The following is a 67,395-nucleotide window of genomic DNA, read 5'->3' as shown; positions in this document are numbered from 1 at the left end:
TCACGTTCTTCTTCTCCTCCCACGATCTTTCTTTCTCATAGTTTGCTTTCTCTCTTCTTCATCCACAAAATCATCTCTTCTCTCCATCAATACATCATACATCATGGTTCTAATCTATGTTAAATCCGGGGAATGGGTGTCTGATTTCAGTGAAGAGTGGAGTTTCGTGGTAGAGAAGAGATTTCTTTATCCTCGAAGGATTTCAGATGAAGAGAGCGGCGGAGACGACAAGGGTGGTGAAGAACCCTAAATCACCATGGGAGGAAGCTCGGCGGAGAAGAAGAAGTAAAAAAAAAAATTAGGGTCGCGATCCCTCTTTTTTACCCGATCCCCTCTTTTGTTTATTCTTTTTTTAATTCCTTTTTTTACTTTTTAATTGTTTTAAATAATTAATCTATTACGAAAATTATTATTTATAATTAAAATTCAATTAGCAAAATGAGATTTTAAGGGTATTATAGTATTTACAAGAATTAAAATCCTAATTTAACAAAACATCTTGCAAAAATCCTAGTGTGACAAATCCTAGTTCAAAGTGTCCTAAAAATCTATTTTTCCCTTTTAAAAAAGTGTTTCCAGTGTATTTCCACAAGTTTCTAAAAGATTCTGATTCCGAAAAATTTCCGAAACAGGAAACGAACTAAACGGTTTCCATGCAATCTAGCTAATAACTCAAACTAAATATTTTTGTAGCTAGAATTTCACCGCAATGTTTGTTTACAATAATAAATTTTAGTTTATGGTTTATTGTACGCCTAATGTTTTATATACATAGTCTTATATATTTATAATTAGAATAAATTTTGGAATGAAAAAACTGTACTTTTCACAAAATATCATAAACGTTGAAATAACTAAAAACAATGGTATTGTTCGTTTGCTCATCCAGGTGATCCATCTGATTGAAAATGCAAATTGATATTTGTCTTGTGCATTAAAATGCTATATCCAAATGAATCATCCAACTACATTTGTGAAAACTCACTTCAAATTTTCATTTAAATGAGGGTAAAAAACTTTACGGAGCATCTGAGTGAGAGTGAATCTTAGTTAAAGAAAAAAGAGACAATTTTCCGTCAAACCCACAAAAAAACATTTTTCTACTAAAACTGGAAAAACACATTTTCTATAAAAACTGAAAAACACACTTTTCCGCCAAATTCGGAAAGACACAATTTCCTGTCAAAACCAAAAAACGCAATTTCTCGCCAAAACCGGAAAAATACAATTTTCCGCCAAAACCGAAAAACGCAATATCCCTCCAAAATCAGAAAAACATAATTTTCCACCAAAACGGAAAAACGTAATTTCCTGCGAAAACCAAAAAACACTATTTTCCACCAAAACCAGAAAACACACTTTCCCGTCAAAACTAAAAATATCAATATCCCGCTAAAACCGGAAAAACAAAATTTCCCGTCAAAACCGGAAAAACGCAATTGACTGCCAAAATGGAAAAACGCAATTTCCCACAAAAACCTGAAAACCCCAATATAACTAAACATAATATTGTACTAGTTAAATCAAACTAAAGGTATATAAACCATTTGTTTATTAAATTCATCCAAATACAAATAGAGATGCGTAAACGAACATAAGTTCACCTAGATGGTCCATTTAGATGGTCCATCTAGGTGTTCCATCTGGTTAGAAAAACAAAAATAGTCTAACTACATCCAGATGGATCATTTGGATGGATCATTTGGATGGAGTTAGACAGGTGTACAAACTAACATGCCCAATATTTGATGATTCAAATACTTTTAAATTTTTGTAAGAATATATTTGTAAAGGGAGATGGCTCCATCTCTCTCTCACCTAGAGAAGATCATCATGAACCCTACTTTATTTCTTACTATATTTTGACCCGCATGTCCGTGTGGATGTATTTTTTATAAAATATGTAGTTTTTCATTTTAATAGTAGAGTCTGACAAAAATCCAAATCCAAAAAACCGAATCGATCCTGATCCAAAAGAAGTACCAAACCCGAAACGAAATTAATTAAATATCAAAATTTTGGTATTTAGAGAACTGAAACCGAATCTGATTCGAACCGAAGTATTTTGGATACCTGAATGTATTCCAAATAGATTTATATACTTATATATATATATATATATATATATATGTTTATATTATTTTTTAGATTTAATGTACATAAAAACATCTAGAATATATATGATACTTTTAAGTTGGCTTAAATAGTTGAAAACATATATAAATAATCAAATGTAAATATCTAAAATAGTTAAAATATACTCAAACACCAAAATACTTAAAATAATTATTGATTCTCTATCCAAATATTTAAATCAAACAAATTTATATGTTAAGCTCAGGTATTCTGACATATGTTATTCAAATTTATATGTAATATATTATTATTTTTATATATTTGGGAAATTAATGTATAAATAAAATTTAAAAATAATTTAAATGGGTAATCTGAATCCGAATAAACCCGCAAAGATCTGAATCATATACAAACCAAAAGTTTAAAATATTCGAGTGGGACTGAAATCTTTGACCCAGAAATCCGAAACCCAAACATATCCAAATTGAACCCGAATGGGTATCCGAACGTCCACCCCTAATTCACAATCTATTTTTTTCTTTTAAAAACACAATAAACATATAATTAATAGTATTTTATATGTACTATCATATAAATAATCACATATATATAGTTTAAAAATTTAATGTGAAATATAAAAATTATAATTTAAGTTGGTATATGAAATTTGACTTTATATTGTATTTTTATATATATTGAAAACATTTTTTAATAATGGTTATTGGAAAATATTTTAGTAAAAATAAAATTTTGAATATATGTATATTTTAAATCATTTTTATCAATTTTAAATTATTATTTTGATTTGAAATATATATATGTAAAGTTTAAATTTTGTTTTATGACTATTTTAAACAAATGATATTTTTAGATAATTAGATTAGCTCATTTTGTATATTTTAAAATTGATCCAAATAGATTGTTTTTATGATATAATAATAGATTTCCAATTTTTTAATAACATAATTCATTCTTTTATTAATATAATAATATATATGTTTCCAAATAACATTATATCATTTCTTATACTGCTATTTATGTTTCCAAACAAAACTCTCTTTTAAAAGTGTTATTCATGTTTCAAAATAAACATTTTTTTAAACTGCTATCTAAGTTTCCAAACAAACATCTTTTAAAATTGTTATCCATGTTTCCAAATAAACCTAATTTGTATTTCAGTTTTAATAATATAGATTTAAATTGCTATCTAAGTTTCCAAACAAACATCTTTTAAAATTGTTATCCATGTTTCCAAATAAACCTAATTTGTACTTTTGTTTTAATAATATAGATGAGACAAATCTGGATATCTAGAAAATTTAAGGTATAGGAATTCGCCGGATCCATAGATTTAGTTCTGTATCCAGATTTGTGGTTTCCGAATATAAAGAATCCGGAAATTCGTTTAGATATCATACTATCCACGGGTATCCAGATCCATATTCATAAAAGTAATTATTTTTTTTGTAAAATACTAATTTTTAAAAAATAATACATAAATTAAATATTTATATAAAATTTATAAAATATTTACATATATATATGTATATAATTTTAAAAATTAAAATACAATATTATAAACTAACATTATGTATAAATATAAATATATCAAATATAGTTATTAATAAAAATAATATATTTTAAAAATATGAATTTTAGGACATAAAAATCAAAATATTCGGATATGCTTCAGTTTTGGCGAATCTAAGATTTTACTATTCTCATTCGGATGTTCTGAATATCCTATTTTTAGAACGGATCTTGGATCAAATCCAGATCATGGATAATAAGTCTCACACCTAATTTAAAACATTTTACAATGACCCTATTTTTATGTTTTTAACTTTTTAGAGCGATTTCAATTTGTTCGTTCATGTTTAGCTGCCGAATTTATTTTTTAATTCGGACCCTCCAAACATTTTATTTTAAAAGTAGATTTCAAATAAATCCGGGTTTTGGATAATAAATCATATATTTTGTTTTAAAAAGTTTAGAATAACCCTATTGTATGTTTGTTAACATTTTAGAACGATCTAAACTTATTTGTTTATGTTTAGCCACAAAATTTTTTTTTTATGAGATTTTTTTTCCTACAAAGTGTTAAGTAATTATTTTATTTTTATTATATTCAAAAATTATATTGTTTAAACAATTTATATATGATTGAAAAAAATATTATTTGTTGATAGATATTTTGATAGATTGAATTATATATAAATTATTTTAACAAATTTTGGTAGTTTATATATGTTTAAATATGAATAAATTATTATAATACATAAATAAAATTAGGAATTACTTTGTTAATTGGTCGTCCCAACAAAAAAAAAGAGAAGTTGTATTTAGTTATGATAATAATACATATGATCTGTCGGTTTTGGGCCATCATTAAAGCCCACCAAAATAATGGCAGTTGTCGTATCATACAAATTTTATTACTTTCGCCGGTTTAGTCTTTCATTAGCTGGTTTTGTTAAGTTTTAAAACGACTGTCCATAACCCCAGTGGCAGTCTGTCGTAAATAATAAGAAAAAATCAGGGCAAAATCTTTTTTGTACTTCAATTTTAAATTTTTAATAGATTAGATTTATTGCATGATGTATTATTCAGAATTGATTTCTGTGTTTTCTCGTGTTATGACGGAGTAATCGATCTTGTTGGCGTAAGGTGTTAGGGTGTTAAATCGTGAGCTAAAAATAGATAAGTATCTATCGACTATCTTCATTCATAACTGCTCTTATTGCTTGCATTAAACTGATCACTAGATATATGAACTTAGGTTTAATCTATTCATTAACCGTGTAATAGGTTGCTAGACATGTTATGAATGAGCATTGCATCCCTAATCAGCGAAAGTATATATTAGGGTGTTTTGTGAACTGATCGGATCTACTCTTAATGTTCATCATCAGCTCTCAGACCAAGCGATAGCTTATGATTTGAGACTGATCGATGAAAGGTGAAACACCATGTTGGTGGGTTGATCTAGCATTCTGTTCCGAGTTCTAGACTAGTTTTTTAATCAAACTTGAATAATTGTTTGGCTCACACATGTTTAGCATATGATTAGATCACCCTAGGTTAGTTTCTCATCAATATGAAACATAAACCAATTGTTACTTGCTTGTTATGATTCTCTGATTTTAAAATATCCATAAAACTAATATTGATCCCATAGAAATAAAACGTAAACTGGTCCTCTGGATTTAAATTTAAAGTATTACACGGTTCATTTTTAGTGTATTATATGGCAAAGCCGGGCTACGAAGCAGAGTACCTGTACCCAGATAAAATGAGACAGCCACCAGTATCTGGCCCTGTACTACGTTTATACGGCCACACTCATGGAAAATAAAATATCCACCAAAGTTAAAACATTTTCTCTAGCAGATTATGTCAGAATGCTTATGTGTAAGAGCATCTCCATTAGCAAACCTCTCCCATATTGATTTCCAATGTGATTTTATATTTTTTTAATTTTTTTTCGTTTGACTTTTCCTAAGAAAAAAAATATTAATATCCTAACCTATCGCGGGCCGCCACGTGTCGTGGGGCCCACGGAACAGTTAAGATACAAGTCCACTCCACTGATCTCCAACGATACAGGTTCACAGACAAAAGAATATTATATTGTTTTTCTTTTTTGGTTTGCGTGTGAACCTCTTTTAATATTTTCCAATGGAGATGCTCTAAAAGTGAATTTAAGGAGTCGGAGGATAAAATGTGATATACAGTGTGAAAGGTTTTGTGTAGCGGAGGAGTCGATTAATCATTACTATTTGAATGTCCTCCGGCTATTCAAATTGAGCTCTATTAAAAATTTCCACACACCCATGTAGCTTCCTTATGTAATCATTTTTTTTCTGGGAACATGGGTTATTAGTATTGGAGGATTTCACCGTATATATAACATGCTCAATTTGCATAGATCATATGGTATATTGGAAAGAACGTATTGATAAAAATTGTAATAAATCAATATAAATCCTCAGTATTCTCTAAATTTGGCGGAGACAAAAAAATTTGTATGGCAATAAGCTCAAATAAGCATAGGGGAACACAGACAAAATCAATTCAGAATATAGGGAAAGAAATCCAAAATATGCCTCAAAGAATATGAAGGCCGTGTCTTACCGATAGATCTGAGAAGGGTAAGGAGTTTTTCTTTTGTAATGGGTGGCATAATACATAAAACAGCTTTGATGGTTTAACGACAGCAAGGAAAACAAGAAGCAGCATTTCAAATTTTTTTTGGACGATGAAATGTTTGAAGAATTTCCGATAATTTCCTTTAACATTTGCGACATATTATTTTTAATTGGTGAAGATGATTTTAGAACTAAAAGAATAACATTCTGTTGCAACAATCATTGAATGTAATACAATGGATCAAGGAAAGCTTTTCGCATTTTGGGACTATGCACATACGCTAGACTCAAAAAACAAGGGCAGACAACCTTTCACACGGTGTTCGAAGTCAACTGTTTCATTTTCTCTTAATAGATAGAGTTCTTTATAATTAACAGAATCTTAATTATTTAGGCTGATGACAAAAAAAATGTATATCATTGTATTTTCACCAAATTTAAGATTTATTAGTGTCACCGAAATAGGTTTGATTGAAACTGAACCATAGCTAGGGAGGGACATCATAAATACTTTCGTCAATCCTCACCAATTATCACCCTATACACTCAATTAATTGCTTACTAGATTAGGACCCGCCCTAAAGGGCGGAAATTGATTTGTCAAATTTCAATTAATAATATATGGTATATATAATATGTGTATATAATATTATATATATTTTGTGTAATATTTATATATATATACATATTAGACATATATATAATATTTTATTAAATATATATAGAATTTAATAGTGTTATAATTTGTGTTGTACTTGTTATTAGTTTGTATTTAATCTTCTTTTATTTTTAGTATAATAATTTGCCTTGTCACACCTTTTACCTTTTAACTTATACACATAGTTATGCATTTTTTCAAAAAAAAAACTTATACACATAGTCTCGTAAAATGTAATATATAAAAAATATATTTAAAAAATCTACTGACCATATGCCACTATTATTTGGTTGTTTGAACAAAAAAAAATCATGTTCTTGTATAACTGTGTATGTTGTGATATGATGTAGGTGAAAAGTAAATATATGGAAGTAAAGTTAGTGATACGAACATGAGCCTATGTTGGTCTATGCCACAATTATTTGGTTTTTGGAAGATCAATGAGCATAAGCATACACGGTCTTTGTATGCTTACGTTGTAAATGAGTCGGATATTTTTTCTCTTATGTCTGGAATGATATAGAACTCGTTGATTTAAGAGTGGTTCAGTTTTATATGATCTAATTAGGGCTGGGCAAAAAATCCGAACCCGAAAAACCGAACCGAACCCGATCCAAAAAAGTAGCACCGAACCCGAACAAAAATTGATTAAATATCCGAACGGATTCAAAATTTTGGTATTTAAAGAACCGAAACCGAACCCGATCCGAACCGAAATATTTTGGGTACCCGAATGTATCTGAAATAAATTTATATATTTGAATATATACATTATTTTTATATATAATGTATATTAAAAATATTAAAATATATAAGATACCTTTTAATTTTCCAAAATACTCGGAAAATATATGCAAATAGTCAAAAGTAAATGTTTAAAATAGCTAAAATATACTGAAAACACCAAAATAGTTAAATATCTATTGATTCTTTATCCAAATATTCAAAGAAAACTAATTTATGTGTTAAATTAAGGTATTTTGGCATATATGTTATGAAAATTTATATGTAATATATTATTTTTCTTATAGATTTTGAAAGTTTAAAGTATATAATAAATTTTGAAAATTTAAAAACATTTTAAATGGGTTATCCGAACCCGAACCGAACCCATAAAGATCCGAACCGAACCCGAACCGAAATTTAAAAATATCCGAATGAGGCTGAAATCTTTGACCCCGAAAACCCGAAACCCGAATGGACTGAACCGAAACCCGAATGGGTACCCGAACGCCCAGTCCTAGATCTAATTATATTAAGAGATTAACCAAAAATATTATAAAAGTGTTACTGGTTAGGTTTAACTAATCTATGTTGGTTAAGATTTGGTTTAATTTAAGTTGGTAGGTTGCATTGTATAGGAGACATCATATATTCTAGCAACAATTATGAAAGAGTCCAAAATTTAAATGAGAACTTCAAATAGTAGATAATCCCTAAATTAATAGATTAGATTTAAATTTATAAGAACTGCAGTCATGTTGAATACACACAGTACTATTAGTGAATGTCCGGTATTTAAATCAGAAACGCATTTCATCTCCATTGCCGTCCTCAAGTTCTGCCCCTCATGATACTGCCCCTGGACAATCTCGAGACTTAGTAGAAGAAACACAAGGTCACATGGCGGTAGACCATTAAAGCCTTCTCAAAGACTCAAAGACATGGAATGGTTGGTTCACAGTTCCAGTCAAAGGAAGAAAGGGTAGAGGTAAAGCTCTTAATCACTAATTTGACACCAATATCTTGTTAAGTGTCTAGTTTCACTACTGGGTTGCTTTCTTGTTTCTGAAGACTTAAACTCTTATGTATGATGGTTTAATTTTGAACTCTAAGGTCTCTATGACCTTATATTTGTAACCTTTCTAGCATTTAAATTGAAAATCTTTTGTCATAAAAAATATATTTTATTTTAATATTTTGAAATTAACTTCGGTTTTATTGAAAAATACATAATTAACTGTATTTATATATTTTGGTTGTGTGATTTTTAATTTATATTTTGATTATATATATAGTAGTGGCAGTCCGGCGCTACGCATCGGGTTCGTATATTTTATTTTTACATGAATTTACAATTTATTTGATGGTTTTATAAAAAAAAATCTATTCAAAAGTATGAAAATGTGATATTTTTCTGATCCATTTGAAAATATGGATTCTGTTATTGGTTTTGTTTTTTTTTTAAATACAAAATTGTACTAAGAAAGTATCTGATTGCTCATTTTGAACTATGGCGTACCGATAGATGAAGACTTGGTCGGTCTGTTTTGTCTCAATATTTCTCAGCTCCTGTTGTATGTTGTGTGTTGTGTGTTTTTAAACGATATGAATCCCTTCACTAAGCTGTTCAAATACTAAAATTCCATAGCTCCTTAATGAAAATGCAAGTACTGACGAACCTGTGGCTCTGTTTCTTTGAATATATAGTTTTCTTATAATAGCATCTCTGTTTGAGTAATTGAGCAAAACCATATGATTAGTAAAAAATTATTAGTGTATATTATAACTGGCAGTTACATTTTAAGAATTATTTCCTATTGTATTCTATGCATTGTTGACTTTGTTTTCCGTGATAGTGGATATTAGACACATGAAGACTGACATTTAAAAGAAATTCAGGAATATAGTGGGTGTATTGAACACCCCCGCTCTATAAACAAAGCTGGAGACGAAACGAAATTGTACTTCTCGACTATAAGAACATGAGGACGAACCTGTGTCTATCTGGCGATAAATTGAAAAGAAAAATTTCTCTGTATCGTGTCCCAAGTCCCAACCTTTTGATGACCTTCGCTGATAGCTATTTATATCAATTTGTTTGTCTGTTTTTTCTTTTTCTTTTTAAAAAAAAATATGGATACATTTCTGATTAATGCAAATGAAAACACATCGTTTTACTTCCACGAACAGAGAAGTGGAAGTACATGAGTAGATAAAAACATACAAATATCAGTAGATAAGGAACTCATGTGAGTGTTACAAAAAAAAAAGGAACTCATGTGAAGCAGTGATCCAACCAACCCACCGCATAAGAAAACATACATATATCAGTAGATAAGGAACCCGAGTGTTAGAAACTGTTTTTATTTTCCCTTCCTCCTGAGATGATGTGATCCAAGCAGTGATATCTGCTAGAGATGTAGGAGAGTTAAGTCCACTTCTTTCTAATAATTTGCTCCCTACCGCATAAGAAAACTGACAATCAAAGAATAGATGACTTGCTGATTCATTTTCAGTTCCACAAAGTAAACACATCGGTGAACATCAAGACCCAACGATATCATTCTGTGTACATTCGATCTTTCCTTACCAGCCGTACAATGAAAGCGTGCGTTTTGGTATTCGCTACTTAATAAACCATACAACTGAACACCATGTTACATGTTCTGGATCCGGGTTCAGAGAGGGCCAAACTTTTGTCGTTGAAATATTTCCAATAACCACTGGAGTTTTAACAGTTCAAAGTACCTTTCTAGCTGGAGAGTAAGCATCACACAATGTGCCCCCTGTGTACGGTCGTTGATTGTGCTCCCCACTGTACTTAGCTCGCCAAGTATGTCTTGAAAACTGTAAAGTGGAAATACGTTAGTAATGCTATTATACAAATGAACTACAACCCAAAATTCAATATAAGATACCATTGATTTATCTCTCCGTTAGCTCTTCAAAGGAAATGCCACATCACTAAAGCGTATGGAGAGGGGTGCATCAGACATATGAAGATTGTTGTTGCTCGGCGTAATGTCGAAACCGCTCATCGTCTAAACTGAACCTTCGCTGAAACGGATCCTCGCATACGTGTTGACTATTCAAAGGGAGTAAATAAAAAAATTAGACAATTGGAATTGCTGGTATCGTGGACATGGTTAATAAGAGACGGTCCTGAATAGCTTATGGTGGACGAGTAGCATGTCAATACCAATTAGTCTGCCTCCTTTCTTCACATTCCTAGCCTCCCAGAACCTTGGCAAACAGACCTCATCAGTGTTTGAACATCCACCAGCTTTCAAATCCGCAACCAGTGTGACATCGAACCCACTTAAGGTGTACACCGATCCTTCGGTTAAACGCCCTCTAAACGCAGGAACAGACCCTTGGACCAGAGTAGACTGTTCATATCAAAAGATGAGGAAATTTTAAAATCAGAAAACAAAACATAAAAGTATAAATACGTGATTGCAAGGAAATTGAAAGGGCAGGAAATCAAAGACAACAAAAACTGTTCTCTCTAAAATGTAAAGAGTCTGAACAGAGACGATAATCACTTGATTGCAGATAAATTGAAAGGTGAAGAAATGTGATAAAAACAAAATCTTTGGAATTTTTGAAAACTAAAGAGATTCAATCGAGAAGTTAAAAACAAAACCTTTAGATTTTCTGAAAATTACAGAGATTCAACTGAGAAGATAATTATATGAGTGGAAAAATATGCTAATTTGTTCATCAATCAATAACATTTCAATGCTCATCAGTTCTCCCATTTTGTTAATATAATGGTACAAGTGAATAAAACGGATTTAGTGGTCAAAATCATATATTTGAATGATGAAAATGAATAAAAACGGTCGACTCAATACCTCCGGTTTGGCTTTCCGAACCGGTGGAATCACGATAGAGTAGTTTAATGTTGTCAAAAAAAAAAGGTCTGTACAAATTTAAAATAATTTATATTAGATTATATTTTTTACTAATTTCTATTTCATAATTAAAAATAGTTATTATTAAAATAAAAATTTATAACTGAATATAATATTTCATTTAATTTAAACACACGCGCGAAACACACACGTGTGCACACACACATATATATATATATATATACTAGTGGTATTCCGGCGCTACGCGCCGGGTTCGTATATTTTTTCTTAAATAAAATTACAATTTATATTATGGTTTTATTAAAAAAATATGTCAAATTTCAGGAAAATTCCACACACATATAGAAAATGAGTTTTGTATAAGTGGAATCATAAGCAAAAAAAAAGTTCTCACAACACATCAGTTTATTGCATGTGAAGAAATCTAATGTCTCTATTTGAAGAGAGAAAATTGTTTTTGTATAAAACCAGTCAATATATTAAATTTAATGCAAAAAAATTCAGATATTCAACTCTGAAATGTTATACATTATTCTATTGTGATCAGAGTGACATCAGAAACTGAACCTCCAGCTAAAAAGCAGCAAATGTTGCCACACAAAATGTGAAAAAGGAGAGGAGAAATATTTAATCACGTTTATAGAACCAAAACACATTTTACATGGATGGCAACACACATAATCTCATAAGTAAAGACTGGTACACTCAAGTCTGTTAAAATATTCTTCAACTTCTAAAACAGATAGGGAGAAAAACAAAACCTTAAGAAAAATTAATATGCCAACCTTTCTCAGGCTCCCACCTGTATTTAGATATGCAAAATTTTCAATTCTGAAACAAATTCATTTTTCTAGTTTATTTTCTATTTGTTTGTAACAGGGAACTTAGTTAAAGTAACTTAATTTGTTAGAAGACTTTACCAAAAAGGATTGATCTGCGCAAAAAGGATAGTGACTACAGGAGACAACGACACTAAGTCCCAACAAACTGTTAGAGATTCTGGAAGTTGTATTGTCTCGATAAGGAAAAGTGATTTGTCGAGTAATTGATTCTCTATTGCTTTTCAGTAGATGAACTGTATAGTAAGTGGAATCAAATCCTCACGTTTTTAATTCCAAACAATCACAACAACAAATGAGTTTTGTATAAGTGGAATCAAATCCTCACGTATTTAATTCCAAACAATCACAGCAAGAAATGAGTTTTGCCTCATACAAATTCCACTATACACTTTCCCACTTTTGTTTAAAAAGATCTAATCTCCATACAGGCAAACAAAATAAAACTATTTAATCCACCCACCCCAAATGTGGAGACTGGAGAGGGAAAAAAATAAATAAAAGTTGGTCTGTAACAATCATCCATCCCTACCCCTCGTCTTCGTTTCCGGTGAGAATGAAAGAATAAGGAGCGAACTTGGAACAATCTCCTACGTAGAATTTGTTCCGAAACTCCACCCAGTGTCTCTATCATCAGCAGCAATCCAACCGTAGCGAATATGAAAACAATGATCCTAACGATTAGGATCAACACATTGTTGTATCTGTTTATTTTAATGCCAAAACAAAGATCGATTAGTTGATTTGCCAATATTAATTTGACTAAAGAGAGAGAGAGAGTGAGAGGATGCGCATACCCCAAGTGAGAAGGAGGACCTTCTCATAGAAGACTGACGATATCTCTGAGTGTCCAAGATCGCAACGAACACAGAGGATGATGAAGAAACTTGATTTGTAGATTTCTTAGACGGTTATATAAAAAGTTTTTAGGGTTTTCATATGAATTTTTGGGAAGGGAGCAATTGAATTCATCGTAGTGGGACAGACTCGAGGAATGATTTAAAGGTGAGAAAGAGAGATAAAGCTATTCACTACAGAAACAGAGAAACCTATAAAGCCGTCGTTTGGGTGTAGAGAGAATGTCAAACATGATTAGGGGAAACATTGGAAGCTCGTAGAATGAGTGGGTTTCGTACATATTATGGTAGTTGGGCCTAGAAAACAACACTGCCAATCCAAAAAAAAGTTGTGCCCAAGAAAATAATCCACACAGAGAAGTGGTTTAGTTGAGTGTTGACGTGTCCAAATTTCCCCACCTCTTCTTGATGACGTGGATGGCTGGAGAGGCCAGATTCTCCAACTTTGTATATATAGATATTTGAAATTCCAAATTAAATACATATCTAGTTTTTGATAATTTAACAATAATTATGTTTTTTGGTAAAATAGTATATTTATTTTGAGTACAAAACATAACAACATATAAATAAGTAATTCAAATGATATATTATATATACACATAATTACAAAACAATAGATATATACAAAAAGTAATTCAAACTTCGAAAAATCACGATATCAAAATAAATGTATTAATTTCTAAGATTTTTTTAAATAAGAACAATAATTTTACATTGAAGAAACACTATAAATTGTTCTATATAGGTTCCTATGCGGCGGATAGGCATATTTAGTATTAAAGACATTCGAGTGCTCCATTCATCAATAAGCAAAGGAGACTGAAACCTGAGAGAATTCCGCTCTGTTAAGAACGAGAGATAATTAACGAAAATTGAAAACTGACGGAAAGAAAGAGGTTCCTCCTCTAAGAGAAGAGAAGCACTTTAAATTGTATTGTGAATATATAAAAGCAGTCACTCCATTTGGCATGAATCTACTTTTTAATATCTTCCTCCCATTCAAACTCGTAGTTTGTAGAGTCCTGAACAACTTTAAAAATTGCAATATCAAAAGGTTTTGAATTAAGTTAGTGGGTTCATCATTTACATCCTCACTCCCTAAGGTTCTTATACATTAGCAAGTAACAAGGATCCAAGTCCAAACTTAGTTTTTAACTTTTAAATCTTTACATAATTCATAGATGAATATACCAAATTATACTTAAGAGTAGATATTCAACAAAATACATTCTACTCTCCAAATATACAGAGAAACTCTAATCTAAAGCCATGTTCGTTTGACTGTTTTATCTGGATGCATGTGTCTTAGATGTTGTTTTTCTTCTTAAAATTTGAATCCAAATATTGCATATAGATATACATTAATTTTTATCCTAAAATTCTATAACTATGTTTGTTTTGTAATTGAGTACATCACGCATCTGGATACAAAGTCTAGATGTTACATCCAAATGACATTAAAACATTTGTTAGGGAGATGAGGAACACTATAAAGTGGAGAAGGAAGATGGAAGTGAGGCGAATTACTGTTGTATATTTTTTTCATGATGCATGACAATTATCAAAAGTTGGTTCTCAAAACAAAATTGATGGTCATCTGCATTGGTGGATTAATCATACACTAGAGTTTGACCCGCCCTTTCAAAGGGCGGATGCGATTTTTTTTGTCATCATCCTATGTATTGATCTTCTTTGTTTGTTAAATGTTTGAGATTGGTTTAGTCAATAAATTTATTAACCCGTCTTTTTATTTATCAATATGTTTAAATATAATGTTTGGTTTTTGGTTTTGGTTTTAGATTGTTTTCTTTTTTGGATATCGGTTTCAGTTTGATTATAGTTTTTTATTTTTTGGTTCAAGAGATATATAAACCGTTCAGTTATTATTGAAAATAACTTAATATATTTATACTTGTGTTTACCCGACCCGGATCTATGGGCTTAGTTTTTTTTCCAAAAATTTATTCACTGAAAATTAGAAATTTCATACATGTATTTTTATTAAATTTTTTTTATAGAAACATAAATTAAAATTAATAAATATATTTTTTAAAATAAGATAATTCATTTATAAAACCCGTCATTATTAATTTTACTTATATTTAAAACTGTAAATTATAGTAAAATAATTTTAATTTTTATATTGGTCAAAATTTATTTTATTATTATATAAATAAAATATACTTCATTCAACCCGTATCATACTATATCGAATTATTTATAATACTCAAATTTAAATATGTAATTATTTCTTATTTTATATATATATTACTTTAATATTTTATTTTAATACGTTGAAGTATGTGGTAAAATTCATGAATGTATGTTATTCTTTAATTTTATGATTTATAAAATATTTAATAAATTAATTAGGTTACTTTATATTTATTAGTTGATGTACTAATTTAATTATGAATATAAACATTATGGGAATATTATTTTTATTCTATAATGGAAGAATTAATATTTGTTAATAATTTATTTAATATTAATTATGAATTTTATTATTTAAAAATAAATATTAAACGAATTTATGTCTACATCTTAAATGAAAAGACATTAAAATATATTTTTATAATTAAATCTTAGAAAAAGATACTTGACAATATCTTTTTTTAGATATCTTTTTTTGAAAATATTATTAAGTTAGTTGTAAGAGAAAAAATAGGAAGTTAAATTAATTCTATTTTACAAATCTTGAAATATTAATACATATTTGTTAGATTAGAAAAAAATTATATGATAATAACTAATGAAATTATTTTAGTTGGACTGTTATGACTTTTTGATAGTCCAAAACATAGTCGATAAAAAGTTCTCCTGTTTTAATAGTATTGATTTGTTTTCCAAGACGAGGGTATATATTATTTAATTCCTTCTCTCTTGTTATAAATTCATGGAATATATTTACTTGATTACCACACAACCTTTTACGCAAGAATGACAGACATGTTTGAGCATATCAAATGATTAGTTGTGTGTTAGGCAAATATCTTGTGCTAACAAGGTTAGTTTAATCAATGAATTTGTGATCCAAATGAATAGAGAATTGAGAAAAAATATATTTGGATTGTTAAAAAGAGGTGTGTGTACTCTGCTAATGTAAATGATTGTTGATTTTGTTTTTGAAAATCCACTTATTGTAATTGACAAGTATAGTGGCAAATATAAAACCATATATCATTATATCATCCTCCTCTTGCAGTCTTTCTCTTACCCATAACATGCTTCAGTGACAGTCTTTGAAAAAGAAAACAAATCTCAATTTCAGTATTGCTCTAGTGTTACTTTTTGCAAAGAATATACTACCAGAGAACTTCATTGTATAGCAAATCATTGGATTCTAAATACTTTTCATCTTTTCCGTTCTTCTAAAAAATTCTTCATAACAGTTTTATTTGGGAAAATTGCCAATAGAGAACAAAAAAACAAAGGTGTTGTCCATTTGGTATAAATCATTTTTTGTCCAATTTTTCTCTTTTTTACCTTTTGTATTTCTGAAAATTAATGAAATAAATACTTTTGTAAATCAAAAAAATATTAAAATATAAATAATTAATAAAACACCTATATACACATGCTGATATTTTTTTTTTCTTCAAAAAGTTGATAAATAAGAATTTGAAAATACGTTCTAGTAAAGGTAGAATGTGCCTTCTACGAAAAATGGTATAGTAGAAAGCGATTTCTAAAATAAAAACGTTCATCTACTATTTTTAGAACGTACATTCTACTATTTACTAATTTTCTAAAAAACTGGAATGCGCATTCTACTAATCCTAAAGTTATCTACTTTTCGTCCAAAAGCATCTTCTACTTTTATAAAGTATTCTAAATTTCGCGGAATGTGTTTTCTAAAATGTACTCTTCCATCTACTAAAGTAGAAAGCGTGTTCTGGATTTTTGTCAATGTTCTAAACTTTTAGAAGGCGCCTTCTACGGATAAGATTACCTGATTTTTGCGAAAATTAATGAAAATTTCAGTTAAGGAAATATTCTAAAAATCTCCTAAAAATATTCTAACTTCCTAAAACGTGTTATTTTCGATTTTGCTTGTCAAATTTTTTTAAAAATTGATTCTCCCTTTTCTTATTCATTAATCTATGGTTTTTCCATAATTTTTCTTTTGATTTTTTTCACAAACTCTTGTTCTCTATGATACATATCTATACAACATGTGGTGTTTTGAAATTAGGTGCAATTTTTTGTAAAGTTTTATTTTTATTTTTATAAAGTTTACAAATTTTATTTTTATTAAAAGTTTTATCAAAAACATTTTTAAAATTTATATTTTTATTAAAAATTTTGATAAAATTAAAATGGATACAAACATTTTAAAATTTTTATAAAAATGAAACTTTGTAAAATGTTTTTAATAAGTTTATTTAACATTTTTATTAAAAATAATTTGTAAATTATTTTTATTTTTACAAAATTTATTTTTATTAAATAAATTTTTAAAAGTTTTATTTTATTTTCCCTTTTAAAACGTTTTTAATTAATTTTTTAAAAATTCTTTTAGTTTAATGTGTTTAATAAAAACTTTAAACAAACTATATAAAATTTGTAAACTTTATAAAGATAAAATAAAACTTTACAAAAAGTTTTTAATAAAAAAATTAAACAAACTTTATAAAAATACATTTAATTTTTTTTTTATTAAAAATTTTGATAAAATTAAAAAAGTTTACAAACATTTTAAACTTTTTATAAGAAATAAAACTTTGTTAACTGTTTTTTATTAGGTTGATTTAACGTTTTTTTAAAAAAATTTGTAAATTATTTTTTTATTAAGTTTTACAAAGTTTATTTTTATTAAAAAAATAAAAGTTTTTATTTTTATTTTCCCTTTATAAACGTTTTAATTATTATTTTTAAATTCTATTAGTTTAATGTGTTTAATTAGATTAATCAAAGGTTAGTTTTAGGATTATGAAAGAAATTATACTAAAAGGACAGCTAAATAATTGTTTTATATTATAGGGACAACCATGCTGAATTTTTGTTCCGTTTTGGCAATTTTCCCATTTTATTTCAAAGTAAAGGATGTGCTTGAATAGTGTTAAACTGATAGAAAAATTGCAATTTCAGTTGTGTGTATTATGAAAAGAAGATAGCTTGTTTATAGTCTAACATCTCCATATTTCAATGTATGAACAATAAAATATTGTGAATTCATTTTAGGTCGTAATTATTTTAACATAAAATACTTTTTTATGTCATAAATCCTAATGAATTTTGCACTTAGTTGTCAGTTACACTAGGTTACAAACGAATTAGTGATATGTGTGTTATACAGTAAAAACTCTACAAATTAATAAAGTTGGGATTATGGTATTTTATTATCGATAGAGTTATTAATTTATAAGATATCTCTATTTATAATGTATTTATCATATAATATATTTTCATAAAAATACTTAATTTAGTTTTTAGAAATTTGAATTTCATATTAGTTTTTATATTATTTTTGTATATAAAAATGTTTCATAACATTAAACGTGGTTTAAGATATAATTTTACTAAATACTATCAAAGTTTATTGAAGTGTTAAGAAATAGACATTAACGTTTTAGCCCGAAACAAAAGAAATAGACATGAACTCAGTTGTGAATATAAAAAAACTATATATATTTATAAAAATATATAAAATAGTAATGTAAATTATTAATTTATAATTTTAATGGGACTGTATATTTACTTAAAGTTTTATAATATTCTATTATTTTATTATTTTATCAATTTATGTCCTATTTTGAACATCCAACTTGGGAATGAAAAAAATTGTTAATTAATTTATCATGTTAGAGTTGGCTATGAAGGTGTAATGCTTTATCTTCACTTAATAAATTTGGAATTGTTCCTTCTTGTAAATCTTGTGTGCAAGGTATCTAATTTGATTTATTCAAATAAACTTATAGAAACAAAGACCACTATTGATTGTTTCTGAAGATGTGGAAAATGAAACTCTTACAACTCTTAATTTATGAGTTTAATAGGACTATATGTGTCTCATTATCCTATTATTTTATCGATTTATGTCCTATTTTGAACGATCCAACTTAGGACTGACAAAAATTTGTTAATTTATTTTGTTTATTACTTAATAGAGTATTTTTTTTCTACTATATATGGAATTCTAGCACTTATAGGGAATTTTACAGTGAATAAATGAGAATCAATTTGTAGATTTGACGAATAAATTTTCTTTGAAATCATGTCTGAATTTTTTAAGGACTATATCCCTTGTCTTGGCTTCTCCGTTTGCCACACGCATAGCTGGTTTTAAGGTCGCACATGATGATTTTATTATCGTAAGCTAATTATACAAACAAAGTTTCTGATATTATGTAAAAAGTTTGTCTTGAGATCGAAAGACAATACTCTTATTATTATGCATGTACCTTCATCATCAGTGAAGTGATACATCTAAGGTGCTGACTGGTTTTCCTGCTACCACCCGCAAACGCAGCTTTTGCGGTTCATACCGGTTGTTGGCGTTTCGAAACAATCACAGAAAACGCTATAAATCGCTTCAAACCGCTCCGAACCTCTTAAAATCAAAAGCTGGTTCCAGCTAGCGTTTGCGGTTGCGGGCGGTTGCGGGAGGGTAAATTTTTTTCTTTAAAAACAGAATAAATAAAAATAATACTAAAAATATCCAATAAAAATTTTCAATTGAAATAATAGAAATTGTAAAATGTATTCATATTATATTTCAATTTATATTATAAAAATTCAAAACTAAAATATTTTCTATAAATTTTTAAAATTGAATAATATGATTTTATAAATATAAATTTTATATTTATCATATTATTATGATTTTTAATATTTTTATAATTACATAAAATGTAAATATTGTTAAATTATTATTTAACAGATGTTGCGTTTGGTAGTTTACCAGTCATAAGAGTCCCGCAAACGCAACAATTTCTAACAGCTGTACCTGTCGTACAAATCTCTAGAAAACGCTTAAAACCGCAACCACCCGCACCCGCAAACTCCTGCAACCGCAACCGCAACCGCTGCGGTTACACCAGTCAGGCCCTAAGTATATTGTTGTCTCGTTATTAAAACACAAAAGGACAGGTTTTAAATACTTCCATTGGTTGATGCTAGGGGTGTCAAAATGGGTCATGACCCATGGGTTGACCCAACCCAAACTGATCAATTAACCCAAATGAATTGTTTATTTTTGATCCAATGGATTGATGGGTTAACAAGTTAATGGATTAACAGGTTAATGGGTTAACAAGTTAATGGGTTAACAAGTTAATGGGTTAACAAGTTAAATAGGTCTATTGGATTGGATCAATTCTAACCCATTTAGTTTTTAACTAAAAAAAATGGTCAAAATCACAAAAACACATTTTCCCACAAAACCGGAAAAACATAATTTCCCGCCAAAACCGAAAATGCAATTTCCCACCAAAATCGTAAAAAAAAACAATTTCCCGGTAAAACCGAAAAACGCAATTTCCCGCCAAAACCGGAAAACGTAATTTCCCGCCAAAACCGGAAAACACAATTTCCCGCCAAAACAGGAAAACGTAAATTTCCGCAAAAATGGAAAAACAAAATTTTCGCCGAAAACGCAATTTCCCGCCAAAACCGAAAAACGCAATTTCCCGTCAAATCGGAAAAACGCAATTTCCCACCAAAATTGGAATAACGCAATTTCTCGCCAAAACCGGAAAAATGCAATTTCTCGCCAAAACCGGAAAACGCAATTTTCCGGCAAAACCGGAAAAACGCAATTTCTCGCCAAAACCGGAAAACGCAATTTCCCGCCAAAACCGGAAAATGGAATTTCCCATCAAAATCGGAAAAACGAAATTTCCCGCCAAAACCGGTAAAACGCAATTTCCGGCCAAAACCGAAAAACGCAATTTCCCATCAAAATCGGAAAAACGCAATTTTCCGCCAAAACCGGAAAAATACAATTTCCCGCCAAAACCGAAAAACCTAATTTTTGCCAAAATCGAAAAACGTAATTTTCTGCCGAAACCGGAAAAACGCAATTTTTCGCAAAAACCGGAAAAATAAAATTTTCAATTCGATCAACTTGGTCTTAATTTAATTTATGTCTCAATTCGATCAACTTGATCTTAATTTAAAAATGGTTCATTGGGGTTCATGGGTCAACCATTAATCAATCTGACCCATTTAATTTAGTAGGTCATGGATCAACCCAACCCATTTAATAAATGGATTGGGTTGACCCATGACCCATTAATAGTCAACCTATTTGGGTTATGGGTTGGGTTGACCCATTTGACCCATTTTGACACCCCTAGTTGATGCTAAAGTAAAATAATATATGTTAAAGCATATTTTTAAACAAAAATGTAAATATAAATTATCTTAAACATATTATTTTCTATAAATAAATTTTATTTATAGCCAAACGAATAAACTAAAGAAAAAACATATTTTGGAGGAGGTTATCTATATTATGACTAACTCGGAACTATATTAGTATATAATAAATATTAATAACAAAGTAAAATGTATTAAAATTAGTATCGAATAAGAAATATAAACAATAATAATATGGAATTACACATATATAATATTAAAATAGAAAATATATAATTAAAACCTTTGTAATAATATCAATTATATTTATAAAATAAAAAAATATCTGCACAGATGTGCGTGTTTAAATCTAACTGGTTTCATTAAGCTTAAAATAAATACGACACCTAAAACGCCAAAAGAACAATAATGACCCTAGTTTCTTCTATTTTTTTTTTACTTTTTTTTGGTTTTGAGGGAAATTATAATACCAAAAAACACAAATTTACTAATTATTATCTAAATTCCAAAATCTCTTACTCTCCCCTGCTTTTTTTCCCCTACCTCTCTTTTCCTTCTTTCTACAAATGCTATATGGCGAATAAGCCCTTGTTTTTTTAATGCCATTGGAGTAAAAAAGAAAGAGAAAATTGTTTTTTAGCCCAAAAAAACAATAACTATATCCTCTTAGTCTAATCTCTCTTATTTTACGTCCTATTAGGCTATTTTTTTCTAAATGGCAATACTACCCTTAAATTTCAATTAAAAATTCGAAATTACAATTGAAAACTAATTTTGAATATTTAAATATATTTTTTACTGAAAAGTTAAAAAATAAAAATTCAAAATCTCAATTAACTTTTTAGCCCAGAAAAACGAATTTTTTTTTTAAGATTTTCTTTTTTCAAAAATATTTTTTTAAAAAGACTTTTTTACTAAAAGTTTTTTTTTAAAATATTTTTTTTACTAAAGGATTTTCTTTACTAAAAGATTTGTTTTAGATTAAAAATCTCAATTATTTTTTTAACCCAAAAACGAATTTCCTTTTTTAAGATTTTTTTAAAAAAGATTTATTTTACTAAAGATTTTTCTTTTAGAAAAGATTTTTAAAAATAAAAATCTCAATTATTTTTTTCCCAAAAAAAATTCCTTTTTAAAAATATTTTCTTTTTTTAAAAGGATTTTCTACTAAAATATCTTTTTTTAAAAAAATATTTTTTAAATCGATTTTTATTAATAAATAAGAAAATAGAATATTCCCATATATTCTCTTCTAATATTATCCTTATCCGTAGAATATGTATTCTAAAATAGGTAGAATACAGTAAACATGTTAGAAATCGATTTCTACTAGTTTTAGATTTATAGTAATATGTAGATTCTGATTTCTAGAGGTTTTAGATCTATAGTAATGTGTAGATTTCGATTTCTACAGATTTTAGAATTATAGGTTAAGTGTAGAATTTGTTTTCTAAATATTTTTAGATTACTATTATTTAAATAGAATACATATTCTAAACATAGTAGATTTAATGAAAAAAGTAGAATACATTTTCTACTATGTAAAATGTCAATTCTACATTTTTTAGAATAAAATATGAATTTATGATTTAAACATTTTTTGAACTTTAAAAATATATCTATTAGTTGATATAAGTATTTCATCAGTATTTATCATTTTTTGAATTTTTTTTGTTTGTTAAGCTTTTTGCAAAATTGACTCAAAACTCAAAGTCAAACACAAAAGTAACTTTTTTTTTTCTATCTTTCTTTTGTCCTATTCACCCCACATGTTCACAGTATTTACAAAAATGCCATTAATTTTTTTTTTATGTTTTTCGAAAATGGCCATTTTACTCTCTCAACCTCATCATCTTCAATTATTTACAAGATTGCCATCGACTTCAATACCCCAACTACCATGAACAACCAATTTGAAGCTATTAATGCACCTGAAATCGATTTACTGTCTCTCTCTCAATTGTTATGAACTGAAAACAACATCTCTTTCACTTTGTCTCCATATTCATCCAAAAAACTCAAGCTTTTGATTTTAATTTTTTTTTGGTTGATAGAGACATTCAAGCTTACTATTCTTGGTGGGTTACTCTCGTTTAAGGTTCTGGGTGTTTGGAGAAGACTTCTGTGTGGTAAGGAAGACATCTCACTAATTTAATGTATGAAATTGGAAAAATTTCCAGATCTGTCCGGTTAGAAGACTTACTGTAAGTCGTCTGGCTGTAGAAGACTTACGGTTAAGTCTTCTGGACAAAGAGACGACTTACTTGTAAAGTCGTCCATCTTTCTTTGTTTAGAAAAAAACCCGAGAATATCCTAGACGACTTACTAGTAAGTCGTCTAGGATAAACGGGTTACTTTTGCATTTACCCGAATTGTGTCAGATATTTGACTTTTCCTAGACGACTTACTAGTAAGTCGTCTCTGGGGAAACAAAAAAATCAATCTATACTATTAAAGCAGGATCCTATTGTGCTTTTTACCTAAACTTGCCATTTCTTTAACTAACATTACTTATTTCATTAAGGGCAATCAAGTAATATTAATAACACATTCTTATTGGGTCATTTTTTTAAATCCAGCCACTGCCCACATCATCTCTTTTGGGCCATTTAGGCCGATTAAGAAATCAGATCCAATTCTTATTTTTTTCGCCAAATTCAAATAATTTATTTTCAACCATTCTTAATATTTTGTGTAGTGAACACAAATTAATAACTTAATTATTATAATTTTTATTTTTAATATAATTTAAGCATTCATAAAAATTTTTGAATTTTTGATTGAAAATTATAAATCTTTACTAAAAGTATATAATTTTTTTATTAAAAAATTTACCACATAATAAAATTAATATATCAGAGTTATACCAACTTAATTCATTAAAAATAAAGTTTAATTTTCTAAACATAAATACTCATTAGACCTGGACGTTCGGATACCCATTCGGGTACGGATCGGTTCTTTCGGATATCGAGTTTTTCGGGTTTTGAAATTAAACCCCATTCGGGTTTTGAAATTAAACCCCATTCGGGTTTTGAAATTAAACCCCATTCGAGTATTATAAAATTTCGGGTCGGGTTCGAGTCGGGTATTTCCGGGAGGGTTCGGTTCTCATGCATAAGAACCTTCAAAATAACCAAATAACCAAAGTATCTAACGGGTTCGGTTATTTGTACTCAAAGTAACTAAAGTATCTGATTCGGTTCAAATTTTTGTATCCAAATTATTCAAAAGTAACCAAAATATACATTTTATACAGTTTTTGGGTAAACTTTTATCCAAACTATCATATTTTATCCAAAAATACTCAAAATACCGAAAATAACTACTATAGTTAACTTATAATATTAATTTAAAAATTAAAATAATTATAAATATAATTATCATATATTTTTAGATATATTTCGGATATCTTCGGGTACTCATTTGGTTCTCGGTTCGGGTCGGATTCGGGACCGGTTCTTCGGATATAGCAATTTAGAACTCATTCGGATATTTATTCCGGGTCTGATCGGGTTCGGGACCCTGATTTTCGGGTCGGTTTCGGGTTGGTTCTTCGGGTCCGGATATTGTGCTCTGGCCTATACTTTTTTAAAATGAAACACGATAAAGAAAAATAAAAAAAAGCTTAAGTCTTTTATAAAAAAACAAATATATAAAAATATGACATTTACTAAATATTTGTCAATTTGAAAAAAAAAAGGAAAAGAAACCCACGCTTTGAAAGCGCGGGTCAAAATCTAGTATTTTATTAAAGCTAGACGACTTACTGGTAAGTCGTCTCAGGTTAGTTTTGCAATTGGAAAAACAACTTAAATATTTATTTTTCTCCCAGACGACTTACTTGAAGGTCGTCCAGGATAAGTAAAGTCGTCCAGATTTTATTCTGAGATTCTGGTCAAACCTTGCTTATCTCAGACGACTTCCGTGTAAGTCGTCTATCTGGACGACTTCCGTTTAAGTCGTCTGGAAAAAATAAAAATTTCAGTTTTATTTTCGAATTTTAAACTAACATGAGACGACTTACAAGTAAGTCATCTCGTTTTAATAAAATATTGAGTTTTTTGTTTTCCCAGGGACGACTTACTAGTAAGTCGTCTAAGAAAAGTCAATTTTTCTGACACAATTCGGTCAAATGCAAAAGTAACCCGTTTATCCGAGACGACTTGTAAGTCGTCCAGCTTAAAGTCAATTGCCAAAATGACCTCTTCGGACGACTTACTTGTAAGTCGTCTAAGTATACCAGAACTATAAAGACTGCGTCAATGTTTAGTAAACTTTCATTTTCTCCAAAACTATAAAGACTTTTTTACATTTTCTTATTAATTCATGTATATTAATCAATATTAGAGCTACTGAATTAAATTTATAACATAATTGGTGATATTTAAGAGTTTACCAACATCACTTCATGTTAATCAAAGTTTATAGCTAATGTGTTTTTATTTTTGATTTTTTGCAGATGATACGTCGGTTACCTGCAGTGTATGGAGAATGGTTGTGGAAAGATGGTGTTGGGATTTTGTGGTTAATGATTCCAAAGGAGTGAGAATGTTTTTTTTGAGTGAAGGTTCGACACATGCTGAACTTGTTGCAATGGCTGAAGAAGATTTTAACTTAGATATGAGCATAGAGTCTGTGGAGATAAGTTACTCAGTACCAGAAGCAATGATGCAAGATATGGCTCCAGATACCCCTCCTATTCATGTTACAAGTGATAGACAAGTTGGATACTTGCTCGAGATAACCAAAACGCACGGAGAACGGCTTTGTGTATCAAGCTGTAGCAAGATGGGAAGCCGTAGCAAGATGATAACGGTTTCAGAGGAAAGGGAAGAAGTTAATGAAGCTGGTGGGGAGGAGGATGATGGCGAGGAGGATGATGGCGAGGAGGATGATGGGGAGGAGGATGATGGGGAGGAGCAGGATGAGGAGGAGGATGATGGAGAGGAGGATGCTGATATCTGTGATGTTGCTGAAGCGGTCGAGGATGGTGAGAATTACAGTGTTTATGGAAAGGTCAAAGATGAGGACTCAGAAGAAGATGATATGTGTTTTGAAGATTTCAAAGAAACATATGCTATTGAAGGAGAAAGATTTCAAAGAGACAAGCTACATGTCAACCAGAGTTTCGTTAGCAAGGATGCATTGGTTTCAGAGGTGCGTTTGACAGCAGTGAGGCGTGGATTCACCTTCAGAATATACAAGTCATCGAAAACTCTCATTGTGGCAATATGTCGGGTTAGTGGTTGTGGATGGAGGCTCAGAGCGAGTGTGAAACATGGGACAAACACGTTTTGGGTAACAAAGTATGTGCAAGCTCATACATGCTCAGTGGGAGATAGAATCGCTCAGCGGAAACATTGTACTCCGAAGTATGTTGCTCGGCTTTTCATTGATCGTGTTGGAATCATTGATGGGTTAAATCCGCAGCATATCACTGATGCTATGAAGAACATGTTTGGTATGACGCTTAATTACACCACTTCATACAGAGCACTGTTATATGCACAAATGTTGGTGAGAGGATCAGCAGAAGATGGGTATTCGCGACTGCCATCATATCTCGAGCAAGTCTCCTTAGCAAATCCAGATTCTATCACGGCTATAGAACTCGATTCTCTGAACCGATTTAAGTATTTATTTATCTCCTTTGGAGTTTCTATCAAAGGTTTTAAGTATCAGAGAAGGGTCATTGTGGTGGATGGGACTCACCTAAGTGGGAAGTATGGAGGTGTTATGTTAGTTGCAGCGGCACAAGATGGGAATTTTCAGATATTTCCATTGGCTTTTGGGATCGTAGATGCTGAAGATGGACCTTCTTGGGAATGGGTTTTTCACAAAATTGGCTAGTTGTATATCCCATGATTCTCCTCTGGTGATAGTGTCTGACCGGCACGAGGCAATTAAAAGTGCGTGTGATAAGGTGTTTCCTTGGGCAACCCGAGGAATATGTTATTATCACCTTCAAGAAAACATTGTCAAAACTTATAAAGGGAGACATCTTTTGTACTTGGTGAAAGGTGCTGCTTATGCTCACACGGTTTCAGATTTTGACCGGTACATGGCTGAGATACGGAGTGCAAACCCGGACCTTGCAACGTATTTGGTGAATGCAGACGTTAGCCTATGGTCAAGGGTTTACTGTACGGGAGACAGGCACAACATAAAAACAAGCAACATCGCTGAGTCTATTAATTCCGCACTGAAGCGAGCTAGGGGATTTCCGATTGACTTCCTGTTGGAGTTCATAAGGGAGAAGCTAGGAAGGTGGTTTTGGAAAAGGAGAGACGATGCATTGAGTCTCCCAACTCAAAATAGTCGGGGTGTTGAATACTTGCTTGCTGTTCGGTCAGAGATAGCGGATAAGATGAGGGCCCAACCAATTGATGGATGGAAATTCTTTGTGAAAGGTGGCAAAATGGACTGTGTGGTTGATTTGGAACATGGAAAGTTTGATTGTGGTGTCTATGGAGTGGAGAAAATACCTTGCTCTCATGCTATAGCAGCTGGAACACTTGCTGGTGTGCATATGGACACACTTGTATCTCCAGTGTACTCAAAGAATTATTTGTTTGCAGGATACTCAGAGAATATATATCCTTGTAATCGACAAGCGGTTGAGGCACGCACATGCTTTCCTCCAGATGTAAAGCGTGGTCCGGGAAGACAAAAGAAATCAAGATGGCAATCTTGGTTAGAGCTATCCAGGATGAGAGCAAGCAAACCCCGGAAGAAACACAGGGCTTATAGATGCTCAAACTGCAAAGAAACCGGCCATACGAAACCACAATGTAACTCGTCTAACCCAGACGACCTTTAAGTTAGTCGTCTAGTCAGTCGTCTAACCCAGAAGACCTTCAAGTAAGTCTGCCAGACGACCTTCAATGTTATGACCTTTTCTGTGTTATGAACTTATGTGTTATGACCTTATGTGTTATGAACTTATGTGTTGTGACCTTTTCTGTGTTATGACCTTATGTGTTATTACCTTTTCTGTGTTATGACCTTATGTGTCCGTGCACAGAAGACATTCCAGACGACTTATAGTTAAGTCGTCTGGAGAGTCTTCTGGCTGGAAGACCTTCCAGACGACTTATAGCTAAGTCGCCTAGAGAGTCTTCTAGCTGGAAGACCTTCCAGACGACTTAACTATAAGTCGTCTGGAATGTCATATGTGCACGGACCTTATAGAAATGTCGCCTGGAGAGTCTTCTAGCTGGAAGACATTCCAGACGACTTATAGTTAAGTCGCCTGGAGAGTCTTCTGGCTGGAAGACCTTCCAGACGACTTATAGCTAAGTCGCCTGGAGAGTCTTCTAGCTGGAAGACCTTCCAGACGACTTAACTATAAGTCGTCTGGAATGTCTTCTGTGCACGGACCTTATAGAAATGTCGCCTGGAGAGTCTTCTAGCTGGAAGACATTCCAGACGACTTATAGTTAAGTCGTCTGGAGAGTCTTCTGGCTGGAAGACCTTCCAGACGACTTATAGCTAAGTCGCCTGGAGAGTCTTCTAGCTGGAAGACCTTCCAGACGACTTATAATTAAGTCCTTCCAGACGACTTCAAATATATATTAAACCTTCAAATATTCACAAGATTTAAATACATACAATCAAGTTCATACACACAATCACCTTCAAATATTCACAAGACTTAAATACATACAATCAAGTTCATATATTCACAATCACCCTAGTCTAAACCCTAATCCGTAACTCAAACTTGAGGTGCATACGTCTCCAGGTAATCATCATTGTCCGTGTTGTCAAAGTAATGCGCGTTTGGAATCTCTCTAAATACATCCACCGCCATCGTCTCCCTCATATTCTTACTGTTGCTTTGGGCAAAGTCTTTTGGAGAAAATGGCAACCCCAAAGAATGAACCTCAATGAACTTTAGAGCATACACGCCACAATCATCAGATTTTGACTTTGGTAAGACCGGTCTTTCATATGTGTATGGCTCCAGGAGCATTGTTTCACGTTCTTCGATGGAGGAGCACTCATATAGCAAGTAGGGGACCATGTGGCAAAAAGGCTCCATGATCACATCGAGGTCTGCTGGGGCTATACAGGAATGATCGCTGTCAAAAACCACTATGCGCCTCTCAGGAATCGATATCCAGATAGAAATCCAATAAAAGTCCTTGTAATTCACTGGCGCATAGATATCATCAATATCCTTCCCCCAAACCTTCATAGATCTGCAAAATGATGGTGTTTTTCCACTATAATAATTCCAGGCACCACCAGGGAGTCTTCTTCCTAGACCTCTGAAGTCGGGTTCATCAGCCTTAAAATCGCCGTAGTTTTTACTCCAATGTCGAGAAAAGAGATGATCAAGGAAGCAAATTCTCTCGCTCCTGAACATTTCCGGATTAGCATGGTACCTCTTCCTCAGCACATTAATCCAAGCATCCATATGCTGCATGTCAAACGACTTAACTATTAGAAATTCTTCTGCGTAGAAGACTTAGCAGACGACTTAATAGTTAAGTCGTCTGGAAAGTCTTCTACGTCCAGACGACTTAGCAGACGACTTAACTATTTGTAGAAAAAAACTTACTGAGTCGTCCAGCCAGTCTTTGGAAGTCCGGAGTGTTTTATACCACCGAGAAAGACTTCTCGGCGGGCGTTTCTCCATAGGCTTCTTAACTTCACTGCAAAACAAAAAGTGGAAAACCAATCAGAGCTGAAGACTTAAAGCAAGCTATTATGGGAGAGTAATTCACTTACGGACAAGTTTTGCAGTGATCAATGAGCAACTTCTGTGCCGCCTTGTCGAGTGGGTGAAAAAGTGTAAAGGCAGACTTGTTTGAGTTTGGAATGATCGTTTTGGCCGTGCTGTTCCTCTTATAAGGAGACGACTGTGTGGGAGCAAGTTTCCTTGTTCGCTCACTCCTTCCACGCTGAACTGCCAAAGCAGCATTCCGCTGAAGTTCCAAATGAGCAGCATCCCTCTTTGACTCATATCTAGCTCTCTCCTTTACTTTATCTGAAAGAGTAGAATTTTCTTTCTCCAATAGAAGAACGCTCGGTTCTTCGACTTCTTTGGCAACCACTAGACTCGGCACTTTCGAGGAACTAGCACCCTCATTACCAACCTCACTGGCATCCTCCTTAGGATCGTCCTTAGCAACCTCACTAGCATCCTCCTTAGGATCCTCCTTTTGATCCTCCTTAGGATCCTCCTTTTGATCCTCCTTTCTCTTCTTAGGATCCTCTTTTGGATCCTCCTTCCTCTCCATTCTCTTCTTAGGATCCTCCTTTGGATCCTCCTTCCTCTCCATTCTCTTCTTAGGATCCTCCTTTGGATCCTCATTTCTCTCCTTTCTCTTCTTTCCGGATTTCTCTTTCGCCCCATTAACACTTTCTCTTTCACTCTGCATAGATCATTTTCAAAGATCAATTATAAATCTTCTGCGAAGTCGTCTAGCTGGAAGACGTCCAAGACGACTGAATTATAAGTCGTCTGGAAGGTCTTCCAGCTAGAAGACTGAACAGACGACTTATTCTGGAAGGTCTTCCAGCTAGAAGACATTCCAGACGACTTAACTATAAGTCGTCTGTTCAGTCTTCTGATAGGTTTTGGGAAAGGATTTAGTACTAACCTCTGGTTCTTGCGTCTGTTTAGGCGGAGCAGGTGTGATACCAAGCTTCTTTTCCACAACACCAATCCTATCCGACAGATGCTTGATCTCCGCAAGGCACGTCCCAAACCCTTGCCTCAAGGCATCAGCTAGGTCCTTGAAGTTTCTGTCCAATTCCTCTTTGGTCATCCCAATCACCTCTGTACGAACATCGGAACGACCCTCTTCACGTTCACGAGCCTCTTCACGACCCTCTTCACGTTCACAAGCCTCTTCACGTTCACGAGCCTCTTCACTAGCCTCTTCACTAGCCTCTTAACGTTCACGAGCCTCTTCACGTTCAAGAGCCTCTTCACTAGCCTCTGCAGTTGCCTCTAAACGGGCTTTCTTCTGAGGTCTTGGAGTTGGACGTTCTTCAGCTTTCTTCCGACGTCTTGGACGTTCTTCAGCTTTCTTCCGAGGTCTTGGAGTTGGACTCGCATCACAAGTACCGGTGACTTCCCAGCAATCCATGGTCCACTTCCACGGTCTCTTATACATGACTAATTATGTTCTCCGCGTCCGGGTCCTCAACATCAGAGTCCCATTGTGGAAACAGTTCACCGATCTCCTCCTTCTCAACAAAGTTTTCCACTCTAGTCTGCAGTAAATAAAAGATATGAACTTAGATAAAGTCGTCTGGAAAGAAAAGACTTCACAGAAGACTTATATTTAAGTCGTCTGGAAAGTCTTCTAGCTGGAAGACTTTGCGGACGACTTAAATATGAGTCGTCCGCAAAGTCTTCCAGCTAGAAGACTTTCCAGACGACTTAATTATAAGTCTTCTGCAGATAGCCTGTTGGATACAAGTTTAAATACCTGACTGCAGATAGCCTGTTGAAACCATCTGCGTCCTTTGCCACCCGAGTAAGCCAGTAACGGTACAGCCGGTTCGCCTCCTACGGGATTACCATAACCAACACCAAGTTCCGGCAGAGCTGTGTACACCCATGACTGGAAAGCTTGTACAAATCCATCAATCGTGTAACAACCCGTGATATTTTTGGCCTTCAGAGACTCAATTAGCACCTTGAAAGCGACTCTCTCCCATGGATAATTCTCAAACCGTTCTAAATCCATCACTAGCCTTGCCAGACTAGCCCGTGTAGAGGTTGTGACCTTTTTCCCTTCAATGTATCCAGCGAAGATGGCAAGGTACGCGAGCCGCTTGCGATCATCCCGAGACCACTCTTTGCATCTCTTGAGTGCTGCTATTATCTGGTCAGTAGATGGCCCAGCATTGATATTAACTCCCAACTTCGCCTAGAAAGCAGACATCTGCGGCGTAACAGGACAGTACGGACTCTCAAGGTCCTCGATGTACTCACAGTTTAGACCAGTGAGCTTTTCAAACTCTATCAGTGAAAACCTCAGCGGTTCTGGACTAACGAGACACCACATCTCATACTTCTTCTTTATGTCGAGCTGGAAACCGAGCATGAAGTGAACCAGCCTTGAAGCCCAACAAAATCCCAGCTCTTGGAACTTGATGAAAACTCCCAACTTCGACTCCTTCAGCGCTTGATATTCTCGATGATCAAGAGCCTCCTCTAAAGCATGATGCAACGTCGTACAATCCGTGTGATACGAAATGCTCTTAATTGGGTTGGGGTCTTTCCCTAATGTATATTTCTTCCGGGGAAGTTTTGGAATATCCATGTTTTTGTCTGCAAAACAATCAAAGACAGAAACAATCAAAGACAGAAACAATCAAAGACAAAAACAATCAAAGACAACAACCATCTCAAACAGACAACCATCCAGTATTGAAGTTCAAGTTATAAGTTTGGAAGACTTTCCATACAAGTCGTCTGGCTTATATTTAAGTCTTCCGCAAAGTCTTCCAAGACATCCAATAGAACAGTTCAAAGCCCACCTGGAAATTCAGAGAAGATATAGTCGCCTTCGACACAGCGGTTATAGATCTGCCAAAATAGACGACAAATTAAGAAGCGCGGTCAGAACGACTATAGATAGAGACAACGTTTTATGTTCTCAATAACTTACCGGCGGCGGAGTTACCGGCGGCGGAGTTCAACGAGACGCCTCTGGGAGTCTCGGCGCTAGGGTTTACAGAGAACCGGCAAAGAGAACGAGACACGAAACGGCGCTAGGTTTACAGAGAAACGGTGTTAGGGTTTAGGGAGAAACGGCGTTAGGGTTTCCTCTCAAATCTGAAATAGAGGAAGCGGCGTTAGGGTTTCCTCTCAAATCTGAAATAGAGGAAGCGGCGGTGAGAACGGTGCTTAGAACGTCGGTGATAACGGCGGAGATATAATCGGCGGTGAGAATGATGGATTAGAGAGAATCGACGGAAATCGTCTTTTAAATCGCCTTTAGGGTTTTGAGAGAAACGCTGTTAGGGTTTTTTTCTGAATTTCGCGAAACAGTGAATAAAAAAACCATCTTATGTATGTCCGGTAAATATCCGGTTAGGGGTCCGGTTTGCAAGACTTACTGGTAAGTCGTTTGTGGAATACTATACATCAGACGACTTACTAGTAAGTCGTCTACCGTAAATATATTCACCAGACGACTTACTAGTAAGTCGTCCAGACCCTAAATTTAACTCCTAAACTAAATTGGCTAAAATTAACTAACTAAACACGTTATAAAATCAAATTAAACTTGCTTTGTGATTACTATACACAAAAATAAACACATTTGAGTAAATTTCATATTTTTCAAAAATACTTTTATGCTTTCCAAAATCTAACCCTAAGAACACATACAATACTACAACATATGTTGGCAAAACCTAAACCAAAGAATATCATGACTCACTACTTTCACTCATCTATGTCGAAAACAATTCACTTTTGTTATATCTTAATTTATATCACTTAAAACATATGTTAGTTATATGATTTTTATTTTTCACTTATCAAAATATTTTTTACAAATTTTTCAAATTATTGTTTTTAAAAACAATACCAGACGACTTACAAGTTACAGTCGTCCAGACGACTAACTTATAAGTCGTCTGGACGGAAGACTTACGGGGGTTAGAAACGTTAAAAGCATTTTGTTTTTTTTTGTTTCTACACAAGGGGCATGTTGTAATTTCAATATTCCCTAAAGTCACTTTTGCATTTGATTCATGTTTGGGTTTACTTTTACATTTGAAATATGTTTGGGTTTACTTTTACATTTGAAATCAAGTTGTGAGTCATATTTGGCAATTTTTCCAACTATTTACCCAAAAAGAAAAAGAAAGAAAAATAGAAAAAAAAAGGACAGAAGAAACGTCTGGCCACGGGGAGTGGGAATTCGTGTCCTCGTCTCTACTTTCGTCTTCTGGCGGGAAACCCTAGAGGAGAAGTCGAAACACTTCTTGTGGTGGTGGTGGTGGTGGTGATAGCAGCAGAGAGAGAAGAGAGCTACGAAACGAAGAATAAGTAGGATGCACTGGATTGCCACCAGAAACGCCGTCGTTTCACTCCCTAGATGGCGTTCCTTCGCCTTCCTCTGCCGCTCGCCATTTCGCACGCACTCTTCCCTCAAACCCTCGCCTCTTCTGCTGTAATCTCCTCTCCTCTTCTCTATAAGCTTCATTTTGAGAAAGTTCAGATTTTGTATATTGAATTTCACGTTTTTTTCAAGTATTGGAGATAAGTTTCACAACTTGGTCTGCTTTTAATTTGCATATGAGCTCACTATATCTTTGTGAAAATGTGTTGATGATGTGTTTGTGGATAAAGTAATACAAGGTACCCTGAGAGGACATACTGCTTAGGAGATGGAAAGGCTGTGAAAGGAATCACTACGGCTTCTTCTAAGAAAGTTAAGACCAAGTCTACTGATGTTCTCACTGACAAAGATCTCTCTCATTTGCTCTGGTGGAAGGAGGTAACCATACCTCTTTTCTATCTTGTCCTGAGTCTCTTGTTATATTTAAGAAAGAGTTGTTGACATTCTCTTCCTCGGTCTTTGACTGATGCAACCACCACTCACGTCTTACTGATTGTTTTTTATATATATATCTTCTCTGTACACTTTTCAGAGATTGCAGACATGTAAGAAACCATCTACTCTTCAACTTATCGAAAGGCTTATGTACACCAATCTACTTGGTTTGGATCCCAGCCTGAGGAATGGAAGGTCAGCATCTATCTCTAATCCTTTTTTGAGCTTAGTTATGAGTTAGTAACTAGTATATCATCGAGTATGACTTAGGAGACTAACATTCTTTCTTGGATGAGATTTATTGAGAATCAGAAAGATGTTTAAAGTCTCATATTTTAAGTTGTAAGTAACCAAGTTGGTTGTCGGTAACTTTGTTGCCTTTGATTATGCAATCTTTTGTTAATGGTTTTGCTTTCATTTCAGTCTAAAAGACGGGAATCTCAACTGGGAGATGTTGCAGTTTAAGTCAAGGTTTCCACGTGAAGTTTTGCTCTGCAGAGTATGTCGCTTTAACTGTTTTGATATCTTCTTTCCAAGTTTTAAGCAAAATGGACAGTCCCATGAGTTTTGTGATCTCTGTTACTTCAGAACAACAACTAGTAGAAGGCTGCTAATTGGATATCATATTATGACGAATTTTCCTGCAATCTTTACATTCTTTTCAGGTTGGAGATTTCTATGAGGCCATTGGGATAGATGCATGTATACTCGTTGAGTATGCTGGTCTAAATCCGTTTGGTGGTCTTCGTTCAGATAGTGCTCCAAAGGCTGGTTGCCCAGTTGTGGTACAAAATCCTCTTTTTTTTTTTTAATATTAAGCGTAATTGATGTGAATAGCAGTACTGGAATGGGCATTGTGTTTATACATGATAAAATAACTTCACCTCTGGCATTGTTTTAAAAGAAGGTCTCTTTAGTTGTTGTTTGCACAATCTCAATATGCAAAGAAAGATATCACAGTGTATGAATCTTTTCTTTTGTTAAAGGATAGTTGTGAAGCTAGTTAGTTGTTGATGAAGAACTTGGGCAAATTACATAAGCGGTTTTATAGTAGCTATTGCTTACACGAAACTACGTTTTCTGGTGCCTTTTGTTGGATAGTAAACAAAAGTTGGTGTAGATAAATTGGACCACTAATGCATTTTATCATTCTTACTCTTTTTTTCTAATTTGATTTTTCTTGTACCACGAACTCGTCTCCGATATCTAGTTTTATTACTTTGTTCGTTCTGCAGAATCTTCGACAGACTTTGGATGACTTAACACGCAACGGTTATTCAGTGGTGAGTTGAGAGTGAAACATTTCTTACCATTTCTCATCCTAAACGATTCTATATGACTATTGTTCCATGTTTTTCCCTTCACTCTATAGTGTATTGTGGAGGAAGTTCAGGGGCCAACACCAGCTCGTTCTCGTAAAGGTCGATTCATTTCAGGGTAAGATGATTTCACGAGCAGCAAAACACACTAAAATTTTAGTTCCTACGAAATTCAGCGGTCTGACATGTATTTGTAAGTATCTAGGCATGCACATCCAGGAAGTCCTTATGTATATGGGCTTGTTGGTGTGGACCACGATCTTGACTTTCCGGAGCCTATGCCGGTCGTTGGTAAGTATGCCTTGTGGTTATAATAACCTATTGAACATTTCAGGTCTTCATTTTTTGTACATAAGTATTACATGACTTGCTTCATTGTGTAATTACAGGGATATCTCGTTCAGCAAGGGGGTATTGCATGATATCTATCTTCGAAACTATGAAAGCATATTCACTAGATGATGGTCTAACAGAGGAAGCACTAGTCACCAAGCTCCGCACACGTCGCTGTCATCATCTTTTCTTACATGCATCATTGAGGAACAATGCATCAGGTTTTGCATTTTAATAATAGCAACTCTACATGGCACGTACTTTCAGATAAGTTAGATGTTGTTAGTGTAGCATATGGTCTAGCAATCAGTTTAGAGTGTGAGGAGACTAATATAAACATCTATTTACAATTTGTGTCAGATTTATTAACTTTTTAGCTTTATTGTGTGTTTACGATACATTTAATTAATATTTTACTATGCAGGGACATGCCGGTGGGGAGAGTTTGGCGAAGGAGGTCTACTCTGGGGAGAATGCAGTGGCAGGAATTTTGAGTGGTTTGAAGGAGATGCTCTTACCGAGCTCTTATCGAAGGTTATAACTACGGAATCTGAATGCTGTTTAAATATGCAATTTACTTGCGACACTCAAGTTTGGTGAAAAACGTGTGTTTGTTCCCCTCAGGTCAAAGATGTTTATGGTCTTGATGATGAAGTTTCCTTTAGAAATGTCAACGTACCTTCAGAAAACCGGCCACGTCCATTGCATCTTGGAACGGCTACACAAATTGGTTAGTGTTCCCTCGGAATTCTATGAGTTTTGGAATGGTAAAGCATGATAATGTACATTGTGCCACTGCAGGTGCCTTGCCTACTGAAGGAATACCTTGTTTGTTGAAGGTGCTGCTTCCGCCTACGTGCAGTGGCCTGCCTTCTTTGTAAGAAAAATTTATTGAAACGAAAAGGGAAATGTTGGTTTCATTCTCCAAAGCATCATCTATCGTTGCCTTTTTCATTTTCAGGTACGTCCGGGATCTTCTTCTAAACCCTCCTGCTTATGACATTGCTCTGAAAATCCAAGGTAATTTGACAAATATGAAGAGCTTTCTTAGTTTATTCCCTTTTAGGTTTGTTATGATTATTCTTGACAACCTATTGTTACTTTGCAGAAACTTGCAAGCTCATGAGCAAAATAACATGCTCAATTCCGGAGTTTACCTGTGTTTCATCTGCTAAGGTTTAAGTGACTTGCTCAAGAGCCTTCTTCTAAAGGTAGTTTTTGTGCAGCTTATGGATGCTAATATCTATATGCATCTATGTGCAGCTTGTGAAGCTTCTTGAACAACGGGAAGCCAACTACATTGAGTTCTGCCGGATAAAACATGTGCTTGATGAAGTATTACATATGCATAGACATCCTGAACTTGTGGAAATACTGAAGTTGTTGATGGAGCCTACTTGGGTAGCTACTGGTTTGAAGATTGACTTCGAAACTTTTGTAAGTTTATGCATTTAGTTTTACCAACCTCTTGTTTCTTCAGCTGATGAATAAGAGTATAAGTTGAATGTTTGTGGTTTCTTGCCAGGTCAACGAATGTCATTGGGCTTCTGACTCAATTGGTGAAATGATCTCTCTAGATGACGATGAAAGTGATCAGAACGTAAGTAAATGTGCTAATATCCCGAACGAGTTCTTTTATGATATGGAGTCTTCATGGCGTGGTCGCGTTAAGGGAATCCATATAGAAGAAGAAATCACACAAGTGGCAAAATCGGCTGAGGCTTTATCTTTAGCGGTAAGTACTCAATAAATTAAACTTTTTTTCTTTCAGTCTTATGATCTTATCGGATTCTCAAGATACAATACATTGGTGTAGGTAACTGAAGATTTTCACCCTATTATATCAAGAATCAAGGCCATGGCTGCATCACTTGGTGGTTCAAAGGGTGAAATTGCTTATGCAAAAGAACATGAGTCTGTTTGGTTCAAAGGGAAACGGTTTACCCCATCTGTGTGGGGTGGTACTGCTGGGGAAGAACAAATTAAACAGCTGAAACCTGCTTTTGACTCGAAAGGGAAAAAGGTTGGAGAAGAATGGTTTACGACCCAAAAGGTGGAAGATGCTTTGGTCAGGTTGTCTCTCCGTCTATAAGAAACTTTGGTTCAATAATATTGTCTACGTATTGATAATCATACCATTCATTGGTTGCAGATATCATGAAGCCACCGAGAACGCAAATGCCCGGGTCCTGGAACTGTTGAGGGAGTTATCTGCTAAACTGCAAACAAAAATAAACGTTCTCGTCTTTGCATCTATGCTTCTCGTCATTGCAAAAGCGTTATTTTCTCATGCTTGGTATGTTATGTGTTTTAATCTATTCCCATTAAAAAGATTCATCTATGTGGTCTTAATGTAAGTACCTGCACAACTGCTGCAGTGAAGGGAGAAGACGAAAATGGGTTTTCCCAACTCTTGTTGGATTCATTACAGATGAGGTAACTCTTCTTGCTGATCGTTGATTATTCTGTCTCAGTACTAAGGTCTTTTTCGTGTGCCGTCTTGTTCTTATATCTCAAGTTTGGGTATTGTAGGCCGCAAATCCATTAGATGGTGGTGTCACTCAAATGAAGCTGACTGGGCTGTCACCTTATTGGTTTGATGTAGCTTCTGGAACTGCTGTTCACAATACGGTCGACATGCAATCACTGTTTCTTCTAACCGGACCTAACGGTGGTGGTAAATCGAGTTTGCTCAGATCGATATGCGCAGCTGCTTTGCTTGGAATCTGTGGTTTTATGGTTCCAGCTGAATCAGCTTATATCCCTCACTTTGATTCCATCATGCTTCATATGAAATCTTATGACAGTCCTGTAGATGGGAAGAGTTCGTTTCAGGTAATTACCAAACTGAATCTGTTTCTTTCAATTAGAAACGTTTTTGATATTCTCTTGCATGTTAACATCAGGTAGAAATGTCGGAGATAAGATCTATTGTAAGCCAGGCTACTTCAAGAAGCCTAGTGCTCATAGATGAGATATGCAGAGGGACAGAGACGGCTAAAGGCACTTGTATTGCGGGTAGCGTGATCGAGAGTCTTGACGCAAGTGGTTGCTTGGGTATTGTATCTACACATCTCCATGGAATTTTTGATTTGCCTCTTACGGCTAAAAACGTCACCTATAAAGCAATGGGAGCACAGAATGTGGAAGGGCAGACAAAGCCAACTTGGAAATTGACAGACGGGGTTTGCAGAGAGAGTCTTGCGTTTGAAACAGCTAAGAGAGAAGGTGTCCCGGAGACAGTTATCCAAAGAGCCGAAGCTCTTTACCTCTCGGTTTATGCAAAAGAGGCGTCTTCTGGAGTTGTTAGACGAAACAACACCGAGACTTCATCGGACAATAGCCTTAAAATCAGCAAACCAGTCAGGTCTGAGAGAAGCTTAGAGAAGGACTTAGCAAAAGCTATCCTTAAAATCTGTGGGAAAAAGATGGTTGACCCTGTAGGTTTAGAATGTCTTTCAATAGGTGCTCGAGAGCTTCCACCTCCATCTACAGTTGGTTCATCATGTGTTTATGTGATGAAGAGACCCGATAAGAGGTTGTACATTGGACAGGTATACTTGCCGTATCACACTATTAACTAATCTTAGCTTAGAACAGGTGAAAAGTTTTTTTTGATTTTGAGGATTTGTGTTATGTTATGAAACTGCAGACGGATGATCTTGAAGGAAGAATACGTGCGCATAGGGCAAAGGAAGGACTGCAAGGGTCAAGTTTTCTATACCTTGTGGTGCAAGGTAAGAGTATAGCTTGTCAGCTAGAGACCCTTTTGATTAACCAGCTCCATGAGCAAGGCTACTCTCTAGCTAACTTAGCCGATGGAAAGCACCGCAATTTCGGGACGTCCTCAAGCTTGCCTACGTCAGATGTAGTCAGTATCTCATAGTTTCAACATTAGCTTTGGCTTTGACTGTAACTGATCACCTCGCACTCTTATCTTGGGGTTTGCAGTTGCACAATTTAGTTTAGCTTAGAACAAGTAGATTTTTATTTTACTCGCCAGGCACTTATGCAGTGAGGAAAGAAAAGAGTGCATGCCGTTTTTCTTTTAAAGATTTTTTGAGATATTCCGAACGGCAGGCGTTTCTGTACTTGCGAGCGGATGCAGCAATTACCAATTTTGGGTCTTCTGTGTAATTGCCATTTATCAGATAATGTAATATTCTAAAGAAAATCATTCGTAAATCATAGTTTCCTGCATTTTCTTTTGTTTTATTTAAAAAACTAATTTGATGCATTAAATTAAGTGTAATACAAATGGTTTTGACACTAGAGTTTAACAAGTTTGATGGGAAACCATACAAACCATATTCGTAAACCATATTCGTAATGCATTTTCTTTTGATATGTAGTAAACTTCTTCGTTCCATAAAGGAATGGTGCAACTAAAACCATTAGCTATCATTATCAATAGTTTCTCAACGTTAGTCTATCACAAACTATACCTATACTATTAAAAGAAAACCCGCTCGACCGATCGGGTATTTATTTTATATTTTTATCTTTTTGTTTATATTAAATTATGTATTTGTAATATCTAAATATAAATTTAGATTGAAAATTAATCTTTATAGTTATAATAAAAATTAAAATTAAAAGTTTAAAAAGATATTCTGATATAAATTTTAAATTTTCTAACTAAAATAATATAGGGGTGACTCATAATCTTTTCTAATTCCAAAATCTTAGCATCTCTTAAAAAATAAAAAAATTATAAATACATAAAATATTTAAACATATTTTGAAATATAATTTCTATTAAAATAAAATTTGTCAGAGAAAAATAATTTTTGCACATTTATTTCTATAACTTGATCCGTACCTGTATAAATATTTTTTCCATATAAATATTTCTTTTCACTTTAATTTGTTTCTTTATACTAATGGTATAATATATATATATATATATATATATATGTAAATTAAAATGTATTACATAATTATGGAAATAAGTTATTTATCTTTTTATAGTATTAATGTGCATTAAGTTTAAGATTTATCATGAATTTGTTGTGGAATCAATTTAGGAAATTATGCATTAAATTATGAAAAGACAAAATTCTTAAAATTAAGTTTATTAATTATATCAGTGGCATGATATCTTATTATATAACATTTGGTTTTTCAAAGTTACTAATTAACATAATCGTGACATGTGTCAATAATTTTTTTAAGATTGCGACATGTGTTAATCTATATCATAATTAAAAAAATATGTACTAAGATAATAACAAAAACAAATTTTGTTAATAAGTTATTGTAAGTATTATCTAATAGTAATTTTCTATTTTAAAATACCAAACAAAAGATAATTGCAAAAGATTATTTGATAGTAATTTTTCTTTTAATATTGTGAAATAGGTTAAAATTTATACTCAGATAAAATATATATAGTAAGATAACAAAAAACGAATTTTGATTTAAATTAATTTTTAAACTTATTTAATAGTAAAAAGGAAATTATGAAAATTATTTAATGATATTCTTTAAAAAACATTTCTTTAAAATCCTAAACAAAAGAAATTGAAAAATAATTTGTAAAAAACTATACTAAGCTTGGTTCTTTAAATTTGTTAATTAACATGATTGTGACACATGACATTTATATATTTAAAATTGTGATATGTGTTAAACTATCTCATAATTTTAAAAAATAAACATACTAATATAATAAAAACAATTTTTGTTAAAAAATAATTATATAGTAGTTTTCCATTTTTAAAATCTTAAACAAAATATAATTGCAAAATTCATTTAATAGTAATTTTCTTTCTAATATTATGACATGTGTTAGAATATCTCATGATTAATATATATATATACTAAGAAAATAAAAAAACAATTTTCAAACTATTTATTAGCAGAATTTAATTTTGCAAACTATTTAATATTTATTTTCTATAAAATTTCCTTTTTAAAAATCCTAAAGAAAAAAAGATTTGTAAAATAACTAATGTAATACTAATTTTCCTTCATAATCTTAAATATAAAATTGCCATGTGTCACAATCATATTAATTACTAACTTTGAAGAACCAAGCTTTATATAATAAGATATTTATGCATAATATTTTACATAACAAACATAAGCAAAATATAAGAATTTTTAAGCAAGATATGAGAACGTTACAATAAAAACTTTCTAAATTAATAATGTTGGAACTATAATAATTTATTAATTAATAGAGTAACTAATTTACAAAGTTTCCTTTATTTTTTTTTTCTATTTTAGAATACTTTTTATAAAATAAAAATAATTGATTTTACTGTATTATATTAACGTAATTTAGAGATTCTACATTCATATTTCTTATATCATATCATTTGGTGTATATAAAATATATTTCATAATAATTTAAATGTGTTTTAGATATAATTTTAATAATTATTATCAAAATATTAAGAAAATGTCCAAATAATTTCATTTTGAATATAAACAAGCATAAATTATTAATATATATATATATATATATATATAATTATACAAAATAATATAATATATATATATATATATATATAATTATTAGTTTTATGATTTTAAAAGGAACATATATTTATATAAGTTTTTCTAAAAAAATATTATCTTACTATTTTATCGATGTCTCATATTTTGAACCGGTACAACTGATGACCGAATTTTTTTATTAATTTATAATGTTTATTTATTTTTTTAAATATTAATTATAAAATTGATACTATATTTTTTATATAGAAAATATAAGCAAAATATGAGAATAAAATATGTGATAACAATTGGAAGAATGATCATTTAATTCCTCAATTTGGTTCAGCCTCGACCGCTGATCCAGCCAGCCCACCAAAAATATATGGGAGTCTTCAAACCAGGACCTGTAAAGGCCTATTGCATCATGAGAAGGGGATATATCTGTACCTCCAACGGTGATCCGGTGAACAGTCTCAAGAGCGGCGAATCTATCAATAGTTACTGCACCAGAAGACCCTACAAACGTCGAAGTTCCATCAGTGCTGTAAAGATCAGGCCTCGAGGTCACCTCAATACCATTAAAAAGGCATAGGCCTTCTTAGGTGGTGTTGATTCAAGTGTGAATGTCATGGTCAAATTTCCACCACCAACATTCACAACGAACTCTTTAACTATGGAAAAGCAATTCATAGCCTGCACTGTTTGAGAAGAGCTGAAGTTCTTGAGGACAGTGAAGGAGCCCAAGAAGACATAGAAGAGTGAGCTCCCTGCACAATCCATGCCACTGATGAATACAAAAGATAAGAAAAAATATTTATTCTCAAAAGATAATGCTCCCTGTGCAATCCCTCGTCTATTTTTGTGTCATATAATGCAAATTCCCATTTAATAAACACGTTTGTTTGCGACAATAATTAATGGCAATACAATCTAAGTCATAATATCTAACTTTCAGTGACATGATATTGTAAATAAAATGTAAGTTTTAGAGTTATTTCTTATGTGTACTTCTATTTTAATAAGATAGAAGAATCTAAAAAACATTCTTGTGAAAATTACTGCACCTTTTCATTTAACTAATTATTTGTTTGGTCTATCTCTATATAATCTAGCAACAGTAACATATATATCAAGGTTCTAATGTTTCCTGTTTTCACTCTAAACCATAAAATAGGTTACACAAATTTATATCTGAAGGGCATTAATATATGTTTGACAAAACATAATTAATTTATATCTGAAGGGCATTAATATATGTTTGACGAAACATAATTTAGTACCATACATACTTAGAATTTTTTTATCTGGCCATGATTTAGCTTACGTAAACAATGACAACAAAGAAGATAATGCATATTTTAACTCAGTAATACCATATAATTATATGTCACACATCCAAAGTTTAATAGCATCCTATATATTTAATATTATTGAGTATAGCATCGTTGCATATAGCATTATATATTCAATATTTTTTATATTAGATGAAATTACTATGAATTTTCAGTTAGTGACTTTGGTTGGTTATTAAATTATCAATAATTCTTATATTTCTGAAATATTAAGGAAACATCAATGTGGAAACATTATAATTGGTTAGTTGAAGATTCAGTAATATTTTGTTTATAGTTTCAATATATATATATATATATATCAAAGGGGATATTATGGTTTGAATGTAGGTATATATTTTGTATTAAAAATCGTTTAGATTAGGCGAGATAATAAGATTTTATTGTTAGAGGTAGAAATTTAAGTGTTTACTAGCGGGTCCCGTCCTGTTTGATCCACTGTGTGGCGGATGTGGGTCGACTAATTCAAAAAGTTTAACATGGGAGTGCAGATGGACCGGTTTAAAAGAATGAGGGTCAACTGAATTTAAATCACGGATATCCGCCAACCCGTAAAGTAATTGTTAAAAAAATTTCCCGAAAAAATATAATATTATAAATATTATATATATATATATATATATATAAGTTCATATGAAAAATAGTTAGTATAATATTAAATTAATTATTATATTAACATTTAAATTATCCCTGTAAATCTGAGGGTGTGGGTACACTATTTTTTGGGGGGTTTATGCGAGTCAAAATTTTGAGTGAAAAATAACTCGATCAATGGGTTAACGGCTCAAGTAGAACGCGATGACTAACGAACTCAGCTCCATTTATAAATACAAACAATGTAATTATCATATCTATTCATTTCATTAGATCACAAGTATATTGTTTTCCGATAAAAAATTAACATCCCTATGTTTCTTTTTAATTAAATTTTATAAAAAAAAAGACAATTTCGCGTTTTTAAAACGCGGGTCAAAATCTAGTTGTCATTTAATTAAGTAACTTCTTAAAACTTAAATTGCTCATGTCAAAATTTCTTACGAGTAATGTTCAAAAATATAAAAATTCTTACGAGTCTCTTGAGTTTCTAAATAAATATAAATATAATTTGAGTTCAAATATTAAAATACTAAAAATATGAGGATGCTTGTGTCTATACACCCATTTTATTGAGTATAAATACACGATTTTGATGATTTTTAGTAGAGAAGAACTGTCAGAGTCTTATAAACACAGTGCTGTTGTCATTTCTGATTATTTCAACTTATTTGCCAAATTAAAGTTTTGGAGTTTCTGATGAAATTTCAATTTTAGCAAGTAGGAGATACATCTAGAATGTCCTAGAATGATCGTCTAAAATAATAAAAATGTAGTGAACACCACAAAATGAAGCATGTATGTATGATCCCCATATGTCAAAATGTATTACCTTAAAACAATCCTCTTCTTTATTAACTGTTATTGGAACAATGTCCCAATTATAGATGCCACAAAAATTTGTTGTCCGCTCTCTCGACCTTGTACACACTAGCTGAGGCCATTTCTCGCAAGTGATAAACCACATTTTTCTCTTTGGATCCAGTTAGCATCTTAAGGTGCAGTCATGTATAAAGGATAACTTGTCAGTGAACATTGAAAAATATTTTAATTCGCGCAACAGACGAGCAAGAGAGAAGAATATGCAGTTTAGACCCGGTATGAACAAGATATTTGTAAGTTTCAAAGAATCTCCAAGTAGAAGTGTTTCTTCTTTATTAGCAATTAGCAAATATGGGTTTTTCATTAGGAAGAACTATCACATTTGCAGGGATATCGTGAATATCAGTGACAAATCAAGATCACCATTCATATGATGTGACACACTAGGGTCTAATAAAAAATCAATACAATTTGTCTTACCATAAAATTTGTCGCTGGAAGAGACCTTGTCTTGTTTAAAAGAGAGAACATCGCTTTCCATGCTTTTTTACTTACTCCTAGAACATTTGACAACTCCAAATTTGTATGATTTTGAGAGTTCTTTGCTTGGTATGTGTATCCATGGCCTTGTCCTCTGCCACGAGGGCTAATGTTGCGTCCACGACCTCGACCAAATCAGATTGACGAGTTGTTATTGAGAATGTCCTAGAATCAATTGTACATACCCTTGTTAAAGTCGTGTCAAGATTTGACAGTCATGTAATATTAGGTGGTTATAATGTTTTGGTAGAAACTTCTTATAATCTATGAATTAAGAATTAATTACTAATATTACATGATCATATAGGGTCACACACAGTGTTTTGAAACCTGACCCGGACTCACGGTTGAACCGCTAAACCCGATGACCCGAGATAAATCTGGTTTGGGTTTTGTAAAAAACCCAAAATTTGAAAACCCGCAAAAATCCACAAAACCCGGAAAACCCGCAAAAACCCACAAAACCCGCAAAAACCCACAAAACCCGGTACCGGTTGAACTACTTATTGAACCAATAGATAACTTATATATATATTTTTAAAAGTTTTTAGTTATCTTTTTAGATTCTGTTTTATATTCTAAATTTCCAATTAAAAATTAGGTTTCTTTCAGTGTTTTTTTGCCGTCCTCTTTTTCCTATGCTGGCCTCAACTATTTTTTTTTTTATTTTTTCTTCTTTTTTTTTGATTATTTTGTATATTAAAAATCTGTCGTACTAGGTTTTACGTGTTCTAAGTCATGTGTATACTGTTCTGTTGATAAGTTAACAATTTAGATCGAACTTTCTGATTTTTAATCATAAATAATACCAATCACACTATTTTAGTACAATTATGTTTTATTTTTGGTTTATTTTAGAATTGAAATTTAATTTTTATTCACATTAGACATAAATATTTACTAAATTTATTCTTAATTTTTAGATGTCATAACTTTTAACTAGTTAATTTTTTTTTAAATAGTCTAAATTATTTTTTTGAAGTATATCAAATGAAAATAAAATATAAAAAGTAAAATTAAGCATTTTCTAAATGTTTTTAACATAAAATATATACATATCAAAACTATTATTTTATGTTTTAAAATATTTAGAAAATATTAAGTTTAGTTTTTATATTTTTATTTTCATAGAAAATATATTATTATATAATAAAATTAATTAATTTATTGATCTGTGGTTCACCCGCGGTCGACCCGATGATCCAGTAACCCGGTAAATTGTCCGGTTCAGTGTCCGGGTCGGTTTTCAAAACATTGGTCACACACCTAAGAAAATTGGATTAAAATATGTCCGGGTCGGTTTATATTTAATGTTATCTTTTATACAATAAAACAGAAGTCAATTGACAATCATGTGTTTGACACCTGTCTTTTTATATTTTTTCCTTTTTGAAAATGTTGTTCACTTTAAAAATATTGGTTTCCCGAAATGTGTCTTTTAATTAAAGAAATATGTAATTGCATACAGCTGTCGTAAACAAACTAGACACCATTTTATTTTTGTGTAAGCCCAACAAGATATAATATGTTTAATACACGTGACAATTCACTTTTTTAATTTTGAAATAAGAGTACAACCGTTTCCACAATAACTATTTCCTAATTAATTTTATTTACTTTTTTTTCTCAGCACAATATCTTCCACTTTCTTCTCCACGATCCGTAAATCTTGCCATCAACTCCACAATTTGATATCTTCAACTACCTTTCTTATATAAAAGATATGGAAACAAATCGCAGTAAAAGAAATCCAGTTTAGTTTTACCACAGGTTATTAAATCTGGAACTCTAGAATTTCTTTCCCTTTTTTCTCTATATCAAGTTGCGGATTTTAATCTGATTTTTTCCCAGGTATTGCTCTAGCTATGAGCAAGATGAAGCTTGCTTTCACTCCTATTGCTCAGTTACAGGCAGTTACTAAAAACGATATCTGGAAAATTAAGGTTCTGAGTTGCCCGTATGTGGAGATTTCAGAATGGTGATAAGACCGAAGATGTTGGTGGAGTTGATGCAGATAAGTATTTGGAATATTTCCAAATATCTTATTATTTATTTTATTAAATATATTTAATTAGATAATTATCTTTTATTTGTATTTTCTATATTTTAATGGTTTTTCTATTTTAGTTAAGATTATGATTTTCTAGATTTAAGGATTTATTATAAATAGGCATTCAAGCCTAAAGTTGTATTCAGACTTTGATAATTAATAAACGAGCTTTTGCTTTATACCTTGAAAGAGATTTGATTAAATTCATCTTCTTCGAGTTGCCTTGTTATTGATTTGATTAAATTCATCAATACAGGAAGTTGGTCTCAAGACGCTATCGAAAGAAACTCTTGATTGATCCAAGAACAGGTCTCTAGAACCCTAAAAGTTCTTTGATCGACCGTTCAACCTATCGTCCGCTGCATCAGGAGTCGATTTAATACTTGTGGATGATAAGGTACATATTATAATTCTGAGTTGTTTATGTTTATATCATCACCTTCGACTTATGTTACTCATATATATGTTTTTACAGGATGAACATAATGCGACTCAAAGGAAAAGAAAAGGTCACTGAGAGAAGAATCAACGTAAGACAAGGTATTTAGAGTTATGTTGTTTTCTATATTGCAGTTTCGTTTCCTCTAAACAACCCAACTAATCTAACATCTGGTCTGATCATGTCCTCATGGCAGAAGATATTCAGTCAAGGAGTCAACGTATGCGCATTTTGAGAGATAGGAGGAAGAACTCAAAACCAAGAGGATCATGTACATTAGTATAATTCATTTACAATTTTTTATCTTCACAGCTTCCACAATTTCAAAATGATCAGGTATATCTCCAATCCAGATTTCGGTTCGACTTTTTTGGTTTCAGTATTTTGGTTTATAAAAAATATTTACCGTATTAAAGTCATATATATTTCGGTTTGGTTTATATGCCGTTGGTTTTTTGTTTAATACCAAAAAATTATAAATATATTTCTTTATATACATTTTGTAAATTTACTTTATTTAATAAGATATCGGCTTTGATAACACATGAAAATAAATAGTAAACATATTAATTAATAATTATATTTTATAGAATAGAAATAAGAACATAGTACTTCAAATAAAACATATTTGTCAGAAAATGATTTTCGTTTAACTTGATAAAATGAAAATAAATTTTAACTTAAAACAAAATATTGAATTACTAAAATAAACATAAACATTTTAAATATGAAGATCATATCAATAAAATAAAATTTTTATATGTTATTAGTTATAATATACTATAGTTTACATATAATAATATTATATTTAAACTAATCAGTTTATTCGATTTAATCCATTTATATACTAAATCATATCCATATATAAATTAAATTTACTATGCAGTTTTCAAATACTTTTTAATTTATATAATTTATTTTTTATAATATTAAAAATCATTTACTAATTGTATGTGGATTTTTTTAAATAGTAAAGGTAATGTCCGTGCATAGCACGGGCCAAAATCCTAGTATATGATATACATTATGTAGATATATGAGATATATGGAATATATATATTGTTGCACGTGATATGATAAAACATCATTTGTTTATATGATTGTTAAATCATGGGCTTAGCCCAAATATCACATTAGGTCTCACGTTCGTTTTGTGTTATTATATAAGGTCACATATGTGACTTAATAACGGACAACACAAATACAACGTACGACAGAAAAAACCTTAAGAGACAAAAGGTTTGTCAAGTTCTTGAGATTTGATTTCAATGGTACTAGCATCCTGTATAGATTCAGTTTGTGTACGTGTGGATACCGGTAAAGACACAACATTTGGAGTGCTATAAATATCGATTTGGTTTATTCATCTTTCCGCTGTGAATAACCAGGTATATTCAAAACACTAAGATTTAGATTTATTTTCAGTATTTGCATGAGATTTAGGCAAACTGAATTCACATATTGATTTATAAATTGTTATAAACCGGTATGAATTCCAATGGTGGTATCATAGCCATGTTGTATAATATTGAAAATAATTTAGATAAACAATCTGTGTATAAAGATATAAATGTGCGTTTAGGACTGTTACATAATTTGTTTGATTTGATCAAATCTGATTAGTATGATTGAATGAAAGTGTTCATTGTCAATAAACGTGTATAATAGTATATACGGTTTCGTTGATAGCAACTTGTCAATTAGTGCATGTATATGACTTATAAAAAGTTTTATGTGCATATATAATAATGTTTGAATTTGATATGTTGCATATTAACAAAAACCTTAATTTAATTATGGTATAAAACTAATCGCATTTGTTCAGAATACTAATATCTGATATGATATGAAGAATAATTATTGTAATCAATTCATTTTCAACATGCTGTTGTCTTGTAGTATTTTGCATGTCTGTAAGATACATAAATATATTATCTATCAATTATATAGTAATAGCTGATTACTTGTGTAAATAAAAATATGTATTTAAAATACCTATATTATATCAAAGTGTTGATATATATATTTTACAAGATTGGTTTGGTTCAATTGTTTTAGTCTTTTATTGATTTAGAAATCTAATTTGATTATATCCTAATAATAAAGTTAAGATTATATAATTAATAATTAATAATATAATTAGATTGAAATTAGTTTAATTATTTATAATTCAATTAAAATACATATAAGATATGTATTAGTTATATTTCTGTTTTATATAAATTTTAAATATAAAGTAAAATTGAATTAAAATTCACTCCTCAATTAATTTCAAGTATTTTTGAAGTCTAACCAATCCTATCAACTATCAATGCTCGTTTCGTTGTTGTAAGATGAGTTTGCCAAATCAAGGTGTCTGAAATTATATGAGTGAGGTAGATGGTAACGGTTACCATATGAAATCTAATATTGGTTCACTTGACTAAGCTATCAAAACGAGTTTGGGCTTAGAGACATAGGTTGGATAAGACATAAGATATCGTCTGACAACCAAGAATTATATTAGATATAATTAGCAAAGTGTTGATTACCTAAATAGCTATACATTCAGGCGATGAACCAAAATTCACTCGGATTTTAGTGAAATATGGATCTTGAATTATTATATTCCATTTGAAAAAATGTTTTGAATATAATATGAGTATTTTTAATTGTTGAGATTTCTCCAATTCCTGAACATCATATTAATATTTTTTATTCTTCTATTCCAGCAATGTTAACTCCTCACAATTTATTTTCGTTGCGATATGCACTTAAGAAGGAAAAATTGAATGGATCAAATTTCCTCTAATGGTATCGAAAACCGAGAATTGTTCTCAGACAAGTGTTTTGAAACATCGTCTAGGGGTGTTTATGTTATATAAGTAAATGTTACTACTTCTGGTTCTACTTATTGGATATTGTATACCGACTGTGATGCTCATATTTGTACGAATATGAATGGCCTAAGCAACAATAAAATTTTGGAGAAAGGACAAGTGGACCTACGCGCGGGAAATGGAGCAAGAGTTGCTGCACTAGCCGTGGGAACATTTCATTTGTATTTTCCTTCAGGTTTGGTTTTAGAACTTAAGAATTGCTACTATGTACCTGCTATAAGTAGGAATATTATTTCCATTCCTTGTTTGGATTTGGATAGATTTCAGTTTTTGATCAAAAACAAGTATTTTTCTTTTGATCGTAATGATATCTTTAATGGTAGAGGTCTATTAGAGAATGTATTTTATATTCTAGAACAAAGCGTACATGTATATAATATCAGTATTAAAAAATTCAAGCCTATCCATTCGCCCGGTACTGCTGCTGCAGGACTATATTTCCAAGATGGAACGTGGAGAGAGTTTTCTCAATCATATCATAATCGCTTTTTTTTCTCCACATAACATCATCCTACATGTAATTCCGAACATAACAAAATTAAACTCACTTACACTTTTGTAGTCCTGGAACCGGAGATAGATCAACTCGTGTTTGGCTTTTGGTAGGATCACATACTTCTGATGATCAAACCTCTCTTTACGAGATTGCCAAAGATTCCCAAGATCTTCTTTTGTAATATATTCATCTTTTAAACCATTCATGGTTTTAGCCTTTTCTCATTCGACACCATTTTTGAACCATCGATGGTTTCCAAAAGCCTGTTTCCTCTCAGGTGCATTGTTCACCTACTGTCCAGGTCATATATTTATTTCCGTAATATCCAGGGCATTAAATTCGAATTTTGTCAAATTCGACATAACTACTGTATTCATCAAATAATAATATAAATATAGACGAGAATTAATTGCATAATTTAAATACAGAAATTAAAGGCATAAAATAAAAGCAAAAATTAAATTGCGTAAACTTAAATTGTAGAAATTTAAATAGGATACATAAAATAGGAGGCTCAGCCTACCATATGATCTCAGGAGTCATAGACTACCATAGCGATCACTTTTTAAAATCAGAGGAAGCCTAGCCTACCATGTTGACTTTTTTTTTTATTTCAAGGTTGAGGAGGTCTAATCTACCAGTTTTTGACCATTTTCTTTTTATTCACGGAAGCAAAGCCTACCACGTGTTTCTATGATCCCGAAGGCCTAGACTACCATAATGATCAGTCGGAAAAGGCAACGTTTATCATCCCGAAAAATAAACGGAGAAGACCTAACCTCTCAGTCCGGAATAATAAATAAAATTTTAAATAAGTTAAATATATTGAGAGACATAAATTTAAACATCAAATCGTTTGTTTTAGATTGTTTGGTATAAGAACGATCAGTAGAATCTTGTTAGAGTTTCTTCGTGCTAATAACATGTTGAAAATAAATGTGAAGTAAATGTTTTTATAATTATTAAATATATATATATGTTATGGAGAGAGAGGGATATGAGATGGAGGGGGACCACTTTGCTTTTTTGTATTAGTGTATTACGAGAGAGATATAGTAGTGAAAAAAGTGTCTTATTCTTGTTATTCACATCACATTCGTACAACACTCCTATTTATAGGAGAAAAGTCACTTCTTAGTCATATTTTTTTTATAAATACAAGATACATACTGATGATAAAGCAGATATAAATACATGACAAGTGTCCATTGGATAATCATCAATATTTAATAATATTTTGATATTTAATAATTATTTTTAATTAAAATTAAGAGTAATATTGATATTTTGAAAAAAAATTAGTCTAATAGAACATAATGTATATGGAGTGAGTTATCTTATAGGACATTTTTTCTTTTTTTCAACATCTTTAGACACTTTTCGCTGGAGAAACTCTTTCTCTCGACAGCTGGCTAAATTTAGAAATATATACTCTTTACTAAGTGAAAGAAAACAACAAATATTTATTGAGTTTAGTTAGAAAAAACACACGTTAGATATTATTTAGTTAATTAGTATTCTTTTTTATTATATTGTTTTATAGTTCTACTTTGTATTTTCATTTACTTTTATTTCAAATATAAAGATATTTATGAAATTCTTTATCTTTTGACATCTATTTTCATATATATATATATATATATATATATATATATTTATATAAATATGTATAGTCGTGTACTAAAAAAGTGTGGACATGGATAAAAAAAATGTGGACACCAGAAATGTGGACAACGTAAGGACTAGAGATTATTTTGTAGACTTTGTACATAAACAAATAGATGAGTTTTGTTGATTAAAGAAATATGTGTACACACTCAAATTAGAGATAAATAGGAGCTTTTGGTTTTAATAATATGCTTTTGTGGATATGAACTTGAAAACAAGATGCTGTAGACAACATCTAATTAATAAAAAATGTGAACATAAACAAATGAAAGTGAAAGTTCGTAATGTAAGCTTACCAAGATTTGTAAAACCTAATAGTTTACCATAATGACTTTGTATGATTTAATGTACAACTTCTAAACTTTCAAAACTCATGAATTATTAGCAATATAGCTAAACCCAAATATTTTTATGATAATATAAGACCTGAATTGTTTAATAGATCAATTTGAAACCTCGAAACAAGAGAACACTATCACTGTAATTAGGTGTTGTACACCTCCACCGCAACTGCATCCACTACGATATCCACTTTCACGTCTCCACCACTGCCTTCTCCATAACCACAACTTCCTCCACGTCTGTATTTTAATTAAAGTCAAGCGCTTTACCTTCCGTTTGCATTCTTTTATTTCTTTCGTATATAAACTTATAAATCCAGATATAAAGTTTTTAATCTTTACTCTTCAGATCTCTGATACGAAGAAGAATTGTTCAACTTTTTAATCTCAGATTCTGACACAAAGAAAGGAAGTGATATTGAAACCTGTAAATGTCAAAATTGAGCTCTTTGTAGAAAAAGGAACGAAGCTAACCTTCACACTACGAGAGTTATTTTCCACAACGAGCTCTTTTCCACAACGGAGCTCAGACCTGCTCACCGTCATGTCGTCCTCTCCACATCAGAGCTCTCGGATCTGCTCGTCATCTCTCATGTCCACAAAATCTCAAATATTTGATTCAATTGGAAATTACAACATAAACAATTAAAACAAGAAAAATTAGAGATTTTGAGAATTTTTTAAAATAAAAAAAAAGTTTAGAAATTCGAAATAGAAACCTCCGATGTCGATCTGGTGAGGAAGGTTGACTATTGAGGTTTCTTTTCTTCTTCGACTTAGATTTTGCCATGATTTCTCGAAGTTGAACATGGTCGAGGGATGGAGGATGAAAGGGGAGAAACTATGAAAATGATTTCCAATTTTTATTTTGAAATATGAGAGATAAAGAATGAATTGTATTTTAATATATTTCTTTAATTGAGATGTATATCCAATTGTACACGTTGTTGTTTTAGCTAAGAAAGGTTTAGATACAAAACAAGAGATGTTGAAGAGAAATAAATTTGGAGGTATAAGAAATAATTGATACAAAAAAAGTGTGTCTCCAACCATTTGTGTTTGATTGTGTAAATATAAAGTGAAAATGTGTCTTAAGACGTAAAAATTCATGTATATGAGATTAACTTAAAAGAACATAATCTATCTATACTATTATTTGCGAAGTAAAATTTTGGTTTCGAGCTCTCACGTTAAAAGTTAGAGTGGTTAATATCGTTTATACCCTTAATGAATATAAAATATATAAATTAACTCCAAAATAAAAACGAATTTAAATGATTAAAAATAATAATAACAATAATAAGAGCAATTATCTGAAACCTAACATATATTAAAAAAAAATGATATATACATATATATATTGTGTTGTTATCTGAAATTATCTTTTAATAATAAATTTAAAACTAAAATAAAACAGAAAAATAACTAAAGATTAATCAAGAAAAATTATCAATTTTATATAACTGAAAAGAGAACATTTAGTTTATAATATTATATTCAAAGCGGTTTTCTTTCTCTCACGTTAAAGTTATATCGTTTAAAATCTTCATTATCCTTAATACATAATTAGATTATATTTGTTAATATAGAACTACTCACAAATTAAAAACGAATTTCATTAATTTGATTCTCATCATTATCTACAAAATTATATATTATGTGATCCAATAATATTTTACATCAAAAATTTTTAAAAATAAATATAAATCCATGTATATAGTTTTAACGAATATATGAATATTTTCAAATTTTTACATAAGAGCTCTCACGTTAAAAATTAGAGTGGTTAATATCGTTTATAACCTTAATGAATAAAATATATAAATTAACTCCAAAATAAAAACGAATTTAAATGATTAAAATAATAATAACAATAATAATAACAATTATCTAAAACCTAATATATATTTAAAAAATAAAATATGATATGTACACATATATATTGTGTTGTTATCTGAAATTATCTTTTAATAATAAATTTAAAACTAAAATAAAACAGAAAAAATAACTAAAGATTAATCAAGAAAAGTTATCAATTTTATATAACTGAAAAGAGAACATTTAGTTTATAATACTATATTCAAAGCGGTTTTCTTTCTCTCACGTTAAAAGTTATAGCATTTAAAATCTTCATTATCCTTAATACATAATTAGATTAGATTTGTTAATATAGAATTACTCAAAAATTAAAAACAAAATTTCATTAATTTGATTCTCATCATTATCTACAAAATTATATATTATGTGATCTAATAATATTTTACATCAAAAATATTTTAAAAATAAATATAAATCCATGTATATATTTTTAACGAATATATGAATATTATTTTCAAATTTTTACATAATAAATATTTTTTATTAAAATAAACTTTATTGTATATAAAATTAATATTTAATTAACTATTAAATATATCAAAGACATGAAAATAATTTATTTTAATGGTTTTCGAATTGATAATATATTTATTTAGTAATTTTTAAAATTATTAAGCCCGCAAGTGCGGACAAAACATCTAGTTATCATTATTTTGACCTAAAAAAAATTTTCACTTTAAAAAAATTATTGTGATTGATAAAAGTTAAACTTTGAAGATTGATAAAAAAAAAACATAAGCACGACGTAGTTACACCAATCTTTTTTTTTTTTAACACCAGAGCCTACACCAATCTATAGTCCATTTAAAGTAGTGCTTATGTTTTTTTTCCTTCAGATAGAACTACGTCGTTTATCATCCTCCAAAAAAAAAACGATTTTTTTTTTCTTTCTTCGTCTAATTGCTTTCCCAGAAACGAATTTGGATCTCCACTTTCGTTGGCCGATCTTCTTCGTTCTCTCTTTCAGTTACACTGTTCTAATCTTTCGCTCAACCAATGTAAGTGGTAGTTTAGGGATTGAGCATCAGTTTTGATTCCGTGTCTTCTGTTGATGTTTCTTGATCATAATTCATACAGAAACCATTATATTATGATTCCCTTGTGTCTGTATTGATTTCTGAATATTCGTTTTCGCTTTGATTTGATTAATAATAAAGATAATTGTGTGTATGATGATGTGCAAGTGAGAGATGGAGGACGAGGTAGTAGTACAAGTGGAGAAGACGAAGAGAGAATGGGACGACGCGTACGAGAAGACCATCGAACATATCATAGCGATACAAGAGTACGGTAGCGAATCAAGTAGAGGAGGCGAGGAGAAGATTTCTCTACAGAGGCTCAACGGATTGGCTCAGGACGGTCTCTCTCTTCTCAACTCTCTTCAATTCAATCTCGATCTCCTCGCTCCTCAGCTCCCTTCTGATCACCAGGTCCAGTCCACTCACTCCATGCTTGAAACCTGGAAGAATCAGTATCAAAGGTGTGTGCTTTTTGTAGATGATGTGGTAGTAGCAGTAAAAGTAAGGTTTTTTGTGTGTGTTTGATTGACCAAATTGAATCTGGGTTGTTTCTTGTTTGTGGTCGGTCCAGTTTGAGGGTTAACCTGAGAAGTGCTAATTTGAAAGCAAAGGATAACATGAGGAAAGCTGCTCAACAAGAGGTAAGTCTCTCTGCTTCTGTTATGTACCACCCATCTCCTTTTGAAGTTTTTTTTTTATAAAGACTAATGAGTGCTTACAATGATTGTAGAGAGAGCTTCTTCTCGGTGGTGGAACAGAGTCCACTGATCTCAGACGTAAACGACAGTAAGTTAACATCAATCCTGCTTAACTTTAACCATTTGTTTGAAACAGTTTTACTTATAATTATTATGCTTTTGATTATTGGTTAAAGTAGCGCACTCTATCATATAGTTTACTGTTAGTTTCGGTGTATCTAAGACGTTCTTGGTTGTTCTTAGAGCAAATGCTGGCGTGACGTCGGATGCTGAAAGCATAACTGAAAGTCTCAGGCGTTCACGGCAACTGATGGTGCAGGTCAGAACAGCTATTTTCTGCTTGCTTTTTTTTTTGTTCTGCTCTAGACCAAAGAAACAAACCCATAAACAAAAATTAAAACTGATTCAAACATTCTCTCTTGACGTTTGGGGCTTACAGGAAGTGGAGAGAAGTACAAACACTCTCGTGGCCTTTGGTATGTCATTCCATAATGCACCAATCTGACCTTTATGATTTAAAGTATTTAGTGAAGATAGTTAAAGACACTAAAACTGACATATAATCTATGTTTACTTTTCGTAGATGAATCTACTGGAGTACTTAAGAAAGCCGAGAGTGAATACAAGGGACACAGGTCTCTCTTGTCGAGGACTCGGAATCTACTTTCTACAATGCAACGTCAAGACGTAATTGACAGGTACTTGAAAATATAATAGATTCTGATTAACCAGCAACTCTCCTCCTGGTGAATGGTATAGTATAATAAGAACTCTTTTGATACTATCAACAACAGGATAATCCTCATTATTGGATTTTCCCTCTTCGCCTGCGCTGTTCTTTACGTTGTTTCAAAGCGGATTGGGATTCTGAGACTGCAACAGCTGGCTACGGCTGCCATTAAATCTCGACTGGCTGGAAAAGCAGCAAATGGTGATGCCATGCCTCTCGGACAACAGTTTGATGCAGGGAATACAGTTCCAAATGTTGATATTCCTATGCAACAACCCCTGCACGATGAACTTTAAAAGCTATTTTAGATGCTCAAGCTCCTGATATTTGCACTGTATCGAAAGGACCCAGTTACTTGTTCATTAAGTTCATGAATATATATATTACTATATGTCACGTAGGAGTGCTCTCCCTACGTGAGAGTGAGAGTCAAAAGTCTTTTTTTAGGCTCTGCTCTGTTTAGTTTTTGAATCAGAGTGAGAGGTGAGTCTTGTTTTGTTCCTTTGAATTCACATGGAAATTGCAAAATCTCAGCTTTCATTTCATATGTTATCAACAGTTAGTAAGGTCTTGTTGAAGGGAATTTGTAACTGTAAGAGCCAAAATCATTCTGCACCAATTCAATATACATTGTATTGCCACTGCCAATCTATCTAAATGATCTCTAATTTACAAAAACCTCTTAAGGACAGCCGTAATTGGAGACAACAATTTCACTAATCTCATCTGCAATTTATGTATTCTAATAAAGATCTACCTAAAAGATGAAGCTTGTACATAACTTGAAGCCTGAAATTACTCCTTGGCATTGAGCTTCTTGTTAAGTAAAGCAAGGCTTACATTACCTTTTGACGTTTTCATAACCTGAACAGAAAGTAACACGAGTCTGAAACTGATTCAAGTTTGAATCAAACGCTCGAGTACTCATCCCGAAATAAAAGATTCTGGTATACTTCTGCCCAAAACTGGAAATAAATATATATTTATTTAAATAGAAAAATTTAGTAAAAGATAACGAAATCAAGAGAAACTTAGATACAGTAGAACCTCTATAAATTAATAAAGTCAGAACTTTAAAATTTTATTAATTTATAGAGATATTAATTTTAAAAAATTATTTTTAGTTTTTTTTTCTATTTTTTTCTATTTTTGTTTATAAAATAAATAAAAATTTGATTTTACCATACATACATTATTTAAATTTTAGAAATTTGACTTTCATATTGTTTTATTATCTTATTTGGTATATATTTTTATGTTTCATAGAATTGTTATGTGATTTTGGATATAATTCTACTAAATATTATCAAAATATATTGAAATGTTAAGAAAATAAATATATTTTTATTGTGAATATAAAACCAATAATATAATTTTAGGTTATACATATATAAAATATATATATTGATAGATTATTAATTTATGATTTTAATGGGACTATATATTTACATGGGAGTTTTAAAAATATTATTATCTTATTATTTTATCGATTTCTATCATATTTTATACATGCCCAAGTTGGGACCAGCGAAATTTATTAATTTATAGAGATTATTAATTTATCAAGTATTAATTTATAGAGGTTCTACTGTAGTTACAATTCTACCTAGGACTATCCAAACCCGAACCTAATACAGACCCAAAAAATTCGGATACCCACTTTCAGAAATTGAATGCCTGAATACGTTTCCCTTTATTGGTTGAAATTGAGGTTGAAAAGTAATGTAATGAATTCAACTGAGACTCAATTCAACTTGTTAAAGGTTTAACTCATTTCTCCCCTGTCGACCGTTCGCGTTTCTCTGAAAAACCCTATTCAATCGCAAATCCTCAATCGAGAATCAAAACCCTACTGAAATCATGTTGAATCGAGACAAAAGAAGACGGCTCGAGTAGTGTAGGAGGAGAAGAAACGACTATGGTTTCATTCTCCGGAGAAGTAAACCCAAGCACCATCGAGAAATATGTCGCCCCGGAAACAGATGAAAGCGAAGAAAACACAAGTGATAAAGAGGAAGAGGAGGAATCAAGAGAAGTAAAAGAAAACAACAAAGGAGAAGAACAGAAGGAAGCCGAAAACGAAGAGAAGGAAGTCAGAGAAGAAGAGAAGGAACCCAATAAAAAGAAGAGAAGGATCCCAGAGAAGAAGATGAAATGGAAGCCCGAAGAAATGACGAACAAGCTGAAGAAAGGACGACCCAATCAGTACGAGAACATGAAGCTGACTCGTCGCATCCATAGGTAAGTATTCAAATACTCTCAAATACCAAGGCATTTGTAGAACTTCCTTGTGTTCCTTGTGTTTCTTGAGTCCCTTGTGTTCCTTGAGTTCCTTGTGTTTTTTGAGTTCCTTGTGTTCCTTGAGTTCCTTTTGATCCTTCTGTTCCCTGCGAGCAGTTGAACCAGTGATCCAAATTCCCTTGTGTTTCTTGTGTTCCTTGAGTCCCTTGTGTTCTTTGAGTTCCATGCGATCCTTCTGTTCCCTGCGAGCAGTTGAACCAGCGACCCAAATTCCTATCCGGCACATACTTATTAGGACGGGGCCGTCTTTCTCCTGCCGAAGGAAACCTTTTTCTGAGTTCTTCCCTTTCTTTTCTCGTACTCCGGAGGTAAGGGACACTGTTCCTCGACTTCTTTTGGAATCATCCAATCAGACATGTGAGGGACTGGATATATAGTCCTTTGATACGCCAAAGCCCACACTCTAATGAAGTAATAATGCGAGATTACATCATACATGTCACTCAACTCTATTGGTCTATCATGCTTCATACACTTAATGGCAGCGCCTATTGCATGTCTACATGGGTATTTATCTATATCAAACTTCCTGCAACTGCACATTTTATGATGCAAATCCACCAAATAAGTATTTCCGTCTGCTCCAATAACACTGTATTCAAGCTGAAAAGTGTTCAGCAGAGTCACTTGTAGTTTTGAACCTTTCGGTACTCTTTTATGCATTTTGTTCTCCACTAAAGGAACCAATTTTCGAGATGACGGTCCGGCTGCTACATATTTCCTATGTTTGTTGAACCACTCAGCCATTTTGTCAATAACTGTATCAAGCATAGGCAATAAAGACATCTTTCGTGCCTTTTGAAATAGCGCATTCAAAGACTCCGCACAATTAGAGGTGTCTATGTTGTACCTTCCACCGGGGAAATGACACTTCGTCCAATTTTTTACATTGATACTTTTATCAAGATACCTAGCACACGATGGATACCTCTCCCTAAAATCTTGATACTGCTTTTGAAAATCAGCCTCTGAATAAAGTTGTGCAACTTTTCTGAATTGTAGTGCAACCTCGTCTCTGCCTTGTTTGACATGAAGTTTCACATTGTGCGATAGATGCCAGATACAATACCCATGTTTAGTCATCGGATACACTTCAGCAACATCTTTTATCAGACTTGCATTTATGTCTGAAAAAACACCAATTCCGTCGAATCCGGTATAACAGTTTTCAGCGTCGTGAAAAACCAATTCCAGCTTTCATTTTTCTCTCCATCAACAACAGCAAAAGCTATAGGATAATGGTGAAGGTTTGGATCCTGAGCTGTGGAAATAACTAAACAACCACCTTCTACAGTCTTCAGAAATTTTGCATCCACAGTGATTGTTAGGGTATTTTTGTGTAGGATCGTTTTAGTACTACAGAACACTAGAAGAGAATTGTGTGAAAGCAAGAGAAATCGTAAACTAGAAGATGTTAATTAGTTTATGATTCGGGACTACAATGTGTTGGTGTATAAACCCTAGTCTTTGTCGCCTAAACTCTAATCTCCTAGTCTAGAATAGTCGATCCCTTATTCTAGGGTTTGGACTCCCCTTTTATAGTTGTAGATGTCAGCTTCAAGTAATAGAACTCTTCCATAATCTGAAAAATGAAAGTTTCCCCTTAGGCGGAAAACTTCTATTTTGCTTCAAGGGTCGATCCGATCAAGGGGTTTGGTCCCTGGTTTCTTCTTGAGCAAGGGTCCGGAAGTCGAGGACCTATTCGGAAGTCGAGGACCTATCCGGAAGCTGGAGAAAACTTACGTCTGGATATTTTTGTCCAACAGTGATGACTTTCCTCATGTATTCAAACCATTCAATGGAAGCTCACAATGCAACAAATACGTTTTTGAACCTTTTGTGTTCATCCAATAGCAAACTTGTTTTTGTATTCGGGTTCACCTTCTCTAACATATACAAATAAGAAGGCAATCTTTTGTATCCTTCCTCGTGACTACCACGCAAATCCGCAAAGCTTATTGTTTTCCTCTCCAACATGTCGTATATGACACTTCCACACCCAATGTCCTTTGCACCAGACCGACCAGGATTTCAGAGTTGGTGTCTCAAATAGTCTCGGATAATCCTTATGCACTATAGCTGCAACACATCTTGGTGTAGGTTTCCTTTTGATTCCAGTACTAGACGTTGCGCGAGAGCATGAATACATCTTTATATATGTCCTAATCGAGAACGCTTCAGAATTATTTATCTTTATAGCTCTCACACTGCATTTACAACCTTCAGCTGCTCCCCGACATTTAACCACATATCGACTCATGTCCGAGTTGGCGATACTGATTCCAAAACAGTTCTCCTGTGATGCTCTATCAATAATATCTTTCACAGCTTCTTTACTCGAAAATTCTTGAAACAACTCAATACCTAAACCATCTTCCCATTCACTAACCACTGGAATTTATTTTGCAACACGTGGCAGCTCAACATAGTCGCAAATAGAACGAACACCCATAGAATTATTCACGTCGCCCTCATTGTACACGCTGTCCATGTTATCCAAACCAATGCCCCCTTCGTCGGCTTCTCCATTAGCAACATTCTCCACCCGTTCATCCCCCGGTAGGTATTGTTCTGCTTCTTCAATGGGAGTAAATAGAGTGAGTGCACCCGGATTGCCTTTAACTTCGAGTAATCCACTCGCAAGCTCACTATAGTTCCCACCATATGAGCTTTCTTTCTCAACTCCTGATTGTTGCTCCGTTACTGGAACCATTTTCACTTCTTCGATGACCTCTACATGCAAAATACTTCTTCTTCCCCCTTTATCCACTGATGTCAGATACACAAACACATCTTCATCATCCAAAATATATGATTGCCTCTTAGATTCTACTACCAGTGGAATGTAACTCAGATTCAGCCTATTTCTACACGGATCTATGGTCTTCTTCTTGCATATCCTCTCCTTCAAAAACAAATAAGTGATCTCTTCCAATGATGATGTCTTAAAGGATATAGCATACAAACGACCATCGCTTGGAATCCATTAATAATCATCTCCAGATTTCGCATAATGTCCATCATAGTCAAAGTGTATGTTTGTAGAAGAATAACCTATTATCCTGTTGTACCAAATATAATATAAATTGAGTTAAAACCTCAGTTATACAGTTTACAGTTAATCCAAATATACCATTAAATGTTACCAAATATAAATTACACAATTAAAGTTAATCCTATTTATACAGTTTTGCTATTGAAGTAATACTAAGTTATACCCTTTTACACATTTTTGTTAGAAGTAAAGTTTCACCTACTTACAATTTTCTAATCTACCAGTTTCACACTATTCATTCCGTAATTCATTTTGATTCCCGACTGTTGATAATGAATCCAATTACATAACAAACATCCACTAATTAACGAGCACTCCTAATTAACCAAACGAGCATTTCATTACACTATGAGAGACCCACTATGATGGGATAATAAGATACATACCAAGATGATAATGTTTTACCTGAAGTTGATTTGACCTTGGCTGAGGATCAATTGAGTCGGATCAATTTCTCAATGATTCAGCATCCAAGCGAGCCGCATTCTCCTTTACAATCGAAGATTGCAGTCCGAAGAGTCGCTCGATTCCGCTCGATTTGAGGAGGAGCTCGAATCTAGAAGAATACGAGGAGAGAGAAAATGAAAAAAATCACCTGGACAGGAGAGAGAGAAAGGAATGAGAGAGAGAAAGCATCCTTGTTTTTAATTGGTCATGTAGAGAGGGGCACTTTCGACTTTACCCATCCATATGAAGAGTATCAGAATAGATAAGAGTATGCCAGAATTCATAAGAGTATGCCAGAATACTTTTGCCTCATTACGAGTATCTGAGGTTATAACTCGTTGAAAGTGTCCCTTTTATCTAATTTTCTCTTAATCTAATTCAACCTTTTTTCCCTAAATCCTAGATCCACATCTCTCTCTCTCTCTCGCTCTCTCTCTCTCTCTCTCTCTCTCTCTCTCTCTCTCTCTCTCTCTCTCTCTCTCTCTCTCTCTCTCTCTCTCTCTCTCTCTCTCTCTCTCTCTCTCTCTCTCTCTCTCTCTCTCTCTCTCTCTCTCTCTCTCTCTCTCTCTCTCTCTCTCTCTCTCTCTCTCTCTCTCTCTCTCTCTCTCTCTCCCCTCTCCTCTCTCTCTCTCTCTCTTACTTCAGCTTCTTCAATTTTCAATTCTTTTCTTCTTCCTTTTCTTTCTTCTCCTCCGCTTACTCCTCTTCCCTTGTCTTCTCTGTTTCTGCCTCTTCTATGTCCTCCTCTTTTTCTGCCGCCTTTTTCTCTTCTGCCTCTTCCTCCTCCTCCTCCTCCTTCTTCTCTCCATATTCCTCCGCCTACTCTCTTCATCATCTTCGATATGTTCTTTTGTATTTTCGGTTTTTAAGATCCAGAAACACATATATCAAAGTAGAACACAAAAGTGAAACTACTTTTTTGTCACGAAAACACGAAAGTGAAACTACAAACCTAGAAAAAAAGTTGTACTAAGTTATACTATCAATCGAGTTTAACTTGGACAAATGTACAACTTGGTAAAACTATAACCTAGTTAACTAAGTTATACCATCATTGAAGTATAAGTTGGTAAAAACTAGGACATAATTATACCAAATTGCACCTCAACAATGGTATAACTTGGTTCAACTTGGTATAATTATGTTTTTATTTTTACCTAGTTATATTAAATTGATATCTAAAAGTCAAAACTCAAATTTTCAATTGAAGAAGGAAAACGTAAGGGTAAAATTAGAAATCTCTTATTTTATTAAGGGTAGAGAGTATGTGAGAATTCGTAAGAGTATGATATAGTATTTTTTTGCCTACTTAAGAGTATATGAGATTATTACTCTACCTGGTCGGCAAAAAAGCCTTGAAGCTTGGTTCTCCCACGTCGGTACTGCTTAAGCTTGCTACGGGTATCCGAAGAACACCTTCATAACCAGTTTCTCAATGTCCACACTGCAGCATGTCACACATAAGCAAAAAACCATTTATGTATTTCTCTGGATCTAGCTTCTTTATGAGCACATTTTGTGGAATAGCATCTACTTACCTGAGCCAAGTATTTTTCTTTTATCATTCTTTGTATGGTTCCACCTTTGGCCAATAGCTCAAACACTAGCTGCAATAAGTGAATAAATATCATTGATCCAAATGAAAAAATAAAATAAAATAAACATTTTATGATTAAACTGAAGTTGAACTGACCTGTTTTCCAATCTTTCCAATGACGGTTTCATCTTTAATGCTATCAGCTCAGCCTCTTGAGGAGTAAGTTTACGATGCAGCAAGATATTTGGAAATTATCCAAATATCTTTATTACATATTTGTATATCAAGATAATTACTTTTTATCTTATTTTCTGTATTTTAATGGTTTTCTTGTTTTAATTAAAATTAGGATATTCTAAATTCAAGGATTTATTATAAATAGATATTCAGGTCTGTAGTTGTATTCAATTTTTATTTGATTAATAAAGAGCTTTGGCTTTTGAGAGAATAGTATTTTCTATGTCTTGTATTGATTTGATTAGATTCATCAATCAAGTAGCAGGTCCCAAGCAAAGATTTCCTACAATCTTTTGGTTGGGCTGACATGTCCCAAATGTGGTTTCATATATAATCCCTTGGTTGAGCTGTTAATCGTTGCGTGCGCTCATTAATACAATTTTCTTCATTTTTCAATTAATCAGTAATATTACTCATTATCCAATTAGCTGCCAACTTCACTTCAGTACTTTTACTAATGGCTTCATCGAAATATAGATATCCTCGCCAAACTGATAAGCAAGTTGAACTCTGGTGTTCTCAGCATTGTATTCTTGTGACGATACTACCAATATAGAGTGAATATGACTTACACTGACATCATTTGCGAGGAAAAACACATCTGCATGCTTAGACCCATCGTCTTGTACCTCCGACATTTCTCTTCAGGAAGTTCTGGTAAAGAAGCACAAATGCTTTCAACATATTCTTTGGTGTGGATCACTTCTGGAAGATCTGGTTCTGGAAAGTAGTGGAGCCTAGCGAGGATGGTCATCTTATATGAAACTAACTTGCATTGCCGAATTTAACTCGGGTTAGCTGAACCGGAATAAGGAAATATGATCCTGAGTGAATAGAAACTTGACCAAAAACCAAAACTGTAACAGTATGAGTTCAATTTCCAAATTTAATAGAAATTGGAAACTTAATCCATAGACTAAACCGATAACCAAAATTGTTATGAGATCAACCGAAAACTTCATCTAGATATTGGGTGGACCTAGCCCATAGTTTTCTAGTAGTGACAAACATATTGGGCCTAGCCCATGATTTTCTCATGTTAGGTGTTAGCCCACTTTCACTCCAACAATGTAAATAGTTATCGACATACTTGGGTGTTATGGCTGGGAAGGGAAACTTTTTCTCATGTTAGACCTCCTCTGCTCTCCTTTGTGTCTCAGTACCGGTATGGGCC

At 32.3% G+C, this 67,395-nt stretch overlaps 4 protein-coding genes and 3 long non-coding RNA genes across 9 annotated transcripts; 2 read left to right on the top strand and 5 right to left on the bottom strand.

Annotated features, from left to right (window-relative positions):
• Nucleotides 1–9,912: 9,912 nt before the first annotated feature.
• On the bottom strand, nt 9,913–11,136 carry LOC130512806 (uncharacterized). Its single transcript, XR_008946413.1, has 3 exons — nt 10,805–11,136; nt 10,524–10,690; nt 9,913–10,452 (listed from the first exon to the last, which is right to left on the bottom strand). It is a non-coding gene; the product is annotated as an uncharacterized LOC130512806 (long non-coding RNA).
• Nucleotides 11,137–12,622: 1,486 nt separating this feature from the next.
• LOC108860694 (uncharacterized) lies at nt 12,623–13,464 on the bottom strand. The gene is made up of 2 exons (XR_001950735.2): nt 13,120–13,464; nt 12,623–13,026 (listed from the first exon to the last, which is right to left on the bottom strand). It is a non-coding gene; the product is annotated as an uncharacterized LOC108860694 (long non-coding RNA).
• Nucleotides 13,465–29,224: 15,760 nt separating this feature from the next.
• LOC108858221 (uncharacterized) lies at nt 29,225–31,610 on the bottom strand. Its single transcript, XM_056985666.1, has 5 exons — nt 31,418–31,610; nt 31,119–31,351; nt 30,244–30,890; nt 30,074–30,167; nt 29,225–29,932 (listed from the first exon to the last, which is right to left on the bottom strand). Exons 1-5 carry the CDS (start codon nt 31,608–31,610, stop codon nt 29,225–29,227), a joined length of 1,875 nt encoding a protein of 624 aa, XP_056841646.1.
• A 2,755-nt stretch (nt 31,611–34,365) lies between these two features.
• Nucleotides 34,366–40,894, top strand: LOC108863588 (DNA mismatch repair protein MSH1, mitochondrial). 2 transcript variants are annotated; one of them, XM_018638061.1, is made up of 22 exons: nt 34,366–34,658; nt 34,838–34,985; nt 35,140–35,237; nt 35,466–35,541; nt 35,708–35,827; nt 36,278–36,325; nt 36,415–36,479; nt 36,567–36,652; nt 36,751–36,915; nt 37,119–37,228; nt 37,319–37,424; nt 37,496–37,571; nt 37,656–37,714; nt 37,803–37,870; nt 37,958–38,131; nt 38,220–38,429; nt 38,511–38,767; nt 38,847–38,990; nt 39,073–39,130; nt 39,227–39,529; nt 39,601–40,248; nt 40,347–40,894. In XM_018638061.1, the coding sequence occupies exons 1-22, from the start codon at nt 34,540–34,542 to the stop codon at nt 40,578–40,580; spliced, it is 3,372 nt and encodes a 1,123-aa protein (XP_018493563.1). In that variant the 5' UTR covers nt 34,366–34,539; the 3' UTR covers nt 40,581–40,894. The 2 variants fall into 2 exon arrangements, with proteins under 2 accessions (XP_018493563.1, XP_018493564.1); XM_018638062.2 differs by lacking the exons at nt 34,366–34,658; nt 34,838–34,985; nt 35,140–35,237 and adding an exon at nt 35,271–35,384.
• Nucleotides 40,895–54,186: 13,292 nt separating this feature from the next.
• Nucleotides 54,187–55,362, bottom strand: LOC130512474 (uncharacterized). Its single transcript, XR_008946012.1, has 2 exons — nt 54,794–55,362; nt 54,187–54,713 (listed from the first exon to the last, which is right to left on the bottom strand). It is a non-coding gene; the product is annotated as an uncharacterized LOC130512474 (long non-coding RNA).
• Nucleotides 55,363–57,038: 1,676 nt separating this feature from the next.
• On the top strand, nt 57,039–59,189 carry LOC108856790 (uncharacterized). 2 transcript variants are annotated; one of them, XM_057010206.1, is made up of 8 exons: nt 57,039–57,195; nt 57,386–57,677; nt 57,788–57,857; nt 57,947–58,002; nt 58,158–58,233; nt 58,354–58,390; nt 58,498–58,612; nt 58,709–59,189. In XM_057010206.1, the coding sequence occupies exons 2-8, from the start codon at nt 57,388–57,390 to the stop codon at nt 58,938–58,940; spliced, it is 876 nt and encodes a 291-aa protein (XP_056866186.1). In that variant the 5' UTR covers nt 57,039–57,195; nt 57,386–57,387; the 3' UTR covers nt 58,941–59,189. The 2 variants fall into 2 exon arrangements, with proteins under 2 accessions (XP_056866186.1, XP_018486178.1); XM_018630676.2 differs by having other exon boundaries at nt 57,382–57,677.
• A 1,987-nt stretch (nt 59,190–61,176) lies between these two features.
• On the bottom strand, nt 61,177–62,028 carry LOC108858220 (uncharacterized). Its single transcript, XM_018632178.1, has one exon. It carries the CDS (start codon nt 62,026–62,028, stop codon nt 61,177–61,179), a length of 852 nt encoding a protein of 283 aa, XP_018487680.1.
• Nucleotides 62,029–67,395: the final 5,367 nt, after the last annotated feature.

This window comes from Raphanus sativus, chromosome 5 (genome assembly GCF_000801105.2).
Source record: "Raphanus sativus cultivar WK10039 chromosome 5, ASM80110v3, whole genome shotgun sequence".
Classification (NCBI taxonomy): Eukaryota; Viridiplantae; Streptophyta; class Magnoliopsida; order Brassicales; family Brassicaceae; genus Raphanus; species Raphanus sativus.
Note: the sequence above shows the minus strand (reverse complement) of the source record. Positions and strands in the feature narration are given on the sequence as shown.

Coding starts and splice junctions, on each gene's coding strand:
- LOC108858221 (XM_056985666.1), bottom strand. CDS start 31,610: ATGGATTGCTGGGAAGTCACCGGTACTTGTGATGCGAGTCCAACTCCA. Junction 30,891..31,118: donor AACAGACGCAAGAACCAGAG/GTTAGTACTAAA, acceptor TGATCTATGCAG/AGTGAAAGAGAAAGTGTTAA. Junction 30,168..30,243: donor GATCACTGCAAAACTTGTCC/GTAAGTGAATTA, acceptor TTTGTTTTGCAG/TGAAGTTAAGAAGCCTATGG.
- LOC108863588 (XM_018638061.1), top strand. CDS start 34,540: ATGCACTGGATTGCCACCAGAAACGCCGTCGTTTCACTCCCTAGATGG. Junction 35,828..36,277: donor AGGCTGGTTGCCCAGTTGTG/GTACAAAATCCT, acceptor TTCGTTCTGCAG/AATCTTCGACAGACTTTGGA. Junction 38,430..38,510: donor CTGAGGCTTTATCTTTAGCG/GTAAGTACTCAA, acceptor ACATTGGTGTAG/GTAACTGAAGATTTTCACCC.
- LOC108856790 (XM_057010206.1), top strand. CDS start 57,388: ATGGAGGACGAGGTAGTAGTACAAGTGGAGAAGACGAAGAGAGAATGG. Junction 58,234..58,353: donor CACGGCAACTGATGGTGCAG/GTCAGAACAGCT, acceptor TGGGGCTTACAG/GAAGTGGAGAGAAGTACAAA. Junction 58,613..58,708: donor CGTCAAGACGTAATTGACAG/GTACTTGAAAAT, acceptor TATCAACAACAG/GATAATCCTCATTATTGGAT.
- LOC108858220 (XM_018632178.1), bottom strand. CDS start 62,028: ATGACTAAACATGGGTATTGTATCTGGCATCTATCGCACAATGTGAAA.